Raw genomic sequence first — 72,089 nt, 5'->3', positions numbered from 1 at the left:
GTGGTGCAATCTGACGAGTACGGTCTTGTTAGATAGAAGCTTCCTAGGAGCATCGTGTTGCTTAGTTGCGAGCTACTTTGTAGCGAGCTACCCTGTCGCGCAGCGAGCTACTTTGTAGCAAGCTCTTAGGAGTATTTCGCGGTGACCCTCATCAAGGTTGGTCTTTGAGGCAGTTCTTGCTGGAGCGAGCTGGTTTCCCTAGCTCGCAAGCTGAAATAGTCTTGGAGTATTCCCTTCTTCTCGGTAGCTCGGGGGACTTGGAGCTCGCATTGTAGCGAGCTGCCCCTATAGCGAGCTATGACGTAGCGAGCTGCTCTACAGGCTCATTACTTAGCTGTGGTCAGGCCATGACGTTGAGCCGTTGCTCGTGCTGAGTCAGATCCACACGTCATCGTCTCAGTAGGTCGGGTCAAATCATCCTCCACCAATACTCTTCCCAAACCGAGTCCTAGGCAAATACAAATATGTACAGTAGAAATACAGATTTAATAATACAAAATACAAGGTTTTGCACTGTACATATTTGTATTTATACTATTCCCAAACTAAGCCTTAGGCTCTGTCTGAAAAGAGTGCAAATACAAATATGTCTAATGCAATACAAATACTACCATTTTCGTGAACCTTGTATTTTTGTATTTGCACTCTTCCGAAATGGAGACCCAAGTGAAGTTCGGAGGGAATAGCATTGGGAGTCGTTTCAAACTTCAAATTGGTTTACCATGTGAAATATTCTTGGATAATTTACCTTGGGAACATTTTTCGTACGGTAGATGTGCCTGTGAGGCGCCCATGTGTGAGGAGCAGATCCCATTTCAGATTGTTTAGATAAGCAGTGCAGAAGACCCCAAAATTTCAATATGGTAAGTCAGTTTGGTTTGGGTAATCAAAAGTGATGTGATTTCACATTGGCGCATTAGATCACATCCCAACTATGTATTAGAAACATTTTCTAATGATAATTACCGGAAATATGTTCTCAATGCAGATTAACATGTGCATGTAGGGCACCTGTGGGGCGATGATGTGATCTCTTCAAGAAGAATCCTCCAATTCCTTTCCATATCCTATATCCATGGAAAAAAACTTTGAGCTTAAAATATCTTTTCATATGTTGTATATAAAACTCTCTTTTATGGACAAAAGTTAAATAAAAAATTGAAAAACATGAGAGACATTATTAATTGAAGGGTTGTTATCTAAAACTTCCCTTTAACTTGACTTTTCTAAACCTCCAAAAAAAACCTGTCAGAGATTTACCATTAGGAGATGATCAATCTTTACAAATTTGCTTTACTACCTCTCCATTTGAGTTTGCCATGAATCAAAATTGTGCAATTATGAAATCTATTATGCTATCCCCCATCTAAGATTTGGGAGGCTCATCTCTTCATCCACATGGGCTTGGGACCTTTGGGTTGGAAAACAAAAGAAGAAATACATGCATGCATGCTTACATAGAATGGGCCAGGCTAGGCCCAAACCTAAAATACATGGGAGCCACAACCATTTAACTTCTCAGTATGGTCCTATGTATTTTATCACCGGCATGGGGCACTATCTAAGGGTGAAACTTGGGCAGGCTGGGTCGAGTTAAAAGTCAACCTAAGCTTGGGCCTATCCCAATCCGAGGTTAAGCCCAATACAATTCGGGTTGGGCTCGAGCTTGGGCTGGGCCAGGACCAACCGGGTATATATAGCCACCCTTTATTGGGCTTTAGGGCCCAAATTTAAGAGTAGAACTGATTGAAAATTTGTATAAATTTCATTTATAAACTTATATATACATACTTGATATATGTATATATGTATGTATGTACATACACATGTATACATAATTAGAAAAAAATATTTTTTATATAGCTATAATACACATATGTATGTATTTTTTGGGTGGACTCAGGTTGGGTTAGGGTTGGGTTGGGCTTAGATCACGCCCTTCTGGCCCAAGCCCAGCCCACAGCCCAAAAACCCAGGCCCAACTTGTGCAAAAATTTGGGTTGGGCTCGGGTTAGACTCATCCAAGTTGCACCCCCAGCATTATCATTGGTTCCACATCTCTCGAACAATCATTGCGTTCAGTTAATCCGAATTTGATAAAATACATATGATGATTGAGGAATGTTAGAGAATAAAAACCTATTCAAGGACCTTACCTAACAATTTGAGCTTTTAAGTTAAATGGTTTCTTGAGATGGTATCTAAGGCAGTTTGACCAAGTGGTTTAGTGTTCAGTCCTTATTACCCCATTATTATTAATTAAATTTCAGCATAAGAAATGGATGTATATATGCTTATCCACGTTTCAAGCCCATGAAATCTAATGATTATTTGATGAACTTGCTCGCGAGGAGGCATGGAAGTGAGCTTTGTGAAAGTTTAGTATTACTCAAGCCAACCGAAATGAAATTAAAAATGGATTTATTTACTTTAAATGGGTTCCAGGATTTTGATCACTTTTTCATGTGGAATATAAAATTTTGAAGTCAAGAAAATATATTTTGAATATAGGGTACTAATGATCCAAAATTTTCTAAATTTTAAAACCTTTGAGTGAATAAGAATGTAGCCGTTACAAAAAAAATCTGGACGGATGACCCAACTTGAAATATATCAAAAGATCTAATTTTAAAACCTTAGTGGCCGTTTCGGAGGGCTGAAGCACGGTGGCTTTTGGGTTGCTAAGATGGGCCCCACATGAACAGCCTATAAGCTATGTTTGGTGAAAAGGCCGAAGAGCCCAAATCAACTGTCAGCCCGTCATTTGAATGGTTGTCCACTTCAGCCTCTTTGAATAGCTTGTCAGGAGCACTTCAAAACAGTTGAACCAACTTAGCCAAATATTCAGCTCAGCCTTCCCAAACAATCCCTTAAGCATGATTCTTAAGTAAGGATGACTGATCTCCATAAAAACCCCTTTCAAATAAGAATGGAATGATTTTTCCTCCACAAGGACGGGGATGCGAAAATTTCCATCGCTATTAGCAGGGGTTGGGATAGAGATTTTTGTGGAGTGGGGACCCGTCCCTGCCCCGCCCCATTGCCATTACTATTTTTGACCCTTCCTCGTGAAACCATAGCGCAACACATCTTAAAAAACAATACTACAAAAAGTGGGCCGAGATTTGGGATGGGTCAAAAGATGAGTGGGTCTAAATGTAGGTCAATCAAATGACATAAACAAGTTTAATCCACAGAACTATGGACATGTCTCCAAACTAAGCCCTTTTTTACTAGGCAATAGGCATTTAAAAGGGTTATAAATGGTAGGCATAGAGCCAATGTCGGGTTGGGGAGGGCGCACTCTAGACAAATTGATAGGGTCCCCTATCTTAGGGATAGTTTAAACTCTAAATTGGCCACATTTCTATACGTAGCTAAAAGTGGGAAATGCCATGTGGAGAAGAAAATTATGTGGCCCGATGAAGAAATCCTCGCGTGGATTTGAATTTTCCAACAAGTGGCAGAAATATCTAAGCAACCCACGTATCCTGAAAATGACCATGTACTTGAGGCACCAGCGAGATGGAAAGAGAAGTTCCCTCATGAGGTGTTGAGTCAGTTCTGAAAAGTAATTAACATCAATAGTTTAAAGGGGTTTTAAACCGTTCAGTCCACCCCTACGGTGGAGCTAACGTTTATAGGGATGGGCTGAATCCTGACCGTAGATTGATGTTAAATTTACGGACAGGATGCGGTTTATAGGGGCTATTAATAGAATAGGAGGGGGTTATAATTCAGATTTCTGAGGGGGATTGCAGTTCAAAAATCTCTATAGTTTTTTAAAAAATAGTTCACAAGTTACCATGGTATTTTCTGCATGTCATAAGGGTATGTTTCAGTCTGAGGGGGATTGCAGTCCAAAAATCCCTAATTTTTTTAAAAAATAGTTCACAAATTACCATGGTATTTTCTGCATGTCATAAGGGTATGTTTCAGTTGGTTTGTTAGTTGGTTCGTTCCGGCATAGAGGTGGATTCGATTTCTCTAACCACTAAAGGCTTTCTAATTGGGGGTCATTTGGAGAAATCTTGCAGCCAATCTTTGATTGTATTTTATCAGTGGTAGGATTCAATGCAATCAAAAACTCAGTACAAATTCGCAAGAGTGGCATCCAACCTCATATTGAAAATATTTTTTATAAATATAATACATATGTATAGGAAATATTTCCAGTATGATTAAATTTATATGCCTAGAGCTTTTACTTACAGGAAATTTGAGCTCATTTTATCAACTGATCTACATACTACATTGGAGGCACATTTATGTCTTCAATCTTTTCCTCAAGCTAATACATTCAAGGCCCGTATGGGAGGGGATGGTGGCTGCTTAATAACATTGGATTGTTTGGTGAGCATTTGGGTAAGACAGTTGGGGAGTTAATTAGTGAAATGGAGGAGTAAAGGACACTATCATTAAAAAAGTTTACAAAGAAAACGAAATATGAGTGGAAAGAGGGTAATCACGTACAATGTACCTCAGCTCCAGCAAGATCAATGGTGGTAAAAGTTTCCCTATAGGTTGTGTTTGGTATCATTGCTATTTCTGTTTTTAAGTTCAATATAAAATTGGTTAAAAATGTGTTTTATTGGGTTCAACTATGATATCGGAAATGCATGATACCAGAAAAACTTGAAATTGATCAACAAGTAAAGGTGATAACCAATGAGGTGGTTATTTATCAAATTTACAGGGAGTCTTGATTAGTCAAAGCGCTTCAGGTATCATGTCTTTTTGAAAGTAAATTTTTTTTGTTTACATCACATATGAGACTCACTTCAAGAAAAAATACATTTATGAGATTAATCATTGATGTTTACAACACAAAATGCTTTGGGTCATACATTTGTGTTGATTAACCCAAAACGTTTTAATATGCATAGCAATGATGCCAAACACAACTACAATCATGTAAGCTTCTTATACACAACAGGTAGTTGTAGACTTGTAGTAGTTACGTAGAAGTGAAGTGGTTGAAGACATTCTGATGGAGGGTGATTTGGCCCGACCTCATAATAAGGGGACATGTGGACGTGACTCGACATAAGTGACAACTCAGCATAACGAGCTCGCTTCAATTCAGCGTAACAAGCTCGTTATAACCAAGCCTGACAGCTCGCCGCAAATGGCAGCTCACTACAAGATGGTACTCCGTTACCCTGAGCTAAGACTCCCAAATAGGGACCACCCCGAGCTAAGACTCTCCCAAGTAGGGAGCATCCAGAACTGAAGACACTTCGGGTTAAGCTCGTCAGCTCCCTAACTAGGGTAAGCTCGCTCCTATCTAAACCTAAGTAGGCTACCTCGGAGACCTGCCTCGGGGAGAAGCACCTCGGTGCATCACCAGCAGCTCGGTGTAAAGTAGTTCGCTGCAGAGCAGCTCGGCGTATCACAGGGCGTTTCCTGCCTGACAACCGTACCTGCCAAACCTGGAGACTATACCCACATCTCTCGCCTGGCGGCATCGTGCTTGCCAACCATGGAGGTTGTTTCTTGTCTGGCAAGACCATACTCTGCAACGATCACCTTTGCCCGCCAGCTCAGCTCTGACAAATAACGGCCAACCACTCCAAGTTGTTATTTGACAGCAGATCACCGCAGCAGAGATTCGGAAGCGGTTGCACTTGACATGTCAGGATACTAGTATATAAGGACCCCGATCCCTAGAGGCGAAGGTATTGCGTGATCATCACTCTAGCTCTCTAATTTCTCTGCAACTCTCTCTCTCTCTCTCTCCCAGCTTTCAATCCGGCTACTAACTTAACCATCGGAGTGTTCCCGCCGAGTGAGCCCTCCGGGTTCCTTCATCTTCTTCCTCACAAGTATCTCTCGTCCGTCGCCAGCTAGGAGCGCAACCACTTCCAACTAGGAATGACCAGATCGCGCACCATCAATTGGCGTCGTTTGTGGGAATTGCTTCAAAAAGCCTCTTTCTGCCAACCACTTTCAGTCAAGTTTTCATGGCTTCCTCCAGTAACGCCGGACGCAGCAGGAATATGAATACTTCCGGGGTGCAACCTCAGATCCCGACGATGTGCGTTGGTCAGTTCACCCTACCACTCTCTTTGGATGGGGTCCCGACTCTGAACGTGCAACAGATCACGGCACCAGTGAGTGCTCCACTCCCCTCCATGGTAGGTACAACCTTCGCCGAACCGCCTGTTCCCTCGGTAGCCGGACAGAACCAACTCGAGGACCTGATGCACTGCATGCGAGCTATACAAGCTCAAATGCAGCAAGTCCAGCAGCTCCAACTATATCAGCAACAAGCACAACACCATGTTTATCAACAGTAGCACCAGCAGTAGTTCCCACTACTATCTCAGAACCAGCAGCTGGTTCCACCTCGGCATCTGGCCACACAAAAAGCTAAGCTCCGCCGTTGGAGCGAACGCCCCTCTCGCCGGGGAGAGACCTCCCAGACCCAGAATCTCCCTAGGAGCCAAGTCTCGTCCCGTGACAGGAGGGAGAAACCAGTTACTCCCACCTCACCGTGCATGGTCAGGTCGGTAGATTCTCAGCCTAACAGACCCGCATCACCTCGGATTTCTGAGTTTGAGATCCCGCTCGTAGAAAACCGGTTTGAGGTTCTGGCCGCGGACTCTAGACAAGGTCCCTCAATCCACAACCATCGTCAGCAGTCTAGGCCACTCCCCACGAGAACTGTGCCTGACAACACAGAGGCCAGCAGCACCAATGCGGAGCCGACAAAGAAGCAACAGAGACACCGTAGAGCTCGCCGAGCTACAGCCCAGAACTTGCCCAAACTCCTCAAAGGAAAGGAAGAAGCGAGCTCGGGACCAGGGAAAGCCACTCCGCTCCTCTCAGTGCCATCTTCCCTGTCTCCCGAACTCCTGGCTGTCCCGATGCCAAAAGATTTCAAGGTACCTCCCCTGGACAAGTATGATGGATCATTCGATCTGAATGATCATGTAGATTCTTTTCAGTCCCAGATGCACTTAGCCGGGGCAGGTGAGTCCTGCATGTGTGTAGCTTTCTCTACTACATTTAAGGGGGTAGCTTGCACATGGTATAGAAACCTTGCGCCCGGGACAATCAAGAGTTGGGTGCAGTTTGTGCAGATTTTCACCTCACACTTTATCACCAGCAAGAGGTGTCCGAGGTTCCAAGAAAGCCTTCTCGGCATAGTCCTAAGAGAGGGAGAATCTATCTGCAGTTACATCAAGAGGTTCAATGATGCATGTCTGCAAATACCTGATCTAGACCCCGCAGTGAGGCTCACAGCAGCCAAAAGAGGCATAACGCACAAAGAGTTCAAGTGGCACGTGGTTGCCAACAAGCCCAAGGACGTAACCGGATTCCTCAAGCTTGCAGACCAGTTCATCGAAACAGAGGAGGAGATGAACCAGAATAACGGGAACCCACCGAAGAAGAGGAAAAGAGAAGGCGAGATCTCAACTAACGGGGACAATAAGAGGAAGAAAGAACCAGCTTAGGGAGGAAAGCCAGACCAGTCTCTCCAAGCTCCTCCAGTTGAAAGGACGAACTACATGCCCTTGAACGTGAAGTGAACAGAAATCCTCATGGCGATCAAGGACGTGTCTTATGTGAAGTGGCCACATCGGATGAGAGGAGACCCAAATACTAGAAATAAAAATCTGTATTGCCATTTTCATAGAGATCACGGTCACAACACCGAAAATTGTAAAAACCCCTGCGATGAGATAGAAGAACTCATCCGTCGCAGGTATTTGAGAAATTTTGTACAAAGTGATAATAAAACAGGACAATAGGGGGAGCAAGGTAGAAACGCTCCCGAGTCCAGCAACAAGCAAAATGAGCAGCCGCAGAGGCAGCCACCCGAAGAGAGGCCAGTTCGGGGAACAATCCAAATGATCACTGGCGGATCGATCGTCGCGGGCTGCACCTTAGCCGCAACAAGGACCTCTGCTCGCGAGATCGAAAGAGAAGAGCGGAATCCCCTGAAGCGGCCAAGGATAGAGGGACCGATTTTCTTCACCGAAGATGACGTGAGCGGAGTCTAGTACCCCCATGATGACACGCTCATTGTAAAGATGAGAATCAATGATTTTGAGGTAAGGTGTGTCCTCGTCGACTCCGATAGTTTGGCGGATATACTCTTCAAGGCCGCATTTGACAAACTTCAGCTTCGGGAAAGTGATCTCAAGCCCGTGAACACTCCCTTGGTGGGCTTCAGCGAGAGGAAGTCAGGCCCTTGGGGAGAGTTACAATACCTGTGGAGATTGACACATGGCCCAGTATTGTGAGATTTAACCACACTTTTCTAGTGGTCATGACCCCCTCCCCGTACAATGTCATAATAGGTCGGCCAATCACCCACGCTTTACGCGTAGTGGTGTCCACCTATTACTTGGCTATAAAGTTCCCAACGGACTTCGGAGTAGGGGTAGCGCGGGGCGACCAGCTCGATTCTCGCAAATGCTACGTCGCCACCCTGAAAGGGAAAGCCAAGGTGGCCGACGACCTCGAGTTGGAGCGACCTGCGGAGCAGCATGAAGAGCGAGCTACGCCCATAGAAGAGACGGTCGCTGTACCTACTTCGACAGACGATCCAGCTCGGACTCTCTAGATCGGTGCTTCAATCGAGGAGCCTCTACAATCTCAGCTGGTAAGCTTTCTACTTAAAAATTTAGATGTTTTTGCATGGTCTGCGGCAGAGATGCCCGACATAGACCCCGGAGTCATTACTTACAAACTGAACACTGATCCTGTAGTTAGGCCCATTAGACAGAAGAAACACAACCTAGCCCTAGAGCGTTGGAGAGCAGTCGACAGGGAGGTTGGGAAGCTCTTCGTAGCCGATTTCATCAGAGAGATCCATTACCCGAGTTGGGTAGCCAACCCCATTTTGGTAAAAAAGGCCAACGGTAAATGGCGCATGTGCGTCGATTATACCGACCTAAATCGAGCTTGCCCGAAGGACTGCTTCCCACTTCCCAAGATATAACCATTTGGTGGACGCGACCTCAGGGCATGAGTTGCTGAGCTTCTTGGATGCTTACTCGGGCTACAATCAGATCAGAATGGACCCTGCCGATGAGAAAAAAACAGCCTTCATAACCGAACTAGGCCTGTACTACTACAAGGTCATGCCCTTTGGGCTGAAAAATGCCGGGGCTACTTTTCAAAGACTTGTAAACCGATTGTTCGAGCCATTGATCAGCAAAAAAGTAGAGTGCTATGTAGACGACATGGTCGTCAAAATCCAATTTTCGAATGATTTAATAAAAGATCTGCATTCTGTTTTTGAAATTTTGCGCAGGTTTAACATGATATTAAACCCGAACAAGTGCGTTTTCAGTGTTACCTCGGGTAAATTCTTAGGTTATATCGTCAACCGACATGGCATTAAGGCCAACCCTGATAAAATTAAGGACGTCTTAGATATGAGACCACCCCGGAAATTGAAGGAGGTTCAGAGGTTGAACGGCCGCATAGCCGCTCTAAGCCGCTTCATTTCTAAATCGGCAGATTGTTGCATGCTTTTCTTCAAGGCAATTAATTAAAAGAAGAAAGGACTTCGAATGGACCGAATAGTGCTAGCTCGCTTTTGACGAGCTCGAAAGGTACCTCGCTAGCATCCCGGTGTTAACCCGAACCGAGGAGGGAGATATTTTGGAGTTGTACCTCTCCGCGAGTGACGATGTAGTCAGCTCGGTACTGATAAAAGAGGTAGATCGTGTCCAACAACCCATCTTTTATGTTAGCAAAGTGTTGCAGGAAGCAGAGATGAGGTATTCAGAGATCGAAAAGTTGGCAAACGCGCTAGTTGTTGCAGCTCAGAGACTTCAACCATACTTTCAAGCTCATACAATTGTTGTCCTCACCAATAAGCCTCTGAGGCAAGTCTTGCTCAAGCCCGAGGTCTCTGGTAGGTTGACGAAGTGGGCCATCAAACTCAGCGAGTAAGACATCCAGTACAAGCCGCGAACTGCTATCAAGGCCCAAGCCTTAGCTGACTTTGTCGCGGAATGCACTTTCAGCACCGAAATCCTCAGGTCGGATGAGACCGAACACAGCGAGGAAGCTTCAACTAGCGTGGCCTCTCTCCTGGTTAGACCGAACCCGACCTGGGATGAGGAGCCCTGGATCCTCCATGTGGATGGCTCGTCAAATAAGCAGGGTAGCGGGGTTGGAATCATTCTGTACGGGCCAAGCGGTGTGAAATTGGAGTATGCGCTACGCTTCGAGTTCGCTGCGTCCAACAATGAAGCGGAGTACGAGGCGTTGATAGTCGGACTGGCCCTAGCGAATGAAGTAAAAGCTAAGCACATCGTTATCTGCAGCGACTCCCAGCTTGTGGTCAACCAGGTCACTAGCGAATATGAAGCTTGCGAGCCAACCATGGTTGCCTACTTAGCCACAGTCAGAGAGGCTCTGCTCAACTTCCAGTCCTACTTCATCAAGCAGATCCTGAGATCCGAGAACGTTGGGGCTGATGCCCTATCCCGATTAGCCAGCACAAGCGACAACACCATGAGAACCGTGTACATAGAGAACCTGTCTCAGCCTAGCATTCTCAGGGGGGCAGAGGAGGTCACTCTTGTCGTACAAGCAGAGCCGAGCTGGGTTGATCCACTCGCAAGCTACCTGTTACACGGGACCCTCCCTACAGATTGTAATGCTGCCAGAAGGGTAGAGCGTCAGGGAGCCAAATACCTCATGATAGACGGACAGCTGTACCGAAGATCCTACGTGCTCCCTTATCTACGCTGCTTACGACCTTCTGAAGCCGAGCTCGTGCTCCACGACACTCATGAGGGTTTATGCGGTGGACACATGGGGGGCAGGGCCCTTGCCTAGAAGGTGCTACGACAGGGATATTATTGACCAATGATGTAGGCAGATGTGATTAAGTTCGTCAGAAGGTGTGACAAGTGTTAGAAGCACACCAACATCCACCACCAGCCCGCTGCCGACCTCAAGTACCTCACCAGCCCGTGGCCCTTTGCACAATGGGGGATCAATATAGTCGGACCGTTTCCACCAGCGACAGGACAGAGGAGGTTCTTAGTGGTAGCAGTTGATTATTTCACTAAGTGGGTGGAGACCGAACCTCTCGTAACGAACATGGCGCGAAGTGTGCAGAATTTCTTCTGGAAGAATATAGTTTGCCGTTTCGGACTACCTCGAGTGCTCATTTCTGATAACGACAAACAATTCGAGGACATTAAGTTCCAGAACTGGTGCAAAGACATGGGAATACAACAAAATTTCACCTCGGTGGCGCACCCTCAAAGCAAACGGTCAAGCGGAGGTCACAAACAGAGCCATTCTCCACGGACTGAAGGCACGTCTAGCCCGAGCTAAGGGACTGTGGGTAGACGAGCTGCCCAGCATACTATGGGCTTATCGAACCATGGTGAATACCGCAACAGGCGAGACCCCTTTCAACCTCACTTACGGCACGGAGGCAGTGATCCCAGCCGAGATTGAGGTCCCTACACTATGCTTGGAAGCATACGATGATGAAGCAAACAAGGATGAACTACGCACCAACCTCGACCTACTTGATGAGGTACGGGACCTCGCATACATTAGGACCACAGCCTACCAGTAGAGAGTAGCTCAGTACTATAACGCCAGGGTCAAGAAGCAGAAGCTCCACGTCGAAGACCTAGTTTTTCATAAAGTCATGGTACCTAAGCCCGGTGTTGGTAAGCTCGGGCCAAATTGGGAAGGACCCTAACAAGTAAAGCGGGTACTCGGGGAAGGAACGTATGAGTTTGAAACCCTAGAAGGGAAGCAGATACCTCGGACATGGAATATTGTCAACCTAAGGCAACATTACTTGTAATTACCGAGCTAAGTGGACCATAAGTTGCTCCTCGAGCCGAAGGGCCAAAGTGCCGAGCTAAACCTTGACACTATAAGTCCCAGTCGCCTCCTCGGCATGGGCAAACTCTAGAAGAGGGTGGACCACAAGTCGCTCCTCAAACTAAGGGCTAAAATACCAAGCTAACAAAGGACATCGGCACCATCAAAGACCTAGTCGCCTCTTTGGCATAGGCGAAGTGCGAAGGCATACCCAGCTCGGGTATGAATACCTGTAATGGTTGTTACAACATGTAGCTTGTGTGCAGACAGGTCGGGCGTATACCCTACAATGTCGCTCACTTCGGCAAATTACTCCTAAGTACGGGGTGGCAGTTCGGGTAACAGCTAAGAAACCCCCACCCCGGTCACCTAGCTCGATGACTCAATAGTTTGGGGAAAATTACATAATTGCGATAAAAAAGAAGGTAATTACTCGACACTTTGCAAAAAAAAGTATTATTTCATTAATTCTGCAAAAGTTCGTTACAAGGGTAGAAAAGAAACAAAAACACCAAGCTCGCATGCTCAAAATACAAAAGACCACTCAGACTACTTAGGGGATTTGTCACTCTTGCCCGAAGCCTCCACAAAGTACCAGCCTGATCGGTGGCATTGGCCTCTCCAATGTCATCATCACCCTCCTCCTCGAAGTCTGGGTCCTCAGCAGCTAGAAGGGCTACCTCCGTAGTGATTCGTGAAGTGGTGATGGTGCTTACATCGAGCTGCGGGAACTCACGCTTGATCAACCACCTGTTGAGCTTGAAGCCTTTGTGGTAGGACTCCACCAGCACCCCATCGAACTCTTTCAAGCTCTTGTAGTCCTCAATGACCTTTACCTTGGTCTTGTCCATAGCCTTGAGGAGGATCTATGTTCGCTCCTTAACATTGGCCTCAAGGCTCTCCACCTGGTGCAACAAATCTTCCTTCTCCGACATCAACACCTTGATATACTCTTTCTGAGCTATCGCATCGCTCTCTAGCCGGTGGATCTGACCGCGAGCTAACTTCAGTTCGGTGTGAGCCTCGCAGGACGAGTTCTCGGTAGCCAGGGCCCACTTCAGGCACATCTTGGACTGGAGAGTCAGGGCATGCACGACGGAGTTCGCCTGCCAAGAGAGCACTAGTTAGTACCAACAAGGCTACAAAACCAGAAATTAAGGCAGAACAAGACTTACCACCATGCAATGAGTACCGGCCCAAGCTTCGAGCTGAGCGGTCAATAGCTCGAACCAGCTCGTGACTTCATTAGCATATACCGCCCCCTTGCTTCTGTAGAGGTTGTATTTCGGAATTAAAATACTTTGGACTGCCCCTTCGCTACCCGAAGAAACTGCAGCTGTAGAAGGAGCGGGCTCCGAGGGCACCTCAGGTGCATGAGGGCTCCTCTTCGGCTCCTCGACCAGGTCGATCACTTAAGGAGCGCTTGAAGGTTGTTCGGGCTTGGGAGTAGGGGGCCGTGGAGATTTGGCGCGAGCTCTTTTAGCAGCCCGCTTCTTCCTTCCCTTCATCTTTCCAAAGAGCCTATTCGCGCTGAGTTGCTGCATGGGGCCTGCAATAAAGCTCGACATTAGCGATACTACCAAGAATATATACCAGCTATTGAGGTAAAATACTAACTCTAAACCAAGGCGACCTACCAGGACTCAGGTCGGCTTGTATGAGCTTGTCCTCGGCGATGTAATCTTTATAGTTGAGGCCGACCTCCGCCCAAGATTGGAGCGTCTCCCTTGTTTTCAGGTCCAGCCTAATGCCGGAATCCTGAACGGCTGCCCTCCAATGAGTTGGGAAGGGCCACCCCGCGGGATTGCGGACTATAAAATAATCCCGCTTCCAGGCCGGGATTTTACTAGGGAGGTTGTGTAACAGTTTGTAGCCCGGGCGAGGGGACAGGTAATAGGTCCGGCTATGCTCGGGAAGGACATAAGAAGCATTCTTCTTTACTGACAAAATAGATGAGAAAATGTCGAGGTCGAGGGGCAGGGCGTAGTCAAAGCAAGGGGAAATTGTCCCAACCACATTCCGGATTGAGTTTGGGTGAAGTTGGTCTACAGTGGCATCGAAGTGCTTCAGGACTTCTATGATTAGGGGGTGTAGAGGAAGATGGAGTCCAGCCGCGAGCTGTTCTCTGAAGATCACGATCTCATCATGATCGTGTTCCCAAGGGAAGTTTCCTGCGGGAAGGTTATAGGTATACCTCCTCGGGAGGTTGTACTTATGTATCAGGGCCCTAAGTCTATCTATGGTCATGGTTGAGGGACCAAATTTGTCTGGCACCCAACCTCGAGAAGAGGTGGATGCCGGGTTATCTGAGGCCTCATGCACCTCATAAGAGGATTGCACCTCGGAAAGGCCCACTTGATCCAAGGTACCCACCTCGGGCTCATCTAGAAGGTTATCGAAACTCTGGTTTGACATAACTATTGAACTGAAAAGAACTAAAAAGAGAAGCTAGGGAGACTCACCAAGAAGAGAGACCGAATTGAAAGACTGACGATCTAGAAAACCCGAGCTGAGGACTTTAACCGTGACTTCAAGGCGAATGCTAGTGAACTTATGGCGGAGAAAATGACTCGAGTCCCCCCTATTTATAGCCGCAATGTCAGGTGATCAATGGTCGAGATCAAGGAGATCTGGCGGTTCCTGAGAAAACCGGTTGCACGACCCTCGAGGTCGAAATCAGTTTAGCGCATTTTTCTGGCATCCGTGGAGTCTATAGATCGCGTGACGTCCGCGCGTAAACCGCACGTGACTTGGGTTATACTTGGTTGAGCCGAGCAGCCGAACTGGTCCGATCGATGAACTGTCTAACTGGATGGCCTGAACCTCGAGCCAAATCCACCCGTCACACCGTGAACTCCCCGCACCAGGTCAGGACCCCTGGCCCAGGGAGTGGGGGGCAATTGATGGAGGGTGATTTGGCCCGACCTCATAATAAGGGGACACGTGGACGTGACTCGACATAAGTGACAACTTAGCATAACGAGCTCGCTTGAACTCAACGTAATGAGCTCGCTATAACCCAGCCTGATAGATCGCCGCAAATGGAAGCTCGCTACAAGATGGTACTCCGTTACCCAAGCTAAGACTCCCAAATAGGGACCACCCCGAGCTAAGACTCTCCCAAGTAGGGAGCATCCCGAACTGAAGACACTTCGGATTAAGCTCGTCAGCTCCCTAACTAGGGTAAGCTCGCTCCTATCTAAACCTAAGTAGGCTACCTCGGAGACCTGCCTCAGGGAGAAGCACCTCGGCGCATCACCAGCAGCTCGGTGTAAGGTAGTTCGCTGCAGAGAAACTCGGCGTATCGCAGGGGGTTTCTTGCTTGACAACCGTACCTGCCAAACCTAGAGACTGCACCCACGTCTCTCGCCTGGCAGCGTCGTGCCTACCAACCCTGGAGGTTGTTTCTTGTCTGGCAAGACCGTACTCTGCAACGATCACCTTTGCCCGCCAGCTCAGCTCTAACAAATAACGACCAGCCACTCCAAGCCGTTATTTGACAGCAGATCGCCGCAACAAAGATTCTGAGGTGGTTGCACCTAACATGTAAGGATACTAGTATATAAGGACCCCGACCCCCAGAGGCGAAGGTATTGCATGATCATCACTCTAGCTCTCTAATTTCTCTACAACTCTCTCTCTCTCTCCCAGCTTTCAATCCGGTTACTAACTTAACCATCGGAGTGTTCCCGCCGGGTGAGCCCCCCGGGTTTCTTCATCTTCTTCCTCACAGGTATCTCTCGTCTATCGCCAACTAGAAGCGCAACCACTTCTAGCTAGGAGTGACCAGATCGCGCACCATCACATTCCATCGCAGATATTGTTGAATGCCTTTGGCCTTTTGGTTGGCATGTCAGAGGAAGTTTCACGAGTTGGGTAGATGTTCTCTTTTCTATCAACTAGTAATTAAGCACTTACGTTGTACGTGAGAAATTTTTCTTCACATTAATTATTTAAATTTTAGATATATCATAGTTAAGATAGAAATTGAAAATTAACAAAAGTAATAATATGATTAAAAATAAACTTAAATATTTATTATTCAATTATGACATCATGTGTTTCATTGAAAAGTTTGATCATTGACCAACAATCTAGATAAGAAAATAAATTTGCTTTTGGATTAGTTTTAAATTAGGGAAAATTATAGTTGGAGCCAACTGTACATTTAAAATTAGATTACAAGTTGGTCCATAAACTAACAAAAAACACTGGCAACCGTCTCTACATTTCAAATTATAAAAACCCTTGCCATGTCATCGAAGGCTTATGTGGCTATTGCCAACATGGAACTCTTAATCCATGTTGGACACAACAAAAAGCTTATACTGAAATTATCATTTAATGTTGTGAGATTGGAAAATAAAAAAAATGGTTTTTAGTTTCTCTTTCCCTCTCTCTCAATCTCCCTCACACTTTCTCACTCACAGTCATCTTTATATGCTCAAATATTATGTGATTTGAAAAATAAATAAAAATGGTTTTTGGTTTTTGTATTTACGTTCTCTATATATCAACTTCTCTCATTCTCTCTCTCTAGCTATCGTTCTTCCTCAATTTCTCTCATTCTCTTTCTTGGTCGATTTCTCCTTCTCCCTATCGTTCTCCCTCAGTTTCTCTCCTGCTTCCTCTCTCGGTTTTTTTTTTCTTACACACTTATATGGTATTAATCAAATCATATAAAAGAACATGATACTAACTTGGTATGGTTCAAAAATTATTACACCAATTTGACACAAGAAGAGAGAGTGGGAGAGACAAAGGGAGTGGGAGATCGAGAGACAGAAGGAGTGAGAGAGAAACTGAAAACCTATTTTCGATATAGGTTTTTTGGTGTGTCCAACATAGACTAAGAGTCCCATGTTGGCAACAACCACATAAGCCTCCAATGACATGGCGATGGTTTTTATAATTTGAAATGTAGAGCCGATTGTTAGCGTTTTGTTGGTTTCTAGACCAACCTGCAACCTAATTTTAAAAGTACAACCGACTTTGACTATAATTTTTTTTTTAAATTATATATTGCATTTATATTATATAAAATATTTTTTACTTATAACACTTAATTTTTGTTTTTTTATGGTATCATTTGACTCAAACCACTAACCCACCATCTAAAAATAAAAATTGTTTGATTTCTAGGTTGGCATTAAATTTTGTATTACATTTCCGTCATTGATAAAATTATTTCTTATGCATAAAACTTATTTTTGTTCAATATAATGAATGCACAATATCAGAGATGTACCCAATATTTTATTTTTTTATAAATATATAACATTAGATATGTGCCCAAAATTTTCTCTATCTTTTTTTTATATTTTTGTGATTCTTTGTATTTTCTATTATTAAAAATTTTATTATTTGGCTATGACATCTTTTCATTTCTAAGTAGATTTTGAATTTGACATTACATTTTCATCATTAATAAAAATACTTCTTACATTTCATAGTTATTTATTTTAATATTTAATTATGACATTATTTATTAGTCCATTTGGCCCCAAATGGTCGAATTGCTTGCCCACCACCGAGAGGGAAGAAAATGGTTTTGTTTTCAAATTTCTTTTCAAAATATTTATTTTTATACTATTAAAATTAATATTGTGAATTTAATTACAAGAATTTAATGATAAGAAAAATATATCTTAAATATAGGATTTAATGAGAGACAATAGGAAAATATTTTTATTTCCAATTGGTTTTAAATTTTTCATTCCATTTCCATCATTGATAAAAAATTTCTTATTTGTCATACTTATTATTGTTTAATATGTATGTTAAAAATGTTCCCAATTTTTTTAATTTCTATTTTGTTCATTTTATCTATTTTTTAATTTTATTATTTAATCGTGGCAACATGGATTAACCCATTTGACCCAAAATGATTTAATTTCTTACCACCACCTAGATGAAAACACTATTTTTACTAGGTAGATTTTAAAAGTATAAGCTTTTATGTTATTGGAATTATTAATTTATTAAGTATGGATTTAATTAATAGAAGTTAATGATGATAAGAAACAAAAATGACTTAAATATATGATTCAATGAACATGAATATAAGTTAATAACTTAAATGTTGGATTTAATGAGAGAGAATTGAATGCATTGAATATCTTTAAATTACCTCTTTTCAACTCATTAATTAATATCAAGAACCGATTACCCTATTTGTCCTCATTTTTATAAATAAATTTAAATATAGAGGGGTAAATTTTGTTCTTAAAAAATTCCAGAAATATTCCTGAAGCCATTCATACTTTTTAAAGTAGTATAGATATAGATGTAAGTGAAAAAACAAAATCTGCACCGCTCTAGTTGGATATTGTGATTTACCACCCCACGTTCCTCTACTTTTCTTATTGATAGTTTGGTACATGGTTTCTTAATTCTTCCTTCTCTTTGGATGTGCTCAAAGGTTGCCATGGCCCCATAGATGATAATCCACATGCATTAATTAGTCATTTCAGTGTAGGACTACAAATGGCATGCATTGGTTTGAATTTGAATCCATTAAACATGATTCGAATTGTATTTGTGTATAATTGGATCAATTATGGGTTCACCCTTGTTGATCCAATTATAAACAACAAATAAAATGATTTAATCATGTATATAGCATTATAAAGAATGGAATAATGGTGGAACAAGATTCATGTAATTAACCAAAGAAATTCATGGAATAATGATGGTGGAACAAGATTCATGGAATAATGATGGATCCATCCGTATCCAGTTTGATGGATATGATCCTTCGATATGTAGATATACATGTGCTCCTATCTACATAAAATTTATATTGTATTTATTAGTAATTTTTTTAATTTTGTATGTTTTCTAAAAAGTTCAGGTCCCCCAAAGAAATTCAATTCATTTAATTGATAATTTATAATATTTTGATCATTTTCATTTTAATTTATCAAGGGTATTCAATATCCAATATCAATTTGAATTTGATTCAAATCCGACCTAAATCTTGTGGATAATATTTCATTTAAATCCAAATACTAATGAATCAATTTTGAATCTAAGGGCCTGTTAGTTTGATGGTTGAGGATGATCAACAGGAAATTGATCAATTTCTGAAGTGTAGGGCCCATAGAAAATGAACTTTCCTTCCAATAAATTTTTGGGCCACTTTCATAGGTTCATAGGTAAGATTTACTCTTTTATTTGAATAACTCACTTAATTATAGAAGAGAAAAATTGTTCAAATTGTGTGGGCCCTTATCAGTACACAGAACTTTACCTTTTAGGTTCAGTTTGGAAGGAGTACAAATATAGCTATATAGAGTATAAAACCTTATATTTTGTATCCATTTGCATTGTACATATTTGTATTTGTACTTTTTCCAAACTGAGCCTTTAGAAAATTGCTTTCCTCACTTACCAATTAATAATGCGTAGGTATAATTAGGTTTCCTATCCTTTTGATGCTCTATTTTAGTGATGAGGGAAGTTAGCCATCTCATAAAATTTATATTTCCTTTTTCGTGCCCACTACTTTTTGATATTAGAGAGGGCTGAACTGAACTACTCCCTTCAGCTATTAGATGTTGCAAAGGTGTAACTTGTATTGAAAACCAAAAGTTGACTAATATGTGAGACCAGAATTTATCGACTTTTAATCTAATGGCCAAGGGAAGTTCTTATCAATACAAGACCGAGGGTAACGGGTGAACCTGTTGATGGGTTGGGCTGAGTTTTGCCTCTATATTAATCATTATTTTAAAAGGCTTAACATGGGACCTTGAAGCGAGGCACACAAAGGATTAACTTAAGCCTTTGTTAGAATTAGGCACAAGCCTTAAGAACTAAGACATAGCTTAAGGCATAAAAAGCATAAGGCTCAAGTATAATGATTATTAGCTATCTAATGCAAAAAAGATAGTTTTTATGTATAGTTCAAAATATATGAAAGAAACACTTTAATACTTATGAGTCCAATAAACAAGGAGTAAAAATGAAAAACCAATTGTAGAAATCAAGTTCTATTAATTTCTATTAGGGTTTGTTCAATGCAAAAAGGGTTAATCGAGTTCTTAGATTCTCTTAGATATATTAAATGATTTTTCTTATCATTCTAAACCAAACATTTCAAGTTTGCTAGTTTTCATTTCTTTTTTCTAATGGATTTATTTTCTTTTTATTGATTTTTTTCATAGATCAAATAAACTAAATTATTTTCTTTCTTCTAAACTATTGAATGACCATAAATATAGTGTCCAATTGTATGGATGATTCTTCATATGTTTCCGTTCTTCCAAATTGTATCCAATTGTATGGATTATTCTAAATCTAACATTCCAAGTTTATTATTTTTCTCATTTCTTTTCCTAATGGATTTATTTTCTTTTTATTGATTTTTAATAGATCAAATAGACTAAATTATTTTCTTTCTTCTAAACTATTGAATGACCATAAATATAATATCCAATTGTATGGATGATTCTTCATATGTTTTCGTTCTTCTAAATTGGTCATTTGAATTATTTGAGAATTTTGCATTTTGAAACATAAAATGTAAAATATAGGGAGGGCAATGGGGTGAGTTCAGAGAGGATTTTGTAAATTCTAGACCCTACCCGTCTCCCTAAACCTCCTAAACCGTGCCTGCCTCAAAACCTGTAGCGGGTTGGATTTTGAGAATCCAAACCCTCCCCGCACATGAAAATACAAAACCCCACCCAACCTCGCATCTAATTTCTTGTTATATTTAAGCAATAAATAAGTAAAATAATATAAATAAACAACAAAGTTTTCAATTATTCAATTAAGACACATAAAAGCACATAAACTATCAATTGCCCTTCACATAATATTCAAAATATTATTAAGTTCAACATCTAATACATAAAATTCATATGCTTTTCAACAATATGCAAATCAGGGAGGGTTGGGTTTTGCCTAATACCATACCGTACTCGTACCCGTATAGATTGTAGAATCCCAAACCCGTCCCCACCCCAAAATCCATCATTCAAGCAAAAAAAACCGCCTCGACGGGGTGTTTAGGAACAGGTATCATCGGGTAGGGTAGAAATTGCCATCCCTGGTAAAATGTTTATAATTGTTAGCTGGTTTTTTATTATTTTTTAATGCTTAACTGCTGAAATTTATTGCTTATAAAATTTTATATTTTTTGGATATTCCTACCTTCTATCATTCCAATTCGCTATATTATATGTTATCTTTATCATTTTATGAACTTTAATTAATTTTGTGCTTAAGCTTTGAAGTTTATGCCTCACCTTTTAGACCATTATGCCTCAACTACACATTTAGCATTTTAAAATCTTGATATTAGTAGAACACATTCAGGCCTGAGCCCAAAGCTTGCCTGACCATTGGACTTAGATCTTGACTCTTGAGCCTGAGCCCGACCTTCATATAGACCCTAAAATCCGACCTAGAAATTTGGCAAGAAGATTTATTTACTTAACAATGAAACTGATTTATTTACATTGAACATCCTCAGAACCCAGAAATATTAAAAGATCTCACTATGGCTTGAGAAAAGAGAAGATGAACAAAAAAAAAATATGTTATATACAAAATATTCTCGAATCGGCTTTTTTAAAAAGCTTGGACTGAAAAAAGTCGGGCCTAGTGTTTTGGGGCCTGAGCTCAACCCCATAGGCCTAAAATCTTGTCCAAACTCGACAAAAAATGGACTGACCTGTCACACTACCCGACCCATGAAAAGATCTAGTAATGGGGCCCTCCCATGTGGAGATCCTCATTTTCTATCATAGCAGAGATGGGAAACAGTAAAACAGGTTTGGAAAGGGGACTGTTATATCAATCTCCCAGTAAACAAATAAGATATCAGCCGGTGACATCAAGCACAAGCAGGCAAGGGCACCAACACGCAAGTGATCACATCTGCTAGCTGCGATCACCGTAGCAAATTTTTCTTGTGATTGCCAATGAAATATGGATCCCCTCCCATGTTTAAATGAAAATAAAACTACCCGAAAGAAAACAAGGAATCTTGCAGCTTTCCAGCAACTGATCATGGAATTGGGTTTACCTTGCTCGTTAGGTAGGTAGCACTAATCAATGCACTGCCTCTGCATCATCACCAATTCACCATCTCGTAATTTTTTTGTTGTTCCTATTCTTTTTCTTTGGTGTAAACTATCAAACAGTATAGATGCATTAAAGATTTCAGCGGCAGGTGTAAAGTAAACCCAATACAGAAATGGTTAATTAGGAGGTAGAATGGGCGAAGCAAACAGCAAACACGTCGTCATACATGTAGCTGAGGTCCCCCTATCAGATGGGTAGTCTCTCCACAATCCCTATGCTATCGCTATCCCATGAAACCCACAGTAAACAAAGGCTGCACCGCCTAAACAAGGGTCCCCCACTCTATCTACCAATTAAGTAGTTACAGTGTAGCTTTCTTTCTTCTTCTTCTTCTTTCTCAAATTAAATCCTGATTTCACGTCAGACTGTATGCCATCTATATCAATAAAATAAATTTGTTATTTTCATAGGCATGCGCCAAAAGGTCCTGTGGATGAAAATGATGAAAGTGGTCACAATACTCTTTGGACCAGGTTATTATGCTTCCAAACACTTGCGTGAGGAGAGATGGAGAATAACCCTTGCGCTAAAACACTATATATATACATATCCTTGATGGCATTCTCTTATGTATCAATCACTGGAGATCATTGATATAAAATTGGAAAGTGACACTGAAATCCTTGCTCCTTTGGTCGGTGGCTTATTCTTACAAGAAAAGTCATGCATATTCTTGGTAGTATGAGATTTGTATATGTACTGATACTGATTTCCTTGCTTTTAATTGCCGATATTGATGCCAAAAACGATGTAGCACTCCATCTTCTCGTCTGGCCTTAGATGTTTCATCTACAAGGATTATATCAAATTATCAATATTACTGATTTTGCAATATTGATTAGTTTTGTTTTATTTTTATGTTCTGGAATGTGGATTTTGAGAAGGTAAAGTTGAGATCGAGTTTTTATATTGTGCTTGTGTCAAGGTGGGCTATGTCCTCCTCCAACATGTCTTTTAATAGCATTAAATTATGTTGTCATTGCATTTTAGGTTCATCAATACAAATCAAGCTTTTAAATATAGACTTAAAATCAGAACCATTTTAATCATTGGTTTTTTGGGTTGACAGTTCGATCGTTTCTTTGAATAAATAACCATTTTTAATTTAATATAAAAAATAATAATTAAAATAAAAATGACCAAAAACTATTGAACAAGCCAAAATTCAAACAAAAACTAGGTTAAGCGATTCCTGAGGCAAAAGGTCCAACCGTCTAAATTGCATGTATAACAACAAATTTGGCATTTGTATTAAATAAATTAAAAAAAAAAAAGTTTTCAAAACATCTCCACCATTTTACTACCAACCCCCACCCCTCCAAAAATGGATTTGGTGCTTGTCAGTTATCATACTCAACCAACCCAACAATAAAATGCTGGGTTTGGTTGGACCGTGGGATTGAAACTGGCCAATCCAAAGGGTCTACTGTGGCGCGACGGCTAAGTTTGGCTGCATCTTCCTCCACAGAAGAAATAAACCACTTTTTGCTCAGCCTTTGATGTATTGGTATGATCCCACCTCGAGTTAATGAAGTGAAGTCTTGGTAGGATTATGGCAATAAATCTAAGGCCATGATTTTTTCCGGTTACAGCCATGCACTATGAAACTGTCGTACCAGAACTCACATGTAGAGAGAACGAACCAGGTCCCAACTCAACTGGTAGTTGCTTGGTTGGCTTTGCCACGGTTTTTTTTGGGGGATATAATTAATATTTAATTAAGATAAAATTTAGAAAATTTTCAGTGTGTCAGATCCCGGCGAGGGAGTTTGTCGACATAATTGTCGTTGACTGGGCAGCCCAGAAAGCGACACAAGATGAAGGTGCAAACAAAACTCCGAGAGACATGACTTGCGAGATAGCGAGGAGTGAGAGAGGAAGATCGTAAGCGAGAGAGCCTATAAATTGAGGGGAGGATCCATTGAAGGCGACCTGATAACCCATGTGAATCGGAGCTGTCTAAAAGATGTAAGTTGCGTACACTATTTACTAGGGTTCTCTGTAGCTCTTCCGCGTGAAGGTTGATGATTAATGGCTATCTGAACTTCTGAACGTCTTTGTAGGTATACCTTCTACCTCCTTCTTAATGATTTTCTGGGGTTTCTATTTTGTGTTGAGGTTATATTCTTTCAACTGATTTCGGTTTTCCTTCTTGTATTTAGTTCGAATTTTGATAATTGTGGTTGTTTGCCATGGATTTAAGGCCATTTACCGAGTTCCGTACGTGAATAAGAAAGTGGGAATTGGATATCACTGGTTTTGGACTTTAGTTCAAAGGAAAGGAATTATTGTTCATGAGTTTGGGCGATTTGCAGGTTTCTGATAGAAAATATAGGATTTTGGTTCTTGACGTTTGCGTTCAATGCTGTTAACACTAGCTTCGGACTTGGTTCTTTTTGTTACTCTTTACTCGCCTATTCTTTGTTTGGATTTGCTATTTTAATTACTCTGGAATTTCATTTTGATTTGTTGGATCAGTTCTTATTTCTTTCCTTTTTTCCCGGAGTAGGGAATGTCAGATGATATACTTTATAAGTTCATTTGCTGAATAGGTTCATAATTTGTAGCGGCTCTAATATTGGGTTTTGTTCTTCATCTTGGCTCGAAAAGAGCGGTTTCACCATGTCCATTAACATTTCTTTGCCTTCCTTAAAAAATAAAAACCTTGGCCAGCAAACGATGGCCTTGGATGGAAAGTCCTATGTTGCCTCCTATATTTGCTTTATCATTAACTAAATTTGGTTTTTCTTTCTCTTGTTTTTTTTTCTTGTTTTTTCTTCCTGGAACAAAAAAACTGGATTTTGTCTGTTGAATCGTTTAGGGGGCTTCTGACTTTTTTGTTATGTAAATGGGCGGTGAATATGTCGTTAGGTGATTTGTATATATTTTTTTTCCGATTTGGAATTTATTTTTGCAATTGCTTACTTGCTCATATTTTTTTTCCTTTGTGACTTCAAATCCTTTGGCTGTTGTCAAAGCCTTGCTGGGTTAACATTTCAGAATTTCTGCATTGTTCTTTTTTTTCCTTCTGAGAAATCTGATTTTCCTTCCTAGTCTGATACTTGCTTCTGGGTCTGGTTGTTTGACTATTTCCTAATTTTAAACTTCTTTGTTATGTTCTTCTCATATACTCTGGCAAGTCATGAGTCTATTCATGCTTACCTAATTTTCTCGTGAGTTTACAGCTGTTCCCAAGTTTTATTCATGTATCATTGCAGTTGTTAGAGGTGGAAATAAAAAAAAGGTTTCTTTATCCTTTCTTCTCCTTTCCTTGACAACAACTGCATTATCTCCAACTTCTTAAACTTCTTAGATTTAGATACTATTACTGCCATATTTGAACTACAAATTACATAAGCAAACTTATAATTCATTTAATAGTAGCCTATATGCAGTGCTTGCAAAATTAGAGTTTCTTTGCGCTGGACAGGTCTTTTCAGACCCTTGTGAGATTCAGAGCACATCATGGTTCAGACACTTGAAGCTATCAAGGGTGGGGGAGGCTCTGTTAGGATAGGAGCCACTGGAACAATCAGTTCTCTGATGACCAGGGAACTGGACTCAATAAAACGAACACAGACGCTAATGCCTTCTAGAAGAAATCCTTCTATGGTCCCTGTTTCAGTTCCCTGTGGTGTTGCTACTCCAAAAAAACTGCAGCCAAGAAGAAATTCAACAAGTGAAGCAAGCACTAGTTGCAGCAGCGGCAGCAGCAGTAGCAACAAAACCAACTATAGGAGCACTGGAAATACGCAGAAAACAAGGCACAATGTCGGAAAAAATGTACATCGCATTCCCATGCTTAGCTCTGATGACATCACTGTAGATAGAACTCCTAACAGAGGAAAACCTGATAAAAAGGCACCTTACATTGTTGAAGTTGTGGATATAAAATGTGGGAATCCTGACAAAGCTTGGTCGACTCCTATAACCAATCGTCTGAAGAAGCTCAACTTCTCCAAGCTCTCCGAGACCATTGCCTAAAACTGCAACCTCAGATCAGTTTTCAGGTTTCTGTAACTGAATCCAGGAATTCCATTTGGCAGCTGGTTGGTATCTGTAACTTCCACCACAGAGCAGATGTTTAGTAGAAATGTACTACCTCGACTCTTCTTCTTCCTTGAAGTCATGGTTAGAAAGCTGAATTTTGGTCTGGAATTACCACTGGTGGAGCCCATATCTGTAATCTGAGCATGAGGTTTCTTGGAGCTTCGACAGGGATCCGACCGAAGTCTGCTGAAGTACTCAATTTCCTGCAATACTAGGGATCCAACAGTGCCTCGGGTGCCTACCTCCACTGGAGCTGTAATTGCCATGCTTAGTCGGGGATGGGTGGCTGTGGTGCAGGCTTTATAAATCGTGCTTGTTCTGGTAGGATTGATGTGGGAGAGCTTGTGCTTGTGAATGAAGGGTTTCTGGGTTATGTCTGGGGACTCTTGGTGGGGGAATTCCGTTTGAGTTTGGGGCATTTACAGCAGGTTGGCCTTTACAGCTTAACCTCGTGACAAGCTTTATCAACATTCCAAAGCGCGGACAGCATGAGATATTGCAGCTTTGGAGGATTTGGTTTTGATATGTGGTCATCATATTCTTGTGGTTGCTATCAAGACGTTGGGATTCCAAAAACAAACTTTTTACCCTCTCTCCATCAAGACATTTGAGTTCCAAAACCAACTTTTTACGCTGTTACAAATTTAATTTTCCTGCTCTCCTCATGTGGCTTGTAGTTGTAGACAATTAATTCTTAGTGTGATCATAATCTAATTAGTATTGGATGGTATGCAATTTGGCATGTAATACACTAGAGTTGGCATGGGATCTCTTAAACTTTGATCTAAACACCCTATCATAATCATAATGGGAAGGTGACTGCAAACTTAGCGCGAAGGATGAATTTGTTTAATCCCTCTCAATGTCACTGTCACTGATAAAGCTTTCCTTTCCTTTCCTTTCCTTTTCTTTACTCTTTGTGCAAAGGAATTAGTTGAGGAGTGGAGAGCTTGAGTGCTTTTCTTATATTTTAGGTGCGGGAGTTCATTGATGATTGATTGCTTTTGCTTTTCTGCCTTTTAAGTGGGGATCAGTTGATATATTTATTTTTATCTAGACATCGTGTCGTTGCGATTGGGTAAAAAATGTTCAATAAGCACGCAAGCGCATTGATTGCCAACTTGCCATGCCATTGTTGAAAGTTGTTTCCACAGTTTGGGAAGGAGTACAAATACAAATACATACAAAATAATATAAAATATAAGGTTTTATATTCTACAAATTTGTATTTATATTCCTTCCAAACTAAGCTAAGTTACGGTAACATTTTTATAGGAATTCGGATTAGCCGAACAGCTAGCTTTAGCTGCTCAGTGGACTGTGGAACTAATGATAAGGTTTCACCAAAACAATAAATTCATGAGCCTACTGTAAAAAATACAGATCCCATGTATTTAAATAAATACTGGTGTAGAACCTTATCATTGGTTCCACAGCCCACTGAACAGCTAAACGTTCAGTTATGCTCTTTTGTAATACTAATACCAACAAAAAAACACACTATAGCTTATAAAAGTACTAGAATTGCTCTGTTTTTATTATTATTCAAATAACCCAAAGTACACATACTCTAGTATGTGTTTCTATACCATAGAATTGCTCTGTTTTTATTAATTGATCAAATACAAAAGATACGTGCAATTAATTGGGATTGTGGCAACAAAACCCAATTTGAGGCGCGTTAAGTTGATTATGTTTGCGTGATTGATTTGGGTTTCTGATTGTAATTCTTCTTAGACTCTATCTTTCATTCTGATTGTAATTCTGAGCAGTTTCAAGTGAATGAATTGTGTTTGTTTGGCACACTGCCAATACCCCTTTATTTTCAAATAATGATAATAATAACAATAAAGGAGAGTTGAGTTGATTATGTTTATATTTACGTAGAACCCTGGTACATACAAGATTCAAAGTGCTGACATGTAGGGGTGGATTCGAGCTGAACTGAGTTGAATAGTACAAGACTCGAGTTAGAATCTTGAGTTCGAGCTCGGCTCGAGTCAAAAACTCGTAAGCTCAAACTCAGCTTGGCTCGAACTCGATTTGAGAAAAAATGTTTTATAAAAATAAAAAAATTATATAAAAATATTTTTTATTTGATATTTAAAAAATTAAGAATTATACTAATTAGTTAATGTTATATATAAAAATACAATATTATATATATTATTTTCTATTATGTATGTATGTATGTATATAGCTATTCGAGCTTGAATCACAAGCCTCACAAGCCGGCTCGATTGACCGAGCCGAGCTGAACTTTTCACAAGTTGAGCTTGAATAGCTCATGAAGAGCTTGGCTCATGGCCACCCCTACTGATATGATATGATATGGCTGATACAGATTGATGACCAATATAGTTGATATATATATATATATATATATATATATATATATATATACACACCATTTTATATTAAACTTATATGTACTTAAAAGTAGAAGGTGCCAACTGACTTAGTTGGTAATGGTTGGCCTGTTGTAGTGGAGAGTTATATAGGAATTGGGATCAAATCCTACCTTCACCACAGTTGGTGATATGAGGGTTTATTGATAATGATAATGGCTTCAGATTCATTTGTAGCTTGGGTCAAGGTTCAAAGTATCGATATGTATTGGGCTGTATCGGCCAATACGTATCATATTGGGGGTTTTCCAATATACCCTTATAGGGGGGGGTTTCGGGGTCTCAATTGATTCAGAGGGTGAACAGACCACCTCAAACCGGCCCCTCTCAACCAGATTAAAAAAAAAACTATCAATACTTCCCAATATGCCACTACCGGTGTATTGGCATATCGCTATTTTGAACCTTGGTTTGCGTTAAGCATTTTATATAAATTCTCTTGTGTTTTGATTCATATAAGTTTAATAATATGTGTAATATATATATATATATAGATTGCAATGTATCATTTCATAAAATTTGTTGAAGCATGTTTTTATACCTTATTTAAGCCAATCAATTAACTGAGCCGTAGGATATACTTGGGTGAGATAAGCTTTCATTTTAACCAACCAAGAAAGCAACAGCACAGAAAAAGCTCAACAAAATAAAGAGTTAAAGATAGAGATACACACAAATCAAAAGAAAACTAGAAAACAAAAAGAACACAAGCTGCAAGAAGATCAAGAAACAGACATTCCACTTCCATCCTTCCTTGGTGGAGAGGCCACACCATTCTTTGCCATCATGTGGGCAGCTATTCTGCAATTTGTTGGCAAAACTAAATCCCAATCAGCATCCTTCCAAAATATAATCTTCATACCTTGTATCAAAAACTAACTAGGCAGAATCATTGTCAAAACTACGTACCTATAGCTACTTGCTTTGACAAGATCAGGACAAGCTCCTCACAGTCACTTCTTTCAATAATAATATTCATCAGTTTGTTTGTTTCTTTGTTTTGTTTTGTTTTCTCAGACATTCATCAGTAGGTTTCCCTCCTATTTAATTTTCATAGGCATCTTAATAATTCTGCTCTATGCTAGTTCTTCCAAGCATATCCTGGTATGTCTTTTAAAAATTTCATTTCTCTCAAAACTGTTTGCATTTTGCAATACTAATCATACTGGTAAACATTACTGTACTAGAGCTCTGCTGGATTGTCAAATTTCTATCCTCCCACTTTCCGCCCAAAACAGAATACAGCCTAACAAGCAAATGCAATAAAAAAAAAAAAAAGGAGAATGACTGTTCAGTCAGAATTCTTAGTCCCACGATACAGGTGGGATGAATCTGACCGTGGATTGATGCCGAATCCACGGGAAGGATACAATTTATAGGAGGCTACTAGTAAGTTATGAGGAGCTGTAATTTCAGAATTCTGAAGTGGATTACAACCTACTTTTCTGTAAAAATAAATGCTACCTTTTTCAACTTTAATTAAAATTAATTTGTTCACGTAAGAATCTCTCTCACCAAGTCCAATTTGATCATTGCTTTTAATCTAGCTAGCATGTGCCCGTGACCTGATCGGCTCATTGACAAGGATGATGCATTCATTTCTCCTGTTTGTCACATCAGCTTTTATAATGCAGATTTGGAAATTAAATGTATTTGGTAGAGGAGATGGGGCTGCCCCATAATGTCCCACAGTATATTCCTGTGGTGTATTAAGAACATCTCCCAATAATATTACCAGAATCAATATTCGGCAGGGATGTGCTGTGGGATGTTGTGGGGCAGCCCCTACTAGGGAGGAGATGTGAACTCTTGGTAGAGTGGATTGATGCAGAAATTGTAGGTATGTATAAAACTTTGTGCAAAAGTGTGAGCCTTGGTTGTCATAATTTGACATTTCTTCAATTGGAAGCGAGGGAGGGGTGCTACCAACTAGCAATACCCCCACATTGACAAAAGAAAAATGAAGAAAGTAGAATACTTTTTCTAACATGTCATATCATTATTATAACAGATTGCTTTAGTAATAATGTGCCATTACATAGCCTGGTCCGTTCTATGAATTGGGATCTGCTACTCATCGGGCACCTCACACTGGCCTCACAGGCATATCTCACCATACATTGAGAACATTTCCTGTGAATTCTAACGTATGTATAAGTATAGGAGATCTTTCTAATGCACGGTGGGATGTGTCTGTGAGGCTGGTGTGAGGCACCCGGTATGAGGAGCAGATCCGGTCTCTTGTTCTATATCAGGCTTAAACAAAGTTTTAATCATGTGGGTTTGGCCTCGGGCTCTAAATATCAAATTCAATTATTTTGGATCTATTTTGGATTTTCTCAAATAAACCTAACTCCCCCCAGTCTGGTCAAATAGTATTATATATAATAAAAATATAATATATATATATATATATATAATATTATTAATAATATGTCAGTAATACATTATAGTAGATCTATTCAGATTAAGCTATAAACTTAGGCCTGGTCATTTTCTATTAATAAAGAGGCAAAACCTAGCCTGGACAAGTCTGTGAACAAGTCTAGGTAGAATGGTCAAATCTTGGGCCAGCAAGTATGAAAATGCAAGTTCGAGCTAGGGTTTATCATAGGCCGAGCTGGGCAGGGCTTGAAATATAAGCCTGGGCCCAAGCCTAACTTCAGGCCTATGTCTTTTAATATATTAAACATTACATAATATAATATTTTATGTTAAATGCCATATATTATCCATATAAATTTATTTGTATATTGTATAATACAAAATATTATATATAATATATATCATAAGTGCCATATCCATATTATAACATTTATATATAATATAATACTATATGTGTGTATGTATGTGTGTATGTATGTATGTATGAAATACATATATTAGGCAAGCCCGGCCCGAAAAATGATCACCTCTAATTTGAGTCTAAAGAAGTAAGAATGGCCATTTTGGGTATGTTTGGAACCGATGCCAATTTCCAAAATCAGTGCCACGTTGGATCCATGTTGGCAATTCCCCCAAATGCTGATTAATTTTTTTGTTTGGTCGTGGCCGATTTTCCTGATTTTTGGAAATCACTGAAAAAACTATTCCTAAACCCTAAGGAGGGATCACCATTTTTTGTGATTCCTGATTTTTTGCCGGTGCTTCATAAATCACCGGATATGCTACTTTATGTGAAGATATGTTGATTCTTTTTTTTTTCTTGTGATATTTTATGCCTGTTTTTTGCAACCATTTTCGAGAAATTTTTGCAATCTCTACTGTTGTATATTTTAGGCCATTTGATATGGATTTATCATTCGGGCTTGTTAGACGTTATCTAAAACATCTAGTGCAATACATTGAATAATAACTCTAATTAAAAAAATAAAATCACCTTTGATAATCACTATCAAAAAAGTTCATAACCAATTTTTGAGAAATAGATTACATGATAGTAATGATACCAAACAATAATTGAAGGTGATTTTTGAAAAATCACCGATTAAAAAAATCATTGATTTCTGAGCAAGAATCACCACCGATTCCAAACACCACCTTTGTGAAAAAAAAATACTGAGGTGCAGGTTCAAAATGTGGAAAGGCAGACTCTCCATATTGTGCCATATCATTAAATCCATTAACCTCTAATTGGGTCTTTAATATGGCACATCGTCCATGCATGAAAAATAAAAAACCTAGAGCAATACATGAATCAAGAAGCTTCTTGTCCTTGATTTAGGATGAAATTCATGGATCATGAAATAAATCCTTCCCAAATGTAAAATTAGATGCAATGGATTTGCAACTTTCACACGCCTCATGAATGACTTTGGTGAAATTGATGAATGCAACCAAAAACAGCCACTTGATGCCAATATTTCAATCTATTTTGTGGTCCAGAAAATAGAATGGAATCCCTTCAATGGTGCTATTAGTCTTTCGAATATAGGACGTGGCAAGTAATTGGTCCCAGAGATTAATTTCTTTTACTGTACTGTTTAAGTGTTCATAATTTAACAATGGATATAATCATAAATAAACTGATTAAACCTATTTAATAGAAGATTCCATTGTTTTACTTGATGAAATTAATGAAGGATCAAATGTAAAATTAATTTTATGGATGAATTCATTGGCAAAAAGAGGTTATGAAATAAATAGAATTAAAACAGAATATATGCAATTTGAAATTAACAAATACACCTAGGATTGAAAGCCAAGAGATAACTTTTTTTTTCTTTTTTTTTGTGTTTTTAAGCAAGAAATAACTCAATGTGACCTTTTTTGGTACCTTGGTTTGACAATTCATAAAAAATTGAGAGGGATGTTGTCCATATTCTGGTGTCTTATTAATTGTAATAGGCGAATATCACTTAGATTGAAAGAAGATTTCATAAAACTATTATAAGGTCAACAATGCTATATAGAATAAAGTGTTGGGCAGTCAAGAAACATCTCTGAAAAAATAGGCCTGAAAAAATGTATATGCTAAGATAGATGAATGAGAAACTAGAAAGAATATGAATAAAAAAATGTTATTTGAAGGAATTTGGGAGTAACTGCAATAGTTGATATAATAAAATAATTTAGACTTGCATGATTCAGTCACATGCATAAAAGCAAGAGCACCCCACCCATAAGCAAAAGCCATTTGTTATAAGCTGAAGGGGGTAGAAGGGCTAAGGTCAGTTTAAGCACTTGTAATTTATCAGCGGATATGGACATATGACATTCAACAGATCAATGAAATGGTGAAAGTTAGATGATGATGATGATGATGATTCATGTAATAAGGGTTAGAAGTTACATGATGCTGATGGTGGTGGTGGTGAAGACTACAATATTAAGCTAGAAAGAAACATTGGTAAGGATAAGTTCTTATTGCCCCTTTCCAGTGAATACCACATCTGCAGGCTTTCTGAGTCCTCACACAATGTTCTCTATATATTGTCTAATGATATATATAAAAAAAAAAAGGAAATTCGTCAACCACAGCATTTGATCAACCAAAATATAAGAACTAGAACGCCATTAATATTTGTCTAAACTCATTTACGTCTTATATCTTAAATTTCGTGGATCAAGGATAGCGTTCTGGTTGAAGGAGTAGCCATAATAGGGTGAGATCAACTCTCTTTGAAGTTTTTAATAACTCTAAAATCAGATGCCACCAAAGGTGCATTGGAGATTCAGACTTCCCACTAAATCCAATCCCGTTCCCAATGAATTTCCAGTCAACCATAAGTTCCTGATTCAGATTTTGATAGGAGTTTTTATAGTATTACTTTACTGACGAGTTTGTCAACGTTTGTTTGCTTCTTTGTCCTACCTCTGGCTAAAGGTTTTGAATATATGAGCAAGCATTTATCTTCATATTATATACGAGTTATATGGATCTCTGAGAGTTAAATATCACTTTGTAACTTCCTGTGCTGGAGTTGGAGAAGTTTCTCTTCTCATGGCAATGGCGAAGGAGCACGAAATCCTCCTCTCCACCTTGAAAACTCTTCAAGTCTTCTCTTTGTCCAGATCATGGATTCAAGATATATAGGCACCCCCTCTATTTGAGTGTTTTTCTCATCCCTACCAAGAAAGGTATCATCATCCCATTGGGTCAGTAGGAGGAAATTCAAGTGAACTCCACTGGATGATTTGACCATCAACTTGATAAAAGTTTCAAGCCTTAAGGCTCCGTTCGCATTACCTGGATAAATACACTTACCCAGGTAATTGTTTATCAGGAAAGATTTATGGAGGTAAGTGCATTAACCCATATTCTTTTATTTCCCATGTAAATAAGGCAATGCTCATTTTATTCATAAAAATCCATTATTACAAAGGGCACTTTTGTCCCTTTCATATGTTGGCAACTTTCCCCCAAGGTGGGAAAGTTATTTATCCACCTAGGAGATGGGTATCACTTATCCGGGTAAGTGATACCCAGGAAAATAATTTTTCCCTGATCCCCACATAAATCTGAAAAAAAGAACAAAGGATTTTTGGTCAATGGGAATCAAAATCCCATTGACCAACTTTCCCCTCTCTCAAAATCCTCTCTCTCTTTCTCTCTCTCTCTCTCTCTCTCGGGTTTAAGTAGAGCTCAGATTTTTGAACTGTTTATCTGGAATCTTGAACTTCAATGGCGTCAATCCCCTGTTCTATCCAACTAAATAAACCTTCATCAACTTCTGGGTCCTCTTCTTTTTCTAAGTTCAGTTCCCAATTTCTGGCCATCAGGAGGAGGCTGGGATGGTTTAGAGCTTGCAAAACCGGTTCTAAAATCAGACCCAGTAGTGCTTCCAAGGCCAAATGTTGGTTGAAGTTTAGAAAAAGGGATTTTGATGCCGAAGATGCTGGGATATACGGTTGCTAGAGCCATGGCAATTTTGACCGTGATGATATTAAATAGGTACTTTATCTTGATTGTTTGTTATTTCTTGCTATTCTTATTCCTATTCAACATTTGGGTTCTGAAAATTTTTTGCTTTCCTGATTTATCAGAATTTTTGGAACATCTCATGCTTTTCCTTCAATTGTGCATCCTTTTTATTGTGTTGATGTTCTATCAGCCTATTTCTTTCTGAAGACTGACTTTTCGTTAAGGCTCTTATAAACTTTTGATTGGATCACTACAGTGAAGCAACAGTTCATGAATATAGATGGTGTTGGATCATATATAGTGAAGCAGTGATTTTACCCTGAAAATGTATCAACTAATCCTACATCTTTGGGGAATACAAAATGATCATTCCAGTTATATGGAAAAGCTCATTCATGTTCCCTCCCCACACATTGTTTTAATGGCCCCATTTGTGTTCAGAAGACAATGCACTCAAGTTTGGTAGAGTTTCAATCAAGATTCAAAGTATCAATACGCATTGACCCGTATCATGCCGATGGCTTCCCGATATGCCTTTATAGGAGTTGTATCGGGTCAGACCATGGTTCAGAGGGTATCCAGAACTTAAACTGACCCCTCTGAACTGGTTTTGAGAAAAAAAATAAATAAAACATAAAAAAAAACCGACACAGACTGATACACCCTATTGGCGTATCAGCCTGTGTCGATCGATATTTAGAATCTTGGTTTCAATAATAAATACCACCACCTTCTTTTGCAGTATTTCAATTACATGGGAATGATTGCAGCTGAGGGTTCTTATGATGAGATGTATGCTCTTTTGGCTGTGTTTGGTTGCAATGCAAACAAATTTGTACTGATGCAAAACTATGGCAATACAAATGATTTGAGTGTAAATTCTGACCTATTATTCTTTCAAATTTTAGCTTATTTTGTTTGATTGCAGTACAAATGAAGTAAATTAAGACATGAAGCAGAATAAAATAAAATTAAACCAGAATTTGCATTTTTTTCATTTGCACTCCCATGCATGTGTACTAGTGAGAGCTGGTAACATTATACTGTCAAAGACTCTGATGGTGGGATAGCTAAAACTGAAATAAAAAAATAATAAACATCTATTTACAAACAAATCATTTTCCATATATTTGCATCAGTACAAATTAAATTACACTACAAACAAATCAGGTCTAAGGGAAAAAATGCAAATTGGAATCTTGATTAATAGGCCAAAGAAAGATGAAAGAATTGTGAAGCCTAAAACCTGGTATTATGAGATTTTCCCTTTGTGGGGTCTGTCCAGAAACAACTAACCCATCAAACCAAATACCATTGAAAGAAAAGCATAATATGTATAAAGATACTGAAAGTTCCATTTCTCTGCTACATATAGCACCACAAGTTAGAACATACTCTACCACCATGGCAAAACTTTTATTTTATAGTTGTTAGAGAATATCAATCTATTCAAGGATTTCATCTAACAGCTTAAGCTTTTAGGTTGAATGGTTCTCTGAGATGGTATCAGAGCCACTTTTGACCAAGTGGTCTAGTGTTCGATTCTTATTACCCCCATTATAGTTAATTAAGTTTCAGCACAAGGTATGGGTGGGCCTGTACTTGTTCACACTTCAAGCCCAATGAACTTTCGTGTGAGGGGGCATGTTAAAGAATATCAACCTATTCAAAGACCTCATCTAACAGCTTAAGCTTTTAGGTTAAATGATTCCCTGAGAATAGTAAATACTAACCCATGAACCAAATAACAAACTATAGAAATGTTTGATAGTATACCAAGCTCATTAAGTACTTGGCCAACTGTGAGAACTGCAAATCCAAATCCTAACCAAGTGAAGTAATGAATAGATCACTAATGTTCTTCCCATGACAGAACCAGCTTGTGGTTAATAAAGAAATATTTTGTATTATATCAAGAATTTATATAAATACAAGAATGAACAAAAATAGCACAGTATCCATGCAGGGATTCCGGAATAACACTTATTCTTCACCCCCAACCTCTTCTGGACACACATTCACAGATGACAGACCAGTGACAAGCTAGGCAGGAGTAAAATCTGTTTGCAGTTTTATGCTGTTCTCTAAAGATCAAAGAAGTGATTCTCCTGCTAAATAGAAAGTGGGATACGGTTGTTATTGAGAGTGATTGCTTGAACCTGGTCAATCAGCTAGCGGATCAGAATTCTAATGGAGATGCGGATGTTACATTTTTGCTGCAAGATAGTCTCTCTAAAAAATAAAGGTCTTCATGTTCGTTTCTGTTTTGTTAAGCACTTTAGTAATTCTATCTGCGGCCCATTCCCTTGCTCAGAGAGGCCTATGGGACTGTGGGGACTAGTCAGCTCTTTTCTCTTCATGGCTTATGGCCCTTCTGGGAGCTAGCGGCAATTAGTACTTTGTGGGGAGATTTGCTTCATTGTAATTTTATTGTCAAGATTAGTTCTGCTTTGTAGCTGTAGTTTACTCTATGCTGTTCACATGGCACGGGAGCAAAAGAAAGGAACAATTAGAAGACGAGCACCACTGTGTTATGAAGAACAAATTATATAGTTGAAGGCTTGAAGCAAAGCCATAAATTAACTAAATATTGAAGGGTATACAGAACTTAGCTGAATTTCCAGTGTACAACAGCTAAATAAAGAAGAAACAAATGTACTTGACAAGTTTTTTCTATTGGCCTCAAAATTGGATCCATCCTCTCATTTCTCCATTATTTTATTGGTATACCTATATTCTTCTTCTTGTTACTTCCCCTTAAATTTATTTCATTTTACAAACTATGACGTGGGTAGATGGCAAGAATACCGTAATTTTGGATGTGAACCAAGAGCTTGTTTCAATGCAACATCCAGTCTTGCCCCTTCCCGGAATAACCTATCATATAGTTCACAAACAAACCGTGATAACTCCTGTTCATCATCGTCCACCCAACAACTTGTTCGTTGCTCCCCACTTTTCTCTACGTCACTGTCTTCCCAGTCACTCACCGGACTTACAGGTTCTACATCTTCATCGTCAGCCTCCTCGTCTCCAATTTCAAACCTCCCATTCTCCAAACCAAACTCACCTGGGCCATTAAATGTTGTTGACTGATTCTCCGGAGGTTCACTCGATGGACAAACAACAGCTTTAGCACCAGAGTCTAGAAAGGCTTTCACTAAACTTCGGGTAGGTCCATATGTCCCAGTGCAGACTATGATCCTATCCCTCCATGCTCCAACCTAGAGATTTGACGAAGTCACAAAAAAGAGTAACTTGATGAGTACCAGGAGTAAAATGAGCAAAACATAAGCGAATTCAAGAAATTGTTATTAGTAGGATGGAAGCAACCATTTCTCAATTCAAAGTTCCAAGAAATTTTCTTAAGAAATCTCAAATTTCTCACTGGTGATTCAAATGTGGGTACTTCAGTGTAATTAGATGCCCAGAGGAGGGAAATCAGAGCCTCGACTCATGAACCTCTAAAAAAAACTTAATTCTGGGCTTGATGGCTTTTTATTTGGTAGAATGGGCTTGATGGTTTGATGATTGCAAAGTGCCCAAATGTACTGGACATGCTAAACAGTAACAATGGAGGGCCAAGGTGAAAGAATATATTGGAAATGTAGCAATATACAATGCACCATAATAAGACAAGAAGAAATCAACAAAGCAAATACAAGTATTATACCATCCAACGAACATCTTCAGCTGTTAGGTGCATAGAAGGAACTGTTCTGCGAAACATGTAAGCCCCAATTTCTTGGTCATCTTCCATGACCTTCACATTGCATCATAAGAATAATTAGCTCCATTGCTTACAACAAAAGATGAAATCAGACAACTCAGAAGTAGGTAACAGACAAAAAAGCATACTTGTGTTTGGCGTCCAATATACCGATGGACAACACATCCAACTTGGAAGTAAGGCCTGAATGCAACCAAATCAGCTATAGTAGAGACATTCGCTAAAGCTGATGCATCCCTTCTACTACGACCCCGAATTATTGACGACAAACTAAATTTAACATTCTGTAGAAATCTATCTGCAAGTTCCCCAGGTTCAGCAACCACAAACACATCATTCTGCCAACTGAAAAACCAATATCAAGTGGGCTTAGGACTGAGATTAGAAAATCTCTTGGAAGCAGAATATTTATGCAAAAAAGATACAGAAACTTCACCTCATGATTAAACCAACTGAATCATTTTGAAGAGCCAAATGAATAATGCCCACCTGGGGCAAGTTTTGTAGCTTCTCATGCAATGATCTGACAGGAGAGTTAAGCTGTCGAGGTCCCGAGGGAGATTTTGGTGGTGAGGAAGGTCCCTTTCCACTTTGAAAACCATCCAAACTCAGTGGTGGGACTAAATCAATTCGGCTAATCCTTGGAGGACCAACTTCAGGACTGTATAAAAGCGGGGTTGATGGGAAGCTTCCAGTGAACAAAGGTGATGTAAATGGAGTAGGAAATGTTGTTGCTGGCACTGCCTTTGAGAATCCTGATACTTTGCTCACAAGAGACAATCTTATACCATTACGTGCACAAAATGTCTCCAGAGACCGAGCATGGTGGACAATTCTTCCTGAATCAGGACTATGAGAAGCTTCTACAAGAAGTATCATACGCCTCCAGCCTAAAGAAGGGCTGTTCTCATCTAGCACTGCATCATAGCAGAATGAAGTTACATGTTAAAAACTTTTGGTTGGGAATAAACACTGATAGTGGATGAGGTACACAAACCTACCTGCATTTGAAGCTTTTGTTTTAGGAATTTGCTGCGGCTTAAACTTCTCTGACAATTTCTCTTCATTTTGGTATGGTAAAACCAATCTTTCACATAGACTTTTAAAGGCCTGGGAGTTACTTTGTATGTACTCCTCAGTTGCAGCTTCCAGTTTCAGCCAAACTGCAGGATCTGTCTCATCCAGTTCCATACCACAACGTTCATCAACTGTACAAATGCATTCAAATAACCATTCTCAATTACTCAATCAAAACTTCAAGGGAAGTTTTCAGTCATTAATGAAGATGAACTTTTGACAAGGGAAGACCCTGGCAACTGGATTAATTTGAAACAAACAGAACAAAACTTGTAAAATATATCCATGTAGATCATAGGACGAGAGCATACACAGACTTCACCTGGATTGAATTAAAAATATTGTATTTCAGGGAGCTACTTCACCTGGATTGAATCTATAATATTGTATTTCAGGAAGCATTGGCAGCAAAGTGTTCATTTCTTCTTCCACTCGCTCCACTGAGCATGCACTCTCAATCAAAACTTGTCCAGTATCCAGATAACGCCACCCACCTTTTCGAGGCTGAAAATAGATAATGTAATTACCAAAAAGAGGGAAATAACAGCTACTTTGAAGTTCAACAAAGCAACAATAGAAGAATACTTCATTTCTTATACTAGATGCAAGTGCATCTTACACTACAAATCTGAGATCCCACCTGGACTTACAAATAAGAGATCAACCTGGACAAACACATTACCAGATGTATGGTGTATGATGAACTTGTATCCAGCATAAGAAGATAAAAAGGTGCTTACACCATTGGCATTCCTCAATTTAATAACACCAGAGAAACTCATAATGAATTAATGATATGAAGTCAGCATATATATTGATGGAAAAGCCTTACATTTTTTTTGTTTGTTCAATGCTTCTTTATTTGATGCTATTTAATATTTATTTATCTAAACCATGAACTAACCAAGCTCCCAAATCATTTTATTTCTGATCCCAGCATGTGCAAGTTAAGATGTTGATGATGTCTTGGTCTTCAAATCAATGTTTTGAAACATGGATGCATGACAAAAGGCATTCCACTATTCTAGGGCATAAACCAGGAAACAAGAGGCACAAACCTCCCAAACATGAATTTTTTAATTAATAAGTAATTATAGATAAATAAAATACTTGGACCACCCTGATTTCTATTTATAATATCTTATTATAAAAATGGGCTTCAAGTGTGTTTGTGCCCTTTCTACCAATGTTTTAAAACATGGAGGTGTTGACGTGAGGTGTTCAACCACTTAGAGGTGTGAAGCATAGTTCAGAACGTAAGAAGTGTAAGCCTCCCAAACCGAGGCTTAAGAGGAGGGGGATGAGGAGTAAGAAGATTGTTGAGTTTTGGGCTGATATTACTTGTTTTTATTTACATAACATAGTTGGGGAGTTATTAGTTTACTTTGAAGTTAAGAGTGCTTAGTCAGTTCTTACAAGTAGCCGACTTACTAAGGGCATACTTGTCTTTGTACCCTCTTTTATTTGTGAGTATATAATCTAATGAAAGGAGCGGCCAAACCTAATTTTGGCTTCTCCCATTCTCTTCTATCTCTCTTCTCTTTCTTTCTCAATTGAAACATTTTCTTCTCTTTCTTTTCTTCTTTCTTTTACAGTTTTTATATCAAAACAGGTCACCCCAACTTTTCTACTTGGTATCGGGGCCAGTTTAAAGAGTTTTTGAGCTGCTCCATCATGCAGCCCTAGATCGGCCAACTGTATGATGAGGTAAAGGGCTGATCAAAAACTTCAAGTAAACCCAGTTTTTGGATTTTTTTTTTTTTTGGTGGATTTGCAAATTCCTTGTAGCTGGTCTAGGGTTTAACACCAAAATCAGGAAGAAATGGAGAAAGGGGGAGAGCCCTGATTTTAGTAGGACTCTTCAATTTTGACCTAGGAAGTGGCACTCTAGTTTTCTAGGCTTCCTTGAAGTTTTCTGAAGAGGGTGGTTCAAGTCCCAGCCTTTTTGGAAGTCTCTAGAGAGAGCAGCAGCCTCTTCTCTCTCTTCTCCCGCTTCTACGAAAAAGGGAATTTTGGAAGGAGGGGCTTCTAGGGTACTAGGAAGGTGTTTGAGATTTCTAAAGGAGATAAACACCTTTCTTTTCATCTCAAATTGAATCTATTCTAGGAGTTATGGAGGGCTGTAGAGTTGAAAACAAATTTGCAGGTGAAATGGGATCTGGGAGAGGAGGTGTTGGAGACCTCTTCGGGGCCAGGATCATCACTGCAGTTAAGTTGGATAGTACAAACTACTTAGAATGGTTACAATCTGCAAAGATAGCCATTGGTGCTCGTGGGAAATTGGGGTATGTCACCGATGAGGAAAAGAAGCCTGAAACTAACCACTCCCAATGGGTATAGGAGAACTACATGGTGATGACTTAGCTGTGCAATTCCATGTTACCCCATATAAGTAAGAACCTTTTATGGGCTAACACAACTAAGGAGATTTGGGATGGAGTAGTAGAAACCTATTCATAGAATGAGAATGCTGCTAGAGCCTACAAATTGAGAAACCATGTGATTGCTACTAGGCACGGAGAAACCAGTTGAGAAACCTTACGTAACCCCTACAGGTAAGGGGGAACCTCCTTGGATCATAGACTCAGGAGCCTCAGAACATATGGCCAACATTTCCACCATTTCCTCCTCATACCACCTTTGTTCTGGCAGAGATAGAGTTTCCACAACAAATGGATCACATGTTCTCATTGCTAGGAAAGGGTCTGTTAGAATAACCGATACCATTGCCCTACCTAATGTCCTTCATGTTCCTAGACTGAGCACTAATCTTTTATCTGTTAGTAGTTTGATAAAGAATTTGAACTGTTATAATAATTTTTTCTCCTGGTCATTGTGTTTGGTAAGATCTGGAATCAAAGAGGACTATTGGGAGTGGTCATGAGATGAATGGAATCTATCTTCTTGATGTGCTTCCCAGTCATCAGTCATCATGTTAGTAGGAGCATTGAGTCAGAGTCAGTGGGTCAAATTATGCTTTGGCATAATCGGTTAGGGCATTTGTCTTTTACTCCTTTGCGTTTTTTGTTTCCCAAATTGTTTGAGTCTGTCAGTTGGTCCAGCTTGGAGACATTCCTTTAAAGAAAGTAATAAAAGATGTTTTATTTTTTATATTGTTCATACTGATGTGTGGGGGCCATACTATGTTTCCTCTATGGGTGGCCATTGGTATTTTCTTCTGTTTGTGGATGATTATTCTCGATACTCTTGGATATATTTGATGAGGTACCGTCTTTGGTTCAACAATTCCATCAGATAGTGCTGACGCAGTTTGGAGTACATGTGAAAGTGTTTAGATCAATCGATGCCAAGGAATACTTTTAAAAAGAAAACTTGGCATCATACCTATTGGAGCATGGTGTAGTCCATCAGAGGAGTTGTACATACACCCCACAACAGAATGGTGTAGCAGAAAGAAAGAACAAGCATATTGTGGAAGTAGCAAGAAGCATGACGTTGAGCTTTATTGTTTCAGTTCGTTTTTGGGGTGATGCAGTTCTTACAACATCTTTCCTGATTAATCGGGTGCCTTCTTGTGTCCTTGGATATAGCACTCCATTCAGCCTTCTTTTTCTTGAGGGGGAAACGTTCCATATTCCTCTAAGGGTGTTTGGATGTGTATGCATTGTCCATGTTCTTGGTCCTCACCTCTTAAAGTTGAATCCTAAGGTGAAGAAGTGTGTTTTCCTTGGGTATGCAGGAAATCAGAAGGAGTATTATTGTTATGATCCAGTCTCCAGGAGTCGGTATGTTACTATAGATGTTACCTTTTTTGAGCTCACACCTTTTTTCTCAAGGGTTCCTCTCAGGGGGAGTGTTTTGGAGAAGTGAGCAATCTATACCACTTCCTATTCCAGTTCCTTTGTCCACTCCAATGTTCGACCTTCCTATGTCACCCACTTTGCCACCTCCATTGCGCACTGTCTCTTAGTGTTTTACACGATAGCGCCTACGACAACGACAACACAGGGAGGTTAATTCAACAGTAGAGGAACCACATCACTCCCTATTGGCTCATCATGTTAGTAGGAGCATTTAGTCAGAGTCAGTGGGTCAAATTATGCTTTGGCATAATCGGTTAGGGCATTTGTCTTTTACTCCTTTGCGTTTTTTGTTTCCCAAATTGTTTGAGTCTGTCAGTTGGTCCAGCTTGGAGACATTCCTTTAAAGAAAGTAATAAAAGATGTTTTATTTTTTATATTGTTCATACTGATGTGTGGGGGCCATACTATGTTTCCTCTATGGGTGGCCATTGGTATTTTCTTCTGTTTGTGGATGATTATTCTCGATACTCTTGGATATATTTGATGAGGTACCGTCTTTGGTTCAACAATTCCATCAGATGGTGCTGACGCAGTTTGGAGTACATGTGAAAGTGTTTAGATCAATCGATGCCAAGGAATACTTTTAAAAAGAAAACTTGGCATCATACCTATTGGAGCATGGTGTAGTCCATCAGAGGAGTTGTACATACACCCCACAACAGAATGGTGTAGCAGAAAGAAAGAACAAGCATATTGTGGAAGTAGCAAGAAGCATGACGTTGAGCTTTATTGTTTCAGTTCGTTTTTGGGGTGATGCAGTTCTTACAACATCTTTCCTGATTAATCGGGTGCCTTCTTGTGTCCTTGGATATAGCACTCCATTCAGCCTTCTTTTTCTTGAGGGGGAGACGTTCCATATTCCTCTAAGGGTGTTTGGATGTGTATGCATTGTCCATGTTCTTGGTCCTCACCTCTTAAAGTTGAATCCTAAGGTGAAGAAGTGTGTTTTCCTTGGGTATGCAGGAAATCAGAAGGGGTATTATTGTTATGATCCAGTCTCCAGGAGTCGGTATGTTACTATAGATGTTACCTTTTTTGAGCTCACACCTTTTTTCTCAAGGGTTCCTCTCAGGGGAAGTGTTTTGGAGAAGTGAGCAATCTATACCACTTCCTATTCCAGTTCCTTTGTCCACTCCAGTGTTCGACCTTCCTATGTCACCCACTTTGCCACCTCCATTGCGCACTGTCTCTTAGTGTTTTACACGATAGCGCCTACGACAACGACAACACAGGGAGGTTAATTCAACAGTAGAGGAACCACATCACTCCCTATTGGCTCATCAGAGATTCCAAGTTCAACTGACACAGACCCAGATATGTCCTCTGATGGTTTAGTTCTTATTGATATACCCCTGCTCCTAACACCATTGCAAATGACTTTGATCTCCCTATCGCACTCAGAAAAGGAAAAAGGAAGTGTGCTGCTCATTGCATCTCACACTATCTTTCCTACAATGGATTATCTCCTTCCTACCGAGCCTTCCTTTCATCCCTTGACTCTGTGTCTATACCCAAGAGTGTTAGTAAGGCTCTCTCCAAACCTGAGTGGAAGACAACAATGCAGGAGGGTACACTCAAACTTATGGCATAGATTACTTGGAAACTTTTGCACCTGTGGAAAAGATGAGCTCAGTCCGGATTCTTCTATCACTAGCAGCTACATAGTCTTGGCCACTCTTCCAACTTGATGTGAAGAATTTTCTCAATGGGGACTTGCAAGAGGAGGTGTATATGGATCTTCCAGTTGGCTTCTACAATGATGTAAAAAAAGAAAAGGTATGCAAGTTGAAGAAATCTCTATATGGTTTGAAACAATCACCCAAAGCTTGGTTTGACAGGTTTAGAAGTGCAGTGGTTGTATTTGGCTATACTCAAACTCAATCTAATCACACTCTTTTTGTGAAAAGGAGGGGCTCACTGGTGTCAGTTTTGATAGTGTATGTAGATGACATTGTAGTCACAAGAAATGATCTAAGCTAGATTGATACCTTAAAGAAGAACCTACACAAAGAGTTTGAGATTAAGGATCTTGGGGAGCTAAAGTACTTTTTGGGCATTGAGGTGGCAAGGTCCAAGCATGGGATCTTTATCTCACAAAGGAAGTATGTTCTAGATCTACTACAGGAGACAGGAAAACTTGGGGCAAGGGTAGTTGATACACCTATTGATCAGAACTACAGAATAAATGCTTTAGAGGGTGAACCAGTGAAGGATGTTGGAAGGTATCAGAGGTTAATGAGATGGTTGCTATACTTATGTATGACACGACTAGACATCTCTTATGCAGTGAATGTGGTGAGTCAATACATGCATGCCTCACGAGTTCAGCATTGGAAGGCTATTGACAGGATACTTTTTTATTTGAAGGGGCACCCAATTAGAGGCATATTGTTTGCTGACCATGGACAGTTGAAGTTAGAAACTTACACAGATGTTGATTGGGTAGGTTGTCTAGATGACAGGAGATCTACATCAAGGGTTTGCACTCTTGTTGGAGGTAATCTAGTTTCATGGAAGAGTAAGAAACAGACAATTGTGGCAAGGTCAAGTGCAGAAGCTGAATACAAAGCTATGGCACATGGTGTTTCAGAGCTCCTTTGGATCCATTCCTTGTTAGGGGAGATTGGAGTTGAGGCCGAAGAACCTATGATACTATATTGTGACAATCAAGCAGCAATTAACATTGCCCACAACCCAGTTCGGCATGATACGATGAAGCATATAGAAGTGGATAGACACTTTATAAGGGAAAGGGTTACATCCGGAGAAGTTTGCTTACCATATGTTGCATCTGCCTTGCAGCTTGCTAATGTTCTCACAAAAGGTGTTGCAAGAAACAAGCTGGAGCATGATCTACGCAAGTTGGGAATGTGTGACATTTATTCCCAACTTGAGGGGGAGTGTTGAGTTTTGGGCTAATATTACTTGTTTTTATTTACATAACATAGTTAGGGAGTTATTGGGCCTTAGGCCCATTAGTTTATTTTTAAGTTAAGAATGCTTATTTAGTTCTTACAAGTAGCCGACTTACTAAGGGCATACTTGTCTTTGTACCCTCTTTTATTTGTGAGCATATAATCTAATGAAAGAGGCAGCTAGAATTAATTTTGGCTTCTCCCATTCTCTTCCATCTCTCTTCTCTTTCTTTCTCAGCTAAAACCTTTGTTTCTCTTTCTTTCTCAGCTAAAACTTTTGTTTCTCTTTCTTTTCTTCTTTCTTTTACAGTTTTTATATCAAAACAGGTCATCCAAACTTTTCTACTAGATGAAGGACCTCATTTCCTTCCTTTCCTTTTTCTTTTCTTTCTTCTCTTTTTTTTTTCTTCTCTTTCTTTCTTTTTCTTTCTCTTCCCTTTCTCTTCCCTTTCTTTCCCTTTCCTTTCCTTTCCTTTCTTTTTCTCTTTCTTTTTTTTTTGTCTTTTTGTGTGAGGCATACACCTCTAGCACGCCTCATGAAAAAGGCATATGAGGTGTACACTTCTTGCACCTAAGGCATACGCCTTAGGGTGTTTTGGGGGCACCTCGCCTAGAGGCATGACTCCAGGCATACACCTTTTAAAACATTACATGCCTCCACATGTTTTCTTAGCGCTTACCATAAATAGGCATATGCCTCCAACGCCTTTTAAAACACTTGTTTGAGTTTAAAAGAATTACAATGATGTAAATCATAAATATGGCAACTGTTTTGAGGTTCAGATTTGCTCCACTAATATTTTACTTATCAAAAAAAACTTGCTCCACTAATAGAAAGGAACTCGTGCCCCCCATTTGGACTGCAAACCAATTTACCACATGGAAGACTCCTTGATCCTTAGACTTCTTCACTAACTATAAGGCCATTCTTAATGCTAAAATCTAGAAAGGAATTTTATTTTTCTTCTTTTTTCATAGATCCAATTAATGACTCAGATAAGACAACAATGTACAAAAAACGCCAAAATAAGGGATTCTTTCCCTTTATAGTTATAAGTTCTTACTTAAAAGGGCACAAGTGGTCAGTTCTAGTTTGCATGGAACTTAGAGCCTGTTCGTTTGCTCTGAAGTCTGCCATCTGAAAGTGTAATAATTCCATTAAGAGGTATATTGGTATTGGTGAACTTTTCTTTCCTCTGAACTCTGAATGCAGAGAATGTTGTTCTGAATTCTGAAAACTATCAAATATCCATTTTGACCCCATATATGAGAGTTTTTGTTTGCCTTTTTGGGGGTATCATTGAAAAACAAAAAATTGTATGATTGCACTTTAAGAGTTAAGAGATAAGAGGAAACGAACAACCAATTTTCTCTTAAAGTTAAAAGATTCCTCTTAAGAGATAAGAGTTAAGAGGAAACGAAAAGGCGCTTAATCTTTTTCTTTCCTTCTGTTGAATGAGGTTTAATGCAAAAAGGAAACATAAGAAAATGAAAAAGAAATAAAGGAAAAGAAAATTAACCTAATATTAAATAGAAAATACAAAATTTTAATCCATAAAATACAGATATAGAATCTCAGAAACCTCTGAACTTTATTCATTTGCAAAAGAGATGAGAAACTAGATTCCACATGTAGAATTTTTTCTTCACGGAATAATACCAAAAAAAAAGTTTCCAAAGTAGAAGAAATTCTGAAGTTACCTTTGTTGGGACAGAACCACATCCAATGGATACCAAACAGTCAATTCTTGTATCAGGCCATAGAAGTTGTGCTTCTCTAATGGCGAAAATAGTGGGATTATTTGCTACAATTGCACCATCTTGCCAGCGGTTTACATCTGAAAATAAAAAAGGTTTAGAATAAGAAAGAACTAATCTTGCACTATGATAGGCCCTCAATTAACCTTACGTATGCCAGGAAGAGGAAAGGTCAACAATCGGCTAAGGGGGGAAAATAATTGAACAATTAATCACATGGGGGCAATTATAGCTGCAGGGAATAAGGAGAGTCTTGAGGCATTTATAGCTATGTCAGTTAGGAATAAGAGTGTTGGGCATTTATAATTTGGCCAGCTGGGCATTTATTGAGGGAGTCAGTTATGCTGTGAGAAGAGTATAAGAAGGGGCTTTGGGGGATGGGGGAGGGAGGCTTTTGTGGAGTGAAGAATACTGTGAGTGATTGGGAGAGCCAGTGGTCTCTCGAAGAACCGACCAACTGTTAATGTTCTTCTTTTCATCTGAATGAATACCAGTTTCTTTGTTGATGTTCGAGTTGTGTGAATTCTGCTGTGAATCTGAAAATTGTGTGTAAAGTTTCTGGGACATAACAGTGGTATTAGAGCTCGTCTTTCCTCGGCCATGGTGACAGGTAAGGAAGTGGCATCGCAGGTGGAGGGTTTCGAAGAACGTTTGACTTCTCTGCATTCTGAATTTCGTGGGGAGATGGATAGCTTACGCAATGAGATTCTGCGTCTCGATCCAGAAAAGGTAGCAGCTGGACTTTCGAAGATCTCGTCTCTGGAAGGAGGCATTCAAGAGCTGGTAAGACATTTTGATCTATTGCTTCAGCAACAGACCTTTTCAGCTCCTTTGTCTACAACTAACATTGCTCCTCCTTTAGTCGCATCAAGTCATGCGGCTGACAAAGGGAAGAGTGCAGCTTTTTTGACGTCTTCTTCAATGTCGGTGTCAGATCATACTTCTGATTCACTTCCTCGGAAGTTGGAGTTACCTATTTTTTATGGGGAAAATCCAGACGGCTGGCTTTTTCGTGCGGAGCGCTATTTTGAGATTAATGGATTTTTTCCGGCAGGGCGTCTGCGAGCTGCAGTTGTCTGTTTAGAGGGCAATGCATTGGCGTGGTATTACCAGGAAGTTGGCCGGCGACCTTTTCGTGGTTGGACAGAATTAAAAGAGCTTCTCCTTGAACGTTTCCGATCGACTCAGGAGGGTAATTTACAGGAGCAACTCTTCTCGTTACATCAGTCTTCTACTGTTAAGGGATATCGTCGCCAATTCGAGGTGCTCTCCGCTCCCTTACATGACCTTCTGGAATCAATCCTTGAAGCAGCATTTGTTAATGGGTTGCACAACCCTTTCCTGAACGGTGCCATGAAGTGGGGTGACTGGTATAGAACTAAAGACTTGGTACTTAAGGGCTCTAATTGGATTGTCAATGAAATGAAGAAATCTGGTCTTCGAGGCCGTGGTGGAGCTGCTTTTCCATCTGGCCTGAAGTGGTCTTTCATGCCAAAAGTATCTGATGGCTGTCCTTCTTATCTTGTTGTCAATGCTGATGAGAGTGAGCCAGGAACATGTAAGGACAGAGAAATTATGCGCCATGATCCACATAAACTACTAGAGGGTTGCCTGATTGCAGGGGTTGGTATGCGGGCCACTGCTGCTTATATCCACATAAGGGGAGAGTATGTAAATGAGCAGAAAAACCTTGAGAAGGCAAGGAGGGAAGCTTATCAAGCTGGACTTTTGGGAAAAAATGCATGTGGATCCAGATACGATTTTGATGTTCATATCCACTATGGAGCTGATGCTTACATTTGTGGAGAAGAGACGGCATTGTTGGAAAGCCTTGAAGGAAAACAAGGAAAACCAAGGTTGAAGCCTCCTTTTCCAGCTAATGCAGGGCTATATGGATGTCCAACAACTGTTACAAATGTTGAAACTGTGGCTGTTTTCCCCACCATTTTAAGGCGTGGTCCTGAATGGTTTGCTAGTTTTGGCAGGAAGAACAATTCTGGGACAAAGCTATTCTGTTTCTCAGGCCACGTGAATAAGCCTTGTACAGTTGAAGGGGAGATGAGTATTCCCTTGAAGGAGCTGATAGAGAGGCACTGTGGAGGAGTTAGAGGTGGATGGGATAATTTGCTTACAGTGATACTAGGGGGTTCTTCTGTTCCACTGATTCCAAAGCACATATGTGATGATGTGTTGATGGATTATGATGTTATGGTCCCGCGCGTAGGATCCCATCACGGGTCGGCCCACGGTGCGAAAGCCCTGCTTTTCCTTGCACATTCCCTTGCGTGCAGACCCTATTGCGGCAATCGCGTGGGTGATTTGTCCAAGAGATCACCCGAACTCTCCTAATGGGTGATTTGTCCAAGAGATCACCCGAACTCTCCTTACTCTCTTTCTTGACTGCAGAAACTGAATGCTTTATTTCAATTCGTAGCTCCTTAAATAGGAGATTACAGAAGAGAATTCCTTGTTGGATTCGGCTAGGCTAGGGTAATCCAACTCAAACTAAAACTCCTAATTTCCTACTCAAACTAAAACTCATAACTCTTACTTAAGAAGATAAAATAAGATGAGGATAAGATAAGGGATAAGGGATAAGATAAGTTGGCGGCGAGTTGGCTTGACGTGTCCAAATAAGGGTGGGCCCACCCCTATGAGCTGTCGTGTGGGCCCCGCTCTGCTGTTGCTGCTGCCGGGTGCGTGCGCGCGGCTCATGGTGCCGCTGCCGCGCGGTGCGTGCGCGCAGTGCTGCTGCCGCGCAGTGCGTGCGTGCGACTCATGGTGCCATTGCCGTGCGGTGCCGGGCGTATGCGCAGTGCGTGCTGCCGTGCAGTGCGTGCGGTGCGCGCTGCGTGCCATGGTGCCGGTGCCGGGCGTGTGCGCGGTGCATGCTGCCGTGCGGTGCGGCCAGGCGGTGTCTGCTGCTGTGCGGCCTGTTGTGCGTGCTGCTGCCTATGACTGCGCCGCAGTGCGCTGCCGAATGGTGTGACCATAACATATGATGCACTCAAGGCTGTCCAAACGGGTTTAGGGACAGCTGCTGTAATTGTGATGGTCAAGTCAATTGATATTGTGGATGCAATTGCTAGGCTCTCTTACTTCTATAAGCATGAAAGTTGTGGGCAGTGCACACCATGCAGGGAGGGGACAGGTTGGCTGTGGATGACCATGGAGAGGCTGAAGGTTGGAAACGTGAAGCTGGAGGAAATAGGCATGCTTCAAGAGGTGACAAAGCAGACACACCATCTGTGCATTGGGCGATGCTGCTGCTTGGCCTGTGCAGGGACATATCAGTGCGCGGTGTACGTCCATCCACTATGCCTGGAGTTACTGGTTTGGAAGTGCTTATTCATTGGCAGGGCCTGCCTGATTTTGAAGATTCTTGGGAGCCTTTTGACTTACTTCGAGACCAATTTCCTCATTTTAACCTTGGGGACAAGGTTAGACTTTGGGCAGCGGGAATTGATAGGCCCCCAATTAACCTTACATATGCCAGGAAGAGGAAAGGTCAACAATCGGCTAAGGGGGGGAAATAATTGAACAATTAATCACATGGGGGCAATTATAGCTGCAGGGAATAAGGAGAGTCTTGAGGCATTTATAGCTATGTCGGTTAGGAATAAGAAGAGTGTTGGGCATTTATAACTTGGCCAGTTGGGCATTTATTGAGGGAGTCAGTTATGCTGTGAGAAGAGTATAAGAAGGGGCTTTGGGGGATGGGGGAGGTAGGCTTTTGTAGAGTGAAGAATACTGTGAGTGATTGGGAAAGCCGGCGGTCTCTTGAAGAACCGACCAACTGTTAATGTTCTTCTTTTCATCTGAATGAATACCAGTTTCTTTGTTGATGTTCGAGTTGTGTGAATTCTGCTGTGAGTCTGAAAATTGTGTGTAAAGTTTCTGGGACATAACACACTTTCATGAACACGGTGAAACAAAGGTTCAGGGGATATTTTGGGGGCATGGAGGCAAATAAGCAGAGCAAGTGAACAGTATAAAGGTGAAGAAAATACCATCAGAGAAATCATCAAGGTAATACGGAGCAGCAGATGATGCTCTTATAGCCTGCCATATTTGATACCTACAACTTCCAATGAAAGCATTGCGCTTCAACCCAACTTGAGCTCCAGTAGCAGCTACTCCAATACCACTGATGGCTGGACTTTCTCCTGTTGCTAAAGTTATCTCTGGTGTGCCAGCAGGATACTACAGTTAAAAATGATGAAACTGTTAATCCCTTTCTAACTTTACGTATAAAAAGTTTATAAATTTGAAAAAGGGGAAGAACTGAGAATATCATGGCTTGAACCTGATAGTTTCGGAACAGAAAAGGCTGTGCTGGCATCATGCTGACCAAAGTTGATACAACAAATACTTTAGGGGTGCCCTTTAAGGCTGATTCTATTAAAAGGTCACCATCTTCATCTTTACACATTTCCTTCAACAATCTCTCAAACTGATCTGCACTGTGCTGTAAGACAATTCATGGTAAGATGACCTATTTTCAGGCGTGGAGAACTTGTACACCTCAAGCTTTTTTATTTACATATAACATAAGGAACTTGTAAAAAATAAAATAAAAAATAAGAGACATCAATTAAGTACCAAATCATGTAAAATCTCATAGCCCTTGCAGATTTGCAGAATACCACTGAGAAAATAAAATAAATTAATTTTCCATTGGAGAAGACAAATTTCAGTTTCTTGATGGATATCTAATTTTCTTTTGAGAAATACGACACTCTATCATCCAGTTTGAATCCTCAGAACTGATAATATAATGGGATTTTCAAACATAGAGAAAATCCTATTAAAGCATAAGAAAATAGAGGTATATGATTGAGTTCCTAGGAAGTGCAAGAAAGAAGAAATACACAAATAGCCCATACTTTTGATCCATGAACAACAACTCTATAGCTCTGTGATGAACTTTTGTAAAGCTGATCCAACTTTTCTCTCCAAGTTGCTGCTTCATTGTCCTTTGGGATAGGCTCAGCAAACACAAGTTTACCTAGAAATACATGCCTGGAATGTCAGAAAGTAGTTAAAGAAAAATGAGCAAACCACATTCCATGGTGCAATGTAATGCCCCTACCAAGGTTCTTATATATTTCTTCACACTGGTCCAATGTCATCAGTTTGATTCCAAGGGCAATAGCAAGCATGCCGCCAGTGGATGTCCCACATATGAGGTCAAACATCTCATGTATACGCCTTCCAGTTCCTTGTTCAATTTGTTTGAGAATTTGCACAGTTGCCAGACCTTTCATGCCACCCCCATCCATTGAAAGTATGCGCAGTCCTTGCTTTGCAATCTGCCTCGCTCTTATTGCTCGCCGCAGAATCTCATTCTCTCCTAAATGGGAAGGAAACAAACAATATTAGGCTATTCCAAGTAACTTGGAACACTAAGAGATGTGAGATACAAGAAACAGACCAAGAATAGCCAAAGCACGGGCTGCAGCTTTATTCACACGTGGCTCAGGTGTAACTGTTAAACGTACTAGAAGCTCCCGCAAACTTTCAGAAGTAACTAGAATGCGGCGATTCTCCAAACAGAAGGCTAAGTTACCAACAGCAAAAAGAGCTAACCTTTGCACCTGATGAAGAATAACAGTTGAATAATTATAACAAAATCATGTAATAAGAGATACATAATGAGGAAAATGGTATGTATACATATTATGACACAGAAGCTTTAGGAAACAACAAAAGGGAAACAATCTTGAACAGTTTCTAACAAGTTTAAGTATATGTGTCTAATTTAGTTCATGTAAGCATACAATATGTAAAAAGTGCACTTAGCACAAGCTGCTCTACATGAAAAATTATCTTCATTATATACAAATAATGGTAGAAAACAAGAGGTATATAATAAATTGAGGTATGGTATTCTTTAACACATGAAAATGTTTTTGTTTCTTCTTTTTTTTTGAGAAAAAGGTGACTTTCATTTATAGATCAAAAGAGGGGAGAGGGATGTACAAATCCGGATTCAGTCCTCACAAAATTTGTACTTACACCATACTAACAACACTTACAGCCCTGCATTGGGAACATCTCCCCATGGATGAAAAAATATATGGAGATATTCCAATTGCACAGCTGTAAGTGTTGTGAGAACGGTGTGAGTACTGAATCTGGTCTCGGAATGTACATGAAGGATAAATCCCATGTGGCATGGACAAATTATGGTAAAAGAAGTGTCTTGTTGCATGGGATGAGAGTGAGAGACCAAGGAAAACAAGAGATGTACAAATAATGATTGAAAATAAGAGATATAAGCTATAAATTGAGTGATGGCATGCATTGAACACATGAAAATTAATTGCCATGTGAGATTAATTGCATAGCATAAGACAAGAGTGAAAAATCCAAGGAAAACAGGAACCAAAGATTAAAACATAATTAAAATAGACTTGCCTCTATGTTTTTATGAGCACAAAGCACTTTCAGTGATTTCAAAACATCCTTGGTCAACATCTTTTGAGCTACAGTATCAGAAGTAAAGGCTAAATTGACAACAACTTGCAACACAGAAATTACTTCTTCTGGGATCATGGACCTTAGGACAATTTCAATGGGCTGCATGATGTCAGACTTCATCAATTGCATTGCTACAGATACATCTGCAGCAAGAGATGATAAAGCAAAGCATGCTTGTTCAACCTGCCACAGATCAGCCACCCAGGAGTGAATCAATACAATATATAAAAGGATGAATAAAGACAGATCCAACTGATTAGAGCTTAAGGCTAGCTACCTACCACATGACGATTGTCACTGCTTATCATACTTATAAGTTGCCGAACTGCATTCTCATCTTTACCAACAAATATTCGGTTTCCATGGTCTTGCATAATTTTGGATAGAGCAGATGCTAGTAAAGGGTGATGACAAGAGGAAAAGCGAAATATAAGAGAGAAGAAGGCACTAAGTTTGTGTCTTGATGCAACAAAATAAGAACTGTTCTCCATCTGCAACCATCAAAGTACTTTTTTATCAAGAAGAATTTAAGAAGTCTAAGCAAGTCTCACTAGTAATGCTGCATCACCTATTACCTCGATTTGCACATTCACAGATTTTAAATTATCATCAGCCTCAATCCGGATGTTTGCAAGAGACAAATGACGGAGTTTGTGCAAGGGCAAGATTTCTGGTAAGAATTCAAGGGGATTACCAAATAGCCTAAGAACACGTAGCTCAGCCATAGCCCTGCCATTAAACTGAAGATAAACATCAGGCAAAAATAGGAAATTCCTGACCCTATAAGAACCATTAAACTAATATATAGAGAAACAAAAATAAGGCTGTATCGAAACTGCTGATGGATAATTGAATGACCTGAAATCAAGAAGTGGTCGGACCAGTTTGTTGTGTTCCAATGATAATTCCACCAGTCCAACACATTGCCTGAGCTCTACTGCTTGTAGGTATCAAATAGGATCAGGAAAATGGATAAATTTTATGCATGTAGAAAAGTAAGCAGCATTTACATCAGAAAAATGTTTACCAGGTACAGAGACCAGCATATTGTAGTCAACTCTGAGAACTTTTAAATTTTTCATTTCACCAAGCTCTGGTGGCAGAAGTGGCAACTTATTGTTATCAAGATATAGCTTCTCAAGGAGTGGAAGTCGAGTTATTTCTACAGGCAGCACCTGATTAAGGGTTCAAAAACAAAAAGTACCATAAGCTGATAGGTTTGATCACATCTTACTCATCCAAAAAGAAAAGAACCGTTGACTAAACCTGCCAAAAACAATCAGTGGGATTGAAACATTCAAGCATCCACCTCTTCTTCTTCTTTTTCCTTTTTTATTTGTGTGTGTGTGTTGGGGGGGGCTATGATTGTAAAAGTGATTAAACCTTTTACATCAAGGAACAATTGATGGTGCCACCAAAGGGGCAGTGAAACATTCGAAGACTGCATCCACATTTTATAACAGAAATTTAACCATATGAATCATGAAAGTTTTCGAGAAGAAAACCCTCAGTATTATCGACTGAAGCACTTAGTTTAGAACTTTAAACCTCATTGTATGCCGAAAGTCCAAAACAAAACAACCGAACATCAAAACAGCAAAATTCAAGCAAAACCATCAAACTGAATGTCAAATCGGTAAAACCATATAGCAAAAGTAGAAGAAACTAGACAACAATTAAGTTTCATATTCTCCTCTACCAAAAAACCATGACTTCAAAATGCAAGAAGTTTCGAATTGCATATTGAAGAGAATGAAAATCAAAATTGTCACGTTTATTGCGAGATCCGGTGAGATTAACTCACTGACAAACTGCATCCACAGAGGCGTAGTACAGTGACATTCTTCCAGTGCTCTGCATAACCACATGAACCATCTTCGATTCCCGAAGAAGGCCCCAAATTGGACCGCAGCAACCGCGTAAGAACTCCGATCCCATCGTTCTGCTGCCCCGACCCAACCGTCTTGGACATGGTAATCACTCGGAGAGGCTCTCTCCGCTTCACGACCTTCATATCGACACCTACATTTTCTTCTTCCTGATGAAACTGAAGAACAACGGACTCCTGGGGCGGCGGAAGAGCAACCATGAGCTGAGATTGAAGCCTAAGAGCGACCTGGTCTTCATCATCTCCTGCAGACCAATCTAGCTCAATCCGAGATCCTACCTCCTCTTCGGAAGAAGAAGACGATGATAATGATGCAGAAGAGGAAGAAGAGAACCGAGATGGATCGCCGACAATATCATTCTCGCCGTAATTCAACGTGAGGTGGAAGATTTCAGAGGGACGCTTCCATCCCAATCCCCATGACATATTTATGAGATCTTTAGCGTCCTGCCGAAACGATGTCGTTTGATGAATCTGGAGAATAATTGCAAGTAGTGTTCTGTATGAATTAAAGGTCAATAACGGCGGGTGAGATGAAACACATATCAATCAAATGCCATATTCATCCACCCTAAACAACACTTGGTGAAACTCCTCTGCTTTTCTTTCTGTATGGATTTAGATTTACTGTTATGTGATTCTTAGGGTTTTGTAGATGTGAATTTGATTCGAGAATTGTGGGGATTACAGTTGAGATTTTGATAGAAGAATGATATAAATGGCGGGAGAAGAAAAGTATTACGTATAGCGCCCTCTCCCTCTCGCGGTCTCGCCTCTCGGCTCCTCGCCTTTATTTTTCCTTTTTTGCTTGGCTTTTCCGGGTTTCAGACTTTTCTAGTACAGGGCCAACGAAGAAAAGAGGTTACTGGAGACGTGGGACTTAAATGACAAAACTGCCCTTATGATCAATGTACCGGGTTTCTAAATTCGAAACCAAAATTTAGAAAAATCGAAATTTTCGGTTATTTCAATTTAAATCGAATTTTAATAATATATATTCTATTATATATATTATAACATATAATATATATTATATATTATGAAATCAAATTTTAGTATATTATACATTCATATATATAAATCTATAATATATTATATATTATCTATTACATATTATATATTACATATAATAATAAAAAGTTTGGTTAATTCAGTTAACCAAATTTCTAATTCTAAAAACTGAAAACCGAATTAATCGAACCGATTTAACCAAAAACCGAAAAAACCAAAACCAAAATTTTCGGTTTTAACCGAATAGTACTCACCCCTAGGCTCAACCTTTTCTCAAGATAGGCTAAGGTTTTCTCAAAAAAGTTCAGCCCAAGCTCGAGCACAACTTGATAATATATATTACATAATAAAAAATATATTTTATTTAATAATATATATTATATATATATTATAACATATAATATATATTATTATTTTTGGGTTTTGAGGGCTTTTAATATAAATAAAACACTTTTTATTGAATAAATAAAGAAAAAAATATGCTTTTCAAATTTCTAGTCAAACTCAAGCTCAAGACCAAGCTTCAGGCTTTGTATGAGGATCGGGCTTGGGCTCAAGGCCTAGGCTCAATGGTCGGGACGGGCTCGAGGTTTGGGCCTAAATGTATTCTATTGGTACAATGACAAAGCCCAGTCTGGCATGGCCCGTGAACGGGTCTAATGACTACCACATGGCTAGGCAATTTACCATGTGTGTGATTTGTGATTTACATGAAGTCTTAATTTGCCATATCTACACTATCTATGCTAACAATTTTTTATTCTATTTATCAATTTATTAATACATAATTCACATGAAAATGTCACAAATGACAAATTAAAAATAAGGGTTTTTATGATTCAGTCCACCCCTAGGTGGAGCTAGGATTTCCTAGGGGTGGATTGAATCCTGTCAGTGGATTGATGCCAAATTCACAAGCAAGATGTGGTTTATAGGGGGGCTACTAATAGACTAGGAGGAGCTGCAAAAAAGATTTCTGAGGGGAATTGCAGTCCAAAAATCCCTTAAAAATTAAATGTGCTTGATAAAAGTATCATGGCTTCAATTGCATATTATAAAAGTATATAAAGTTTCTCCCAATAAAAAAAAAACCAAGTTTAACACAAGCACATAGATGATTTTAAGCAGTTGGGTCAAACATCTGGTATCATGCCCACATCTCATCCGCAATCTTCTCTCTAAGAATGTTTGCTTCCATGTTTACGTTTTCACATTCTTCATTCACATCATGACTGTTAGAATTCCCACTCAAATCATCTACATAAGCCATGTCTTCCAATGGCCACCTCTCAAGAAGTTTTTAGTTTTTATATTTAATGTATGTTTTAATTTAGTTTTTAATTTTTATTTGTAAAAATATTGAAATTGCAATTTGAGGAAAAAAGAGTTTTTTTTCACAAAAATAGTGGGGCAAGGCACCTTGGGACATGTAGATCTCAAAACGTTACCCAAAATAAAAACAATCATCATAATCGATATCAAAGCGCAAAGATATGGCCTCTACAATTGTACATATACATTTAATGTGCAACCTATGGCCCGATCATTGGGTTGTTAGGTCAACGATCCAATCACCTGGGTTATACGATTTTTGACTAGGCCAACAATTTTTTACCAATTCCCGGGTTTTAGTAGAATTGGACCCAGAATCATGGCTAAGTGATAGTTTGAAGTAGGGCTATAAACAGATTGGATTCAAATTTTGAATCCTAATGGACGCGGGTCAGATTTGGATTTAATCTGACTTCGCTTGAATTTTTTAAAATACAAAAAAAAGAAAGCTAAATACTTTTCAACTTTTATATATAATAAATTAATGTATATAAAATATACTAAATTTATTATATATAAATTCATATATAATATAATATATAAAATATATTTTTTATAAATTTAAATAAAACCATATAAATTTAATAAAACATAATAAAAAATAATATAAGTATAAAGGGTAATGCAATAATTAATTAAAAATAATAAAGTTACAAATCTACAAGAGAGAGAGAGAATGGGGGCAACAAACCAATAGTAAACAAGTGGAAGTCTTGAGAAGCAAATAAAATATTAAACATGGGTGTGGTTCATTCCAAAACACAAGAAATTGGTGTGGCTGGAATGGCACAATATTTTGTGTTCCAACGTGCCATGGAATTAAGGTTGTGTTTGGAAGCGTGTTCATCTCATGGATGGACTGTTTCGATCCACGCCACGGGGTAAACATGCTATTCGGTTGGGTGTAGACAGGACCATTCCACACTATATCGTGGACCGGCCCTATCAACACCCCAAAATATCGACACCACTAATTTCTCGTAGAAGGGGTTAGTCCACACTCCAATTTTTGATATTATGCATCACACACATCCTCCCAGACCCTACATCATTTTACTATTGAACATTACTTGGGCATTCTCCACCACCAAAGCTCTCCTCTACCACTATGCTCCGTTGCAAAGGAAAGTCTCCTCCATGCATTCTCCACAACTAGTATGGAAATCAATGGATTATTAGTTTGCATAAATAGTTTGATGCTATGCTTATTTTGCAATAGTTTGTTATTTTATTTGTGTAAATATTATTTTTTAATATGTATCAATAAAATGATATTTTTATTTTTTAAATTATTTTATTACCATTTTTTATTGAAATTAATATTTTTTTATTTAATACTTAATTGCCAAAGCCTTTTCTCAAATTGTTTATCATATAAATTGTAAAAGTTAGACATTTATGATCGATTGTGAACCAATCCACACCCACCAATTTCTCATCCACACTATAGAACACACCTTAAAAGTATGTCATTTAATGTGTTCCATCCTAGAATGGGCTGGGATGGATGCGTATCTATGATGTTACCAAACGCAACCTAAATAACCATATTTGTTGAAATTTTATTTCATCTTTTTATGTTGTATTTGTATCTTCGTTTGATAAAATTGGTTAGGCTCCTTTTGTTTGCAATGCAATTATATATATATATATATATATATATATATATATATATATATATATATATATTAGTACAAATGCGTGGGAGTGAACTCTTCCCAAACCAAGCCTATATAGTATAGCAAGCAAACAAAGCAAAATCTATACTCTTACTATCTACTAGTAAGTGCATGTTCTTTAAACTTGGCAATTCAAGAGATAATTATAGTAATAATGTATCCAAATTTTTTTATAAACTTTATGTATTTTTTATTTTTTTATTTATTATTATCAATTAGATGCAGATTGCAAAATCCAAATCTGATTACATAAACACCTCATCTAAATATATGTTAATCGAATCAAATTGTGAAGTTTCAAATATCATTGACAAGCCACCTGCTTGGTTGGACTCTTCTTTTTGTAGTGTTTTATCTTTTTGGTATATCTTTTATTTATCATAAAAATGTAAGATTTAAATAAAGGGAATTAAATGAGGTGAAAAGTAGTAGTTCAATTTGCAATTTAAGCCTTACAATTAAATAGGGACTAAATTCAAAAATGACTATTTTAGTCACTTTTTTAAAAACCAGACTAGGCCAGATGATCAAACCATATGGACTAGGAACTGGTCAGGTCATCAATTATGTTTTTCCCTTGAACCATTATTTTACAAAAAAAAAAGAAAAAAACATTGAAATGGTCAAAGAACTGCTTACCTAGATAATTTAACTATTAAAATGTTTAACCCGATTAACATTCTCGGGTTGCTTTCAAACTAATTCTAAACTTTTTATTTATTTTAAAATAAAAATTAAAAGAACTTGTTCGATTATTCCCGACGGCCAAAATTAGTTAGGGTTTTTAGTTTTTTTCATTTTAAGTTTGAGTTTTCTCATTTATGTGATTCTTTTTAAGTTGTAACCAAAAAGAAAAAAAAAAGAAAATTTGCAACTCCAATAAAGAAATCAAAATTTTGATGCAAGAGATGAGAGATTATACACTTATCTTATCTTAAAATCTGAGATACACCAATGAAGCAAATAATATGAGATCCGAGAGAGATTTAGATAAATTAGAGAGATGTAAGGAAAAGGCAAATGGTGTTGTAGCAGTGGTGGTGATGAATATAAAGATAGTCATCAATGGCAGTTCCTTCTTCTTCTTCTTCTTCTCAAGGCAAAACGGTTTTGCAACAACGATCAGTGAACATGGTGACAACCACCTCTAATGATGCTCCCTTCTTTTCTTATTTTTCTTCTCTTTCTTTTTTTTTTTCACTTCTCAGCTTTAGCACTTCCTTCTCAAAGTCTCATACTCCCCTTTCATAACAATGTATATATACAATGGACTTTTAACCTAATCCTAATCTAACATTTAAAATAAAAAGTTACATTATATTTTACATCATATTGGTTTGACTTGCTCAAACAAGACAATTGAACCATTGACTAGAAAATTGAAAGCCAAAGCGGTTCCATTTATGGGTCGGTTGTTAAAACCTTGACTTTAGTCAAAAGAAATTTATACAATCTTATTTATATTTTTAATAGTAGTGTAAATATAGAATTATAGATGTGTTCAATTTTTTCTATAATATTTTTTTTTGTATTTTTGTGTGTAAAAATAATTTTGATATGTCGCACTTACTTTTTGTTTAATATGATAAATACATGATATTATACATGTGCTTAAATGTTTTGTTTTGCAAAATTTATGTGTTTTTTGTTTTTGAATTTTTATATTTTATTAATTTTTATTATTTGTTTATGATATTAAAGATTAACACATTTAACCCAAAAGTTAAACTATTTATTATTATTTTTATATTTCATTTTTGGTTAATTCTAAATTATGCATTTCATTTCCATTATCAATAATATAATTCTTTTTTATTACACTTATTTTTTAATTTGATTAACAAAAATATCATAAATGTGTTTAATTTTTTCTACATTATTTTGTAAAATTTTTTATTTATTTCTATTTTAAACATTTTATTACCTAACTATGACTCCATAGGTTGATCAATTTGATTTGGATGGTTAAATTGCTTAACCACCACTTGGATAAAGAATGATTTTGTTTTTGAGTCAGTTTTAAAATACATGGGTTTATATTGTTAAAAATATTAGCATAAATCTAATTACTAGCATTTATTAGTGAAAAATCTCTTAAAAACATAGGATTTAATAAGAGAAAGTGAGATTTAATATCTTACGTATAAGATTTAATGAGAGGGGATTAAATGAGGTAGAAAGTAATAATTGAAGTTACATTTTCAACCCTTACAATTAGAGATTAAGTAAATACACAAATATGGCCATTATAGTAGCCATTAAGACTATAATAAAATGACTTTTATAATATTTTCCAAACAAAAAAATAGAGGGTAATTTTAATCAAAAAAAAAGCTTCACATTACATCTACACTTTTATATATAGTATAGATATTATATATTTAAGTGTCTGTTTGGGAGGGTTTTCGGAACATAGTTTTTAGTGTTTGGAGCTGGGCCTCAACAAGAATGCTAGAAATTGTGTTTGGTGAAAATCCAATAAGTTGATTATTGTGTTTTAGACATCAGAAACATGGTTGAAATAAGAATCTATTCTAGGTAGCTTCTCCGAAACACTGGTGCTCAACCACCATGGTTGAATCATCGCACCTTGCCTCCAATGAAGAAGCCCTCACAAAACAAGCTGTAAGATGTAGTTGTCTATGGCAGTTTGTTCTCTCTCTCTTCTCACATTGCTTCCCAAACCCCTTAAGATGTTATGTTATGTTTTTATTTTTCAATTTAAAAATAAAGAATCAAACATGGAGCTATTTAATTTAAAGTTTTAAACTCACCTGTAAACAATTCAATTTCCTTTTTATTAGGAAATTAAATATAATCACTAGCCATGAAATTCGAAATTAGTGCCTACATGAACCGAAAAACTTGAAACGCCATGAAATCATCCTACATTTGATAAAAATCTGAAAATTTGAAAACAAGTTTACATGAACAGCAAAATCAATTTTTCAGTAATAACTTTTTGGAAGTGGCTCAGTCAACCCAAAAGCCCTCCCAAACGAACTCTTGATCAATATATGGATTTTAGGGAGTTCGAGGGTATTCAAGTAATTCAACCAAATTTATTAAATAAAAAAACTGTAATTACAGAAGACACCAACCACCTGTCAACAGACAGTTACATGGTGGAAAACAAGAGACGTAATTTTAAAAAGGATTCTAGAAGAGGGCATTTTCTTTACTTAAATTATACGAAACAACAAGTGAAGTAATCACATTGAATAGAGGAATAGAATTGCCTCAAAAGTTGAGAAAAAAATTATAGAAACGCCCGTCGTGGTTAGACTCCACAGTTCAAGAGATAGCCTTAGCCTGAAGTGGGATTAGGCGATTAGCTCAAGGCTTACTGCCCCGTGGGTCTCCATTTGATTTAGTCGTCCATCTTCCACTCTTCCTCGTGGGTCTGGAACAGGTGACTGACATGAGGTTCTAATTTCTTATCATATTTGGCTTTGACTTTTGGTCTGTAGTGGTAGGCTGATACACAAAGTTCCCTTCTTGCTGGTATCCATGGTATATTGTTTATGTCCCTCATTCTAATTGTTCCTCTAGGGTTTCTTTGGTCCATACCAGTGCTGTGAATGGACATTTAAAGTTTCAAAACTTTTTTTTTAAATTAAGGTTGTTTTCGGTAGCACCGAATACATCACCGAACGCTGAAAAACTTGCTTTCTCAGCACTCGGTGGTGTTCGGCTGTACATCTCAATAGAGGAATCGAAATCTGAGAAGCAGAAAAGCAAAATTTTTTCAAATGTTCAGAGATTTTTTAGAGTTTTTTTTTTTTGCTTTTCAGACTTCAAAATGATTTACCGAATGCCACCTAAATCTGAATCTAATTGGTGTTTGATATTTAAGGTTTAACCTGGAATATCAAAAGCAAGATTCAAAGGGTAGCCGAGACTTAAATCAAACCCTCTGAACCGATTTTGAAAAAAAACATAAATAAAACATAAAAAAACACCAATACAGGCCAATACTCGTATGCCCTACGCCGTATCAGCCTGTATCGATACTTTGAACTTGCTCAAATGCAATTTTGGATGTGGTTAAAACGCCACATCATTTCTTGAGAATGACATCAGAAGATGCATGGCCTGATTGTCATGGCTCAATGCCTCAAACCATTAGAAATGAAACTTAATTTGGACAGAGAAAACATCTCAGCTACCAAACCGGTTAACTGGCCATTTGTCCAGTACTCCTCGCCTTTGGTTGGTATCAAAGAAAATGCTCCTTTAGAAGGGTATATGAACGTGGGAAACAGTATCAAGTAGTTTATTTGTTTGTTTATTTTCCTCTTTTGTCCCAAAAAAGGGTAAATTATAGGTAGGTAGAATGGGGTAGTTTTGATATTATATAATGTCTAACTGAGGGAATACTAATGGATGGACCTAAGTGTCTATTTTTGAAAGTTCATAGTATTCAAGTGTTGCACTTGAAAATTTGAAACTTTTATATGTCACTACCCCCAAGGTACAAGATACCTATCTGTAATTTACCCAAAAAAATCAAGGTGTAAAACGGGCCAGGCTAGGCCACCTGTGGGCCATGCTGGGCCTAGGGGTTCAGACATGGCGCATTGATTATTGTAATGCACTAATGCATGTATAATCAGATACATATGTGGTTAGGGATCATGCAATAACTACAAGACAATGCTTCACCATATATATATATATGTCAAATTAATTTTTAACTATTAGAACACTATAACTTAAATGCATGGAATTTAAACAAAAGGGCCCCATTATTCAATGTTGGTCCCAGTTATCTGGGGTCTTCGACAACATTCTGTTAAATCTGCATATAAGGCTGCTATAAAGCAGCAAGCCTCGACATCAACTGTCTCCCCAGTATGGAAGCTCATCTGTTACTTAATTCCTCCAAAATACCAGCTTTTCTTATGGAAGATATTATGGAATGCTCTACCTGTTGGTCAGGCTCTCAAAAGGAGGCGACTCATACCAGAGGCTCAATGTGTTTTTTTGTGAGTATGACGATGAACCCAAAAGCAAATCCTCAAGCATTTCCATATTGCCCATGCAATATGGCTTCACATGGACCTGGGCTTCAACCCAGATAGCAGATATATGCAAAAACTTTTCTCTTCAACAGGTCATCAATGATTGACTCAACTCACAACCTGTACATCAAATAGAGGAAGACTTTTCTAGAGCAATTCAAGGTCTCATGCAGACTCACCTGGGAGGCTTGCAATAATAAAAATTTTCACCAAATGGAGATCAATCCAATTCAGGTTTAACTAAAATCAAATCTACAACAAGCTTATGGACAGCTTCTAGTACTGATATGCATGCTAATGAAAGCATGCCGAGACCAGCACAGTACCACTAATCTGTGATCCCTTCTGAACACCAGCAACATAACTATAAAATCTATGTTGATGGCTCTTTCAATGACAAAACAATGCGAGCTAGTACAGGATTATATGCTTGTAGTACTGATGGCTATTTGTTTTTGCGGAAGGCCAAAGTACAAATGCTAATCAGAGGACTTCAAATAGCACAGCAGATGAAGCTTGACCATTTTTTTGCTACAGTTAGACACAACAGCTATCATAAGAAAGCAGGAGTTTTGGGCATGTGGCATATGGAAAGAGCAACTGTTTTGCTATAAATTTATGAATCTCTGGCAGTTTTTAAAACCAAATACTTTCTCATTTTGATCATATTGGAATTTGGATTAGCTGAACGCTTTAGCTGTGTAGCAGGCTGTGGAACCAATGATAGCACCCCAAGCCAGTGTTAAAATACATGGGCCCACAGTGAGGGTTAAATGTTTGTGGGTCCCATGTATTTTATTACTGGTGTGCAGCGCTATTATTGGTTCCACAGCCTGCTGAACAGCTATTGCACTCAGCTAACCCTATCTCATCATATTGTTGAATATCATTTTAAAAGATCATCCAGGTGGCATCATCAACAAATAAAGGTTGCCAACCTAGTGATAGTCCAATGAATGGGGGGCATGCCAAAGCCCAAAGGGCACATGGATCAGTTATCAAACATGCTTCATATTAGTAGAATACGATCTTGGTACATTTTCTTGTGTTCAAACCTTCTTCTGTTTTAGTAATATGAATGCCCTAAAAATTGAAAGAGAAGGCCATCAAAAGATCAAATACCAAGAAAGCCTACCTGTGAAACTGTTTCTACCAAATGCGTAATTTCTGTCCAGTATGGGTATATGGTACCCAATCATGAATGAATGAAATCTGCCAACATTCTGACAAAACTAAACTGTTCAAGTCCTTCGACGAAGCTAATCTACCAAGTACCAATTGTTATACTTCTTATTGCTTCAAAATGCATATAAAGTCATAGCCCAAGTTTCCTCTTGGCTGAATCAAAGATTTCTCTTAGATCCTTTTTCACACTGTCATCTGCAAATACAAAATCAATAGCACCCCTTGCCAGCTGAAACATTTCCAACTTGCCAAGACCTAGATAATTGACAAAAAAGAAGAGGAAAAGAGGAAACAATGAGCAGTTATAAATCAGTGTATATAGGTTCCAATGCATTAGAAAATAATACATACCAAATGAAGATGCTGCTACACTGTATTCATGGGACAGACTGGTGGAGAACACCCCTGCATCATCAGTACACAAGACTAATGGATGCTTGACACTGTAGAGATCAACTGCACCGACAATCACTTGTGTTACAAAGAAATTATATAAATTTCTAGTTTTCTAGATTGTAAAGCAAGAACATGGTGCAACCACCAAGGAATTTTTTACAAAGTTGGGGAAAATTGGAAATAAAATGATTTCCTCTTGCTTTTTGTCCTTGTATGACATTAAAAATTGAAAATTTTCAATATTCAGATAGAGAGGAGCTAACCAAAATGGTGAACATCTAAAGAAGCGATGGTTTGAGTCATGATATTGGATGTCAAACAAACTTCGACCTGCATAATTGTGAAAAATAATATAACATGAAGATGGATAAACTGTCCACATGTCAGAACAAGAGGACAGGGAGGAGACATCCTTGCTTTATCTAATTATCATGGTTAGCAGTATTAGATTTTTGGCCTAGGCTGATTGTTCAAGACACCCACAACTCTCCACCAGCCAAAAAACACAAACACAATACAGGTGCCCATGTATAAGAGATGGATAGAAATAATAGCTTCTCCTATCTTCCTGCGCGGGCAAGTTATACTATAATAGAAATATAAAATGGGAAATGGGCATAAATAATAAACCGGAATCTTAGATGACTTTAATTTTTCCCACTCCTCATCTTCAAGGCAACAAGCGTGGCCAATCCTCTGAGGAAGAAAATCCAGCATTGCTTGAATTTCCTTTCGATTGGGAACCTACATGTACTAAGATATAACAATAAGCTAGTTAGTATAAGTCTGGTCATATGAAGATTATAAATAGTGCAACTGAATGCTTGGAAGCCTGACACACCTCTCCACAGTGAAGAGTAATATGAAGACCTTGTTCTTTTGTGAATTTAAGTGCAGGCAAGTATGTCTCCCTGAGATAGAAAGCCAAAAAATATATATAATCTTTCAATAATTTATTAAAGATTAACCATTCTACTTCTCTCCAATTTTCAAGGTTGTAAAGAAATACCATTCACCCACAACAGGATTGCCAGAAAGGTCAATACCGACCACCCCAAGATCCCTCATTTCCAGTGCCAGTTGAACCTGACACAAGAAGAAAGCAAAGAACAGTGTTATAAACACAATATCAGCCATGTTTGCAGTGCCTGAAATTTGCTGATTTTTTTTCATGAAACTTCTCATTTAAGGGGGACGGCAATATCTATCAAAGGAATCTCACTAGTTACATATTTTTTATGAAAAGTTTGCTATATTTTTGTTAAAATATTTTACATATTGACATTTCAGGAAATATCACAAAAAACAAGGACTTGATAAGTTTTGAATGTTAATGTATCCTATGCAGCCCTTGTTGAGTACTTTTGTTCCTTAAACTTGTCAGTCATTATATATGGTTATCTTTGTAGTATTTTTTCTTTTTAAGCATTAAGCATGCCTGCACTAACATTTTCTGAAGTCCACCGAGAAACTATACTTTCCCTGATACTTCTGTCAAATAGGAAAAGTTGAACAATGTCAAAATTTCATGTGGAATTTCCTACAAAATATTTCATTGTTGAAGAGCCAAATTATTCCTCACACTTGAAATTGTAAACGTTGACTTCAGCTTCACAATATACAACTTCACAATTCCCACATAACTTACAGTCTCCATTGCAGCTGAAGTGGTTTCGCGCCGGTCAATGCTGAGAAGAAGTCGAACATATATCTTTTTCTTGGTTGTTTTGCATGCATCGCTAATAAGTGTTACTGAATTTTCTGGGCTTGTTTGAGAAGGGGTGAAAGCAACATCTACTGTATCGACAGCCTTTAAGCCCTTTATTACTGCATCCATGTAAGTGCGCTTGCTCATCCCTATAGATTCATTCTTCTGTTTAAATTAAAAAAAAAAAGACCAAATGCTATCTTATTCCATCATTAATTAACGCTTGCAATCACCGCAGGAAATAAATAGGAGCAACAGCAACAGGTTAAATCACTTTCTAAGCACCTTAGGTGTTGTTCTCAGCTCCAAATACACAACGTTCTCAGCAGCAAAATCTTCAACAACCTGCTTCAGGGAACAAACAGAGAACAAATTTGTGTAAGACTTGGATGGAAAGAAAGAGAACGCCAGAGGTCCAGAACTGTCATGGGAACATACTTCTTTAGTGATTCTGGTGACAGTGGCGTGGTCAGTAGTGAGTACATGGATTAAATCAAACAACTTGAAACATTCTGGCAGAGAGCGACCATCTGCAAGCAGATATTAATTGAGGTGAAGCTATATAAGATTCGCCTCTAAGAGAACTCACGGGAGAATTGATTATATCATCTTTTCATTTTATGAAGAAAAGGAAAACATACTTTTCTTGATGACATGTTCCACACCGGCAAAATCTATGACGCCCTTTTCACCCAGAACTCTAGCAAGTTCACTGTATAGCAATTATATCTCAAACCAATCATGACCCACCATTACAGAGTATCTAAGATGACAATCTGAAGCTTTTCAAGGACTACAACTAAAATCTTTATAAATGAAAAAGAAAATTAAAATTCTGTCAACACCCGCGAGAAAGAAAAAGGATGAAGTTCGAGAGGAAATAGAATCCTTGCAAGTAAATCCACCGACCCAGAACGGAGATTCCCACCAAAGCTCAGTAAGGAGCGACAATCACAGACAGAGATAACGATGACATAATGGTCAATAAACAAAGAAAGAGAGGAGATAGAAAAAGCTTACAGCAATGTAGAATCTCTGATGGATCCATTCAGGTGGGCATGAAGCTCGATCTTTGGCTGCGACACCCACCACTCCATCTCTTCTCTGAGTTCTCTCTATATCTCTCCCAGCGCACAACACACAAAGAACACGAAGCAGTCGAAATGGGATTCAGTCACTGCAAGACAGTCTGCCTTCGGTCTCTAGGTCCAGCCGTCCAGGTCCCTGTATAAGCTTCATGGGTTTACAAAACTGGATAAAGCGAATTGGGATGTGCTCCTCCCACAAGGCGCCTCACACCGACCTCACATGCACATCTCACCAAGGTTTTTAAAATCGATTCGGACAACGAACCGGTCAGGGTCCGGTTTCTAGGTAAAATGGTCCGATCGTTCGAACCGAACGGATGACCCATTTGACAAAAAAATTAAAAACCAGCCAAACCGTTGAGCGGTTCAAATGCCTGGATCAACGGTTTGCTGACCAAATCAATGGTTTTGGGAGAAATAATGGTTCTGTGGTAAAACGGAACCAGTCACCTGATCAGTTCCCGGTTTTTCCAATGCGACTGCCCAGTCCGGTCTGCTTTTGAAAACCATGCGTTTGGAATATCTTTCGTGAATAATAACATATAAATACGGAAGATGTTCCCAATGCATGGTGGGATGTGCCTGTGAGGTTGGTGTGAGGCACCTTATGTGAGGAGCAGATCCGGTCTTGGATAAAGCCAGGGCTCCAATCAAATCAGGTCATCATTTAACTTTACTCGCCCTGTTAGTTTAGATAAGGGAAAATTCCCAATCAGTACCCTTTTGCTTGAGTGACAATTTAGTCCCCGAACTCCAAAATATGATAATCTAATCCGAACTTTCAAAATGCGGTAATATCAATATAGTACCTATCCTTAATTAGCCATTAAGTAGAATGTAAAAAGACACAAATGCTCTTCAAATGTCATCTAATTTTCACTATCAACCATACACTATGATGGAGGATGATTTGACTCGACCCCTTGAGACAATGACACGCGGACCTGACTCAGCACGAGCAATAGCTCAGCACCGCAGCCTGACTGCGACCAAGTAACGAGCCTGCAAGACAGCTCGCTACATCATAGCTCGCTGTAGGGGGAGCTCGAGGTCCCCCGAGCTACCAAAAGGGAATACTCCAAGACTATCCCAACCCGTGAGCTAGGGTAATTAACTCACTCCAACACTTAGGCAGAAAGACTGCCCCAAAGGCAATCCCGATGAGGGTCACCTCGAAGTACCCCTGGGAGCTCGCTACGTGACAAGGTAGCTCGCGACTAAGCAATGCGATGCTCTCAAGGAAGCTTCTATCTGACAAGACCATACCCGTCAGACTACGCCACGTCTCTTGACTGACGGTGCAGTCCCTATCCATTCGGCAGACTGTACCCACGTCTCTCGACAGATGGTGGCGTGCCTATCCTCCCGGGACGTGTCACCCATCTAATTGGGTAGTACCCTGCAGTGGTCACCTCCGCAGCCCTGGTAGGTAACGGCTACAACAGAAGCCCAGTGGCGGTTACGCCCGATTTGACAAGAACGCCTATATAAGAGCTCCCTAGTTGAAGGGAAGCTCTTTCTCGAACATCAGAGATTCTATCTGAAACTTATTTGCTCTCGAGCTAATCTTGAGATCTTAGTGATCCAGCGCGACCTACACTCTTAGCCTCTTTACACTCTTTGCTTTCTCCCCCGGCGTTCTAACTTAAGCTTTGGAGTATTCCCGCCGACAAATCCCCCGGGAATCCTTCATCGTCCTCCTCTCAGGTGCCGTCCGTTTCCAGCTAGGAGCCAGTCAGTAGCCAGCTAGGAGTGCCCGGATCGTGCCGCATCATTTGGCGCTGTCTGTGGAAAACGCTTCAAGAAGCCTTCTTCTAAGCTTTTACAGTTTCCTTTTCTGAAAACTAGACATTCATGGCTTCCTCCAGCAACGTCGGACGTGGTGTCAGCTAGAACACTTATGGGGAGCAGCCCCAACTTCCTACTGTCTGTATTGGGCCGTTCACCGTCCCCCTCTCTATGGACGGAGTTCCCAGTTTGAACGTGCCTCTCACAATGGCACCCGCAGTCGCTCCACTCCCTTCCACAGTTGGAACAACCTTTGCTGAACCCTCGGTTGTGCCCCTAGCGGTCAACCTAAACTAGTTGGAGGACTTAATGCAGTGTATGCGAGCCATGCAAGCTCAAATGCAACAATTTCAACAATTCCAACTCTATCAACAACAAGTGCGGCACCAGGTTTCCCAATACCAGTATCAACAGCAGTTTCCTACTTTGCCTCAGGCCCAGCCGTCGCTTACCCCTCGGCATC

At 39.2% G+C, this 72,089-nt stretch overlaps 2 protein-coding genes, 1 non-coding gene and 1 pseudogene across 7 annotated transcripts; 2 read left to right on the top strand and 2 right to left on the bottom strand.

Moving 5' to 3' along the window:
- The first annotated feature begins 23,840 nt into the window (after nt 1–23,840).
- On the top strand, nt 23,841–26,713 carry LOC104610892 (uncharacterized). 2 transcript variants are annotated; one of them, XR_016080323.1, is made up of 2 exons: nt 23,841–23,981; nt 25,314–26,713. It is a non-coding gene; the product is annotated as an uncharacterized LOC104610892 (transcript). The 2 variants fall into 2 exon arrangements; XR_016080324.1 differs by having other exon boundaries at nt 23,843–23,981; nt 25,300–26,713.
- Nucleotides 26,714–37,292: 10,579 nt separating this feature from the next.
- Nucleotides 37,293–57,234, bottom strand: LOC104610890 (phospholipase A I-like protein). Of its 2 annotated transcripts, none has more exons than XM_010277727.3 (18): nt 56,332–57,234; nt 55,555–55,702; nt 55,386–55,464; nt 55,103–55,256; nt 54,809–55,018; nt 54,465–54,710; nt 53,479–53,641; nt 53,137–53,397; nt 52,931–53,052; nt 52,351–52,512; nt 52,055–52,247; nt 47,988–48,124; nt 39,913–40,051; nt 39,472–39,678; nt 38,907–39,387; nt 38,599–38,815; nt 38,414–38,503; nt 37,293–37,964 (listed from the first exon to the last, which is right to left on the bottom strand). In XM_010277727.3, the coding sequence occupies exons 1-18, from the start codon at nt 56,839–56,841 to the stop codon at nt 37,521–37,523; spliced, it is 3,963 nt and encodes a 1,320-aa protein (XP_010276029.1). In that variant the 5' UTR covers nt 56,842–57,234; the 3' UTR covers nt 37,293–37,520. The 2 variants fall into 2 exon arrangements, with proteins under 2 accessions (XP_010276029.1, XP_010276030.1); XM_010277728.3 differs by having other exon boundaries at nt 55,103–55,267; nt 56,332–57,225.
- On the top strand, nt 48,494–51,564 carry LOC104610889 (NADH dehydrogenase [ubiquinone] flavoprotein 1, mitochondrial-like; annotated as a pseudogene). The gene is made up of 2 exons (XR_016080322.1): nt 48,494–50,243; nt 51,042–51,564. The product of XR_016080322.1 is annotated as an NADH dehydrogenase [ubiquinone] flavoprotein 1, mitochondrial-like (transcript).
- A 9,222-nt stretch (nt 57,235–66,456) lies between the features above and the next one.
- LOC104610888 (N6-mAMP deaminase-like) lies at nt 66,457–69,988 on the bottom strand. Of its 2 annotated transcripts, none has more exons than XM_088894552.1 (11): nt 69,771–69,988; nt 69,392–69,462; nt 69,189–69,280; nt 69,036–69,098; nt 68,691–68,915; nt 68,052–68,128; nt 67,884–67,953; nt 67,673–67,786; nt 67,306–67,372; nt 66,998–67,102; nt 66,457–66,901 (listed from the first exon to the last, which is right to left on the bottom strand). In XM_088894552.1, exons 1-11 carry the CDS (start codon nt 69,845–69,847, stop codon nt 66,777–66,779), a joined length of 1,086 nt encoding a protein of 361 aa, XP_088750678.1. In that variant the 5' UTR covers nt 69,848–69,988; the 3' UTR covers nt 66,457–66,776. The 2 variants fall into 2 exon arrangements, with proteins under 2 accessions (XP_088750678.1, XP_010276027.1); XM_010277725.3 differs by having other exon boundaries at nt 69,036–69,095; nt 69,771–69,984.
- Between the last annotated feature and the right edge of the window lie 2,101 nt (nt 69,989–72,089).

Source organism: Nelumbo nucifera, chromosome 1 (assembly GCF_055504915.1).
Source record: "Nelumbo nucifera cultivar China Antique chromosome 1, China Antique-T2T, whole genome shotgun sequence".
Classification (NCBI taxonomy): domain Eukaryota; kingdom Viridiplantae; phylum Streptophyta; class Magnoliopsida; order Proteales; family Nelumbonaceae; genus Nelumbo; species Nelumbo nucifera.
The sequence above is the reverse complement of the archived record's forward strand: the minus strand, read 5'-3'. Positions and strand labels throughout refer to the sequence as shown.

What these genes read in the sequence shown, in the direction of transcription:
- LOC104610888 (XM_088894552.1), bottom strand. Translation starts at nt 69,847, where the DNA reads ATGGAGTGGTGGGTGTCGCAGCCAAAGATCGAGCTTCATGCCCACCTG. An exon ending in AGCTGAGAACAACACCTAAG is followed by an intron (nt 68,916 to 69,035) that starts GTGCTTAGAAAG and finishes TAATTTAAACAG; the next exon opens with AAGAATGAATCTATAGGGAT. An exon ending in TGTAGCAGCATCTTCATTTG is followed by an intron (nt 66,902 to 66,997) that starts GTATGTATTATT and finishes TCAATTATCTAG; the next exon opens with GTCTTGGCAAGTTGGAAATG.
- LOC104610890 (XM_010277727.3), bottom strand. Translation starts at nt 56,841, where the DNA reads ATGTCATGGGGATTGGGATGGAAGCGTCCCTCTGAAATCTTCCACCTC. An exon ending in TATGCTGGTCTCTGTACCTG is followed by an intron (nt 55,465 to 55,554) that starts GTAAACATTTTT and finishes ACCTACAAGCAG; the next exon opens with TAGAGCTCAGGCAATGTGTT. An exon ending in CGACCACTTCTTGATTTCAG is followed by an intron (nt 55,257 to 55,385) that starts GTCATTCAATTA and finishes GTTTAATGGCAG; the next exon opens with GGCTATGGCTGAGCTACGTG.